The sequence below is a fragment of the Juglans regia genome, chromosome 6, assembly GCF_001411555.2.
Source record: "Juglans regia cultivar Chandler chromosome 6, Walnut 2.0, whole genome shotgun sequence".
NCBI lineage: Eukaryota > Viridiplantae > Streptophyta > Magnoliopsida > Fagales > Juglandaceae > Juglans > Juglans regia.
Window position 1 is genome coordinate 1,164,337 of NC_049906.1, and position 72,089 is coordinate 1,236,425.

The following is a 72,089-nucleotide window of genomic DNA, read 5'->3' on the forward strand; positions in this document are numbered from 1 at the left end:
TAACTAGCACATTAGAATTATCCAGGCAAGGATCATCTCTTAAGAACATCATATTCATGGAGATTTTCTGCCTTATTAGCATTCATATATTAGGTAAATTATAAGACAAAAATTAGGTACTTGTCCTTAGACTTCTTTATAAATCCGTACGTTTAACTAGTAATGATCTTCGTAGTACTAGACCAGCTAGGTTATGAGATCCAACCCATTTTGGTGGGTGTGCTTTGAATAAGAATAGGATCACTTGATGAAATTACCTAAGTACCCATGTAGTTAGATCTCACGCTTCACCACACAATTAATGAAATTGATAAGTCACTTGTTATATGATAATATGATAAATAATCAAATACATAAAGTAATAAAAGTGCTTAAAATCAATTTTGGTTATGAAGAGAAACCCTTTGAAAAACTCTTCAAAGGTAAAACTCTACGGGACAACCAAACTTAAAAAAGTCAATCTTATTATTTGAAAATCAATTACAAGTAAATCACAATTACAAAAGCTTAGTAATTTGACTCTCTTACTTAACCAGACAAACGACTTGTTTGTCTTCTACCGCAGTAGCAGCCAGAACCTCTGGCGATCTTCAAACTATTAACTTTCCTCTTGGAACTCCAATGGTTAAATTTGATCACTTCTACTCTGATACAGAGTAAGTACGCACTCAAAGAGAGAAATGAAAACACTTGAAAATTCTTCACAAGAATTTTCTCACACTCAAGGTCTTGGATCTCACGTTGATCATCAAGCTCTTTGAAAAATTAACTGATCAAAAGATCCAATCCTCAGCCGAAAATCCTCAATTAAATAAGATGCCCAATATTTGATCTGTAGTAGGACTTTACTGATGGAATGAGTTTGGTAGGAATTTGATCTGCAGTAAGACTCTGGCGTTTGTTGACACCTATCGCTAATTCTTCTCAGCAGATATAATTTCCACACAGATCCTTCATAGGATAATTCCAGACTCCTTATTATTTGGATATATACACTCTTGATTTATCTAAAACATTATCTGATGATTTCTAGATGTACGACATATGGTTATAAATAAATCAAGGTGATTTACATTCAGCAAACATCAAATAAACTTTATCCATCTAGTCACCTAGTCTTAGCCAAAATCTTGCATTTACACTTGATAATAAATATTCAAAAAAAAAACAAAAAAAATTTGAGCATTATTCTCCACGTTTCGATAAACAGACAAGAATTGGATTTGTAACTTTCAACATTTTGTGGTATGTACGTACTGGCATTTTATTTTATTGTTGGATTTCTGTGGGCTTTCTTTTATTGTTATTAAATGAAGGCTTTTGATGATGTTTGGACTAGCGAAATAATTGGGCTGAGATGGATTAATGTTTGGATGTGCAGTACATGTATTTAAGTTCATATGTTTGGAGCGATTGATGGTGCAACAGCATTGCAATGTATGCTGGTCATGACGGTTGCAAATAAATTGATGTCCTTGTGCACAAATGTATTTAAGTTTATAAGCTTTGGAGGAATACTGTAATCTTGTAAGATTGTTTTCTTCATGCAACGGTCTTTCTGTAGTACATTTAAGATCAATAACATGTACAGCAGTGTTAGATGTATATACAAAATATATTGCATGCAATACATGTTATTGCACTATATATATGCAAATCTAGCTTGTGCCTATTGGAAGTCTTGTAAATTGGCATATATATATAGCTAGTTTTATCCTAGAAAATTAGTACTAGTCATGCAATTAGCTAGGGCTTAATGGCAAGATCAATATATAATTAGCATTCGTATGTAAGAAAATTACAAACAATTTATTTTATATGAAAAACCAGTTGCAGAAAATACTTTGCAAATAGTTTAGTAATTTTTTTGCAATTAATCATATTGTCTTGAGACAATTTATTTCCAATGAGTTTTCTATTTCGTTGGAAATGAACGACACATGACATGCAACGTACGTGTTTATATTTCCATTGCAATTAATAATATTTGCAATGAAATTATTATGATCAATATTTCATAAATTTATTTGCAACGATTTTTCAATTTGTTGCAAAAAGAAATTTGCAACAATTTTCCAATTCTTTGCGAAAAGATATTTGCAACAATATTTTCAATTCGTTGCATGAAAATATTTACAGCAATTTTTTCGATTTGTTTCGTGAAAATATTTACAATAGTTGAAAATATATTTGCAAATTCGTTGGAAATAAAAAGTACTTGCAATGAGAATAGGCTTTGTTGGTAAAAGGCCAACCATTTGCAACAATGCCAACTGCATAAATTGTCATTTGCAAAGAATGGTTGGTTGGAAATAAAAGGTAATTGCTACAAGAACTGATCTCGTTGGTAAATGATCAAGTATTTGCAACGAAAAAGGACTTGACCTATGTGTACGTACAATATTGATGATAATATATGTATTTGCAACGATGATATTTCGTGGCTAAAAATGTTTATTTGCAACGAAAAAAGCCATTGTCGAGAAATACTTTTTCTTTAACTGCATTTGCAACAGCAGGGCAACGAAAAGTGATCGTTGCAATTACTTTTTTGCATCGAGAAATGGATCTTTATTTTTGCAAAAAGTGATTTTTGTTGGGGTGATGCATTAATTATGTAAGAAGATCTTTATTTTTGGTGATATTTTTTAAGAGAAAAATAATATTTATAATTTTAGGACGTATCTGGATATGCAAGTCATGTAAACTACTCTTTTTGAAAAAGATGGTTAAATCTAAAATTTATATAAAAAAAAATATTTTTTTAATATTGGATCTCACTTTTCTTTTTAAAGGGATTACGCAGTCTGAAGTTTGTATCTTTCTTTTATTAATGAATATATATATATATATATTCGTATCTCTCCAAAAATAAATTTTAATGAGAAGTGAAATTAACCATGGTTTAAGTTGCTTGGTTTGGTGAAGGATGACCTAAATAGAAGTCAAATAAATTATGATGCAGAGCCTTTTTGCCTCTAACTAAGGTGCAGTACATATCATCATGTACTTGTACTTCTGTTTTAGATGCGCGTAGTACTGCAAAAATCAAATATGCTATATAAGAAACCATGCATGAATGCGACCTTGATCATGTTCTACCCTCAATTTCTTCATTCCTTTCTCTTAATTAGCAGCTCTCCATCTTCAACTGCATGCTAATTTTGAATTCCAAAATAATCTCTCAGCTTTTAGTTCGATCGGTGCCCTAACGTCTGGTGTCTTCCTAAATTTTTATAAAATGCCAATCATCAGAAAAGAAGCAAGTGCATGAGATCGATGAGTAATATTCTTGGGGTCATATATCTGGATTAAGCGTTTATCTCTCTGCAAGCGGCCCGATGGCTGAAGACTGCCGGCAATTAAACTGATCATTTAACGTAACGTCAAATTTGGGGTGATTACACAGTTATGTTACTCGATTCTGTTCTTCTAAATTTCTAATTACGATTAAAAGATTCAACTTTCAAGACTCTGATCTCTCTCTCTCTCTGTGCTACTTCTAGCTACTTGGTCGCTGTGGAAATGCCCATGATGCAAGGTGTTCCGAAAGATCAGGTACTGGGCATGCTAGCTGGTGTTTTGACATTAGAGACAGCTGGGTCGTAATTAAGTTCCTTATCCTCTTCGATCCGGTCCACACATGCATTTTCTTTAATCAATCAGCAGATTTTGTCAAGCTGCGAGGCAATTAATCATGTGCAAGTTCTTTGATTTTATCTGAGCTATCTGCCAGTCTGCGAGATCCACGATCGATGCTTGTTATTTTATTCCAGGGAATTCCATCAAAGTTTGGACATGATGCTTATTATTTGGATCTATATCTTGATCTGCACCCACCATGTGGCTTTTATTAAAATTTTCTTTTGCAAGAACGTGTTCAGCTAGGCTTATCATTTAACTAATCAATTAAATATTTTGTTTTTCGTTTTCAAGAAGAGGACCATTAACTAATTAGTTGGCCGAAGCAATAATCAATGGGAAAAAAGAATGAAAAAGATTCCATCTCTTTCATGGAACACAACAGCTAGCCACAGCGACGAATGAGTTCTTATATATAAAATATTCCGAACAAGCTTCCAAAATTGTGATAAAATAATTGCATTAATTTAATTACTTGGGCGCTAGACAATTCGCCACGTGTAATATTAAATCATTATACTTTAGAACTAGTATATGGCTGGACGTATATATAACATAATTCGAACCACGTCGTCGATTACGATAATTAAGATCAAATAATCATGGACACATGATATATATCAAATAATGCCATATTAAAAAATTAAACTTGAGAACTACTATAAGATAATTTGAATCATGCATACATGACATCATCGATTATATTATATCAGATCGAAAGAATCATGCAGGGCACATAAAACAACTAACATATGTTTATTATATTCCATCGAACAGTATATCAAGTAACATGCATACATGGACACATTATAAATACATTAGATAAATGGATTTTGAAGTTAAAGTAGTTAACCGAGATCTAGATGACAATCTTTCATATGATCGAATATTATTGGGTTCTAAAACCAATCTTTTGGGTCATTTTGTTATAACTTTGGAGATTTGGTCAAAGTATTGCGCCCATATACTGATCTAAACAATGGGTAATCATGTGAAACAACAAATGATCTTAATTAAAGAACAAATTATCTTGCGAAAGGCATCGTGCGTAATTAATTTGATTTTAATGTGCAAGTGATTATTAAAAATTTTACATGCTATAAGGCTAAACATAACTAATTGGATTGCTTACTTTGATATTTTATGAGAAACTGTTGGTCCCAAAATCTTAAGGTGAATGTATAGTTGTATTAATTACGTACTTTGCAACTTGCAAGTAATGAAAACTTGCTGATGCTATTGGCCGGCCATGATCACGAACACGCGCGCCCTAGATTTATTAATATATATAATAGTTTATGAGATATTATTGATCCCATATTTTAAGGTGGATAATGGATATATGATTTTTTATTTAACTCTAGGTAGGGTGAGTTGCAGATATGGGATACGATCGAGCTTGGGATATGCGCGTCTCTGAAAAGTTCATCCTATAAATAATGCTAAATGCCAGCTGAAAGTCGCAGAACAAAGTCTGGTGAGGGGAATTGCAGATATGGAACTAAGCAAGATAGGCTTGTGCCTGGGTTTCCTATTCTTCGTGTTCTTGCATGGAGTTCTGGCAGATTGTAGTACTGCTACTCGAAAAGTCCACCGCTACAACTTTAGTGTAAGTAGTGTCCAATATGATGTTATGTTTTTACGAATGGAGGAGCATGGCACGGTTTTACCTGAAACTACCATATATATGTATGCGCAGTTTTATGAGAAACAATTAATTAGTTATTTTCTATTATACAATATTTGTAGTAGATTCAGTACCTCCCGATCATGGAGTCATGTTCTAATTATGGGCGTGGATAGAGGGTGCGCTTGTTTGTTTGTTTGTTAATTATATCATGTATTGTGCTCGATCTGGTTGCAGCTGAGGGAGACGAGTTTTACAAGGCTATGTACCACAAAGAGAATGTTGACTGTAAATGGCCAATGGCCTGGCCCGAAAATCCAAGTTTGCAAAGGGGATACTGCATTTGTCCATGTCCACAATGCCGGCAAATATGGTGTCACTATTCACTGGTAATGACGTGACTCGCTCTGTCTCTCTCTTCCCTGGATATTTCTTTTATCTCAAAAGGCTTTTTCAGTTAGGAAAAGAAATGTCTCGCTTTTACAGTGAAGGAAGCTTCGGTTTGCATTACGACCCTGAAGGCCGAATGCATTCATGATTCATGTCCAAATTAACTAAAGTTTCAGGAAAGCTAAGATAAAACTTGTGTATTAATGTAGGCACGGAGTGAAGCAGCCAAGAAATCCATGGTCGGATGGTCCTGAGAACGTCACACAGTGCCCTATTCAACCAGGAAAAAGCTTCACTTACGAGGTTACATTTTCAGATGAAGAAGGAACAGTTTGGTGGCACGCCCACAGTGACTGGTCCCGGGCCACAGTCCACGGTGCCATTGTCGTCTTACCTTCAAATGGAACCACTTACCCTTTCCGCAAACCCGATGCCGAAAAAGTGCTTGTACTCGGTATAAAAATGAATATTGAAGAGATATTAGTAGTGACCTGCATATATATCATATTTACACAAAAGAGATCTAACCCCATATAATAATTTGCATCAGATCAAAACTGTTAATGAGAGTCTATTTATCTAATTCTTCCTCTTTTTATATTGTACTGCAGGGGAATGGTACAATGGAGATCTCAAGGAAATAATTTATAACGCAACTGAAACCGGTGCTGCTCCAGTTGAATCCAATGCCTATACCATCAATGGCCAACCAGGATTCCCAAATAAGTGCTCCAAGGGTATACCAAAATATATAGCACTTGGGCTAGAATTTATTTCATTATGAAATGAAAATTTATACTGATAAATTAAAACAGGTTTAATTATTTATATTATATTCTTAATATAATCATGAATCTTCTCGATGCAGAAACAACATATCGTCTGCTCGTTCAACACGGCAAGACATATCTTATCCGTCTGATAAATGCCGTGATGAATGAAGAAATGTTCTTTGGAATCGCAAATCACACACTCAGAGTTGTAGCCCAAGATGGTGCATACATAAAACCCATAACCACAAATTACATAATGACAAGTCCAGGACAAACAATGGACATCCTGATCACTGCAAACCAGCCTCCAAGTTATTATTACATAGCTGCGAGTCCCTTCTTCGATGCCGGTTCTATTGCTACATACGACAGTTCAAACACTTCTGCAATTCTCGAGTATACCGGCATTTTTGCTCCTCCAGCCTCTCCTCCATATCCTTCCCTTCCTAATATACGAGACAGGGCTGCTGCAGATAAGTTCACAAATCGTATAAGGGCATTGGCAAGTCGTGCACACCCTATTAATGTCCCCAAAAAAATCGACAAAAAATTATTCATGACAGTTAGTCTAAACCAGATACTTTGCCCTGGTGCAACTTGTGGGGGTCCAGATGGTAATAGGCTGTCATCAAGCCTAAACAACATTAGTTTTGCGACCTCAACCATTGATATACTGCAAGCATATTACAGGTACATACGTACATACATCGCTAATTTTCCACTTTTGTTTAATCCAATTAAAGAACTACTACAGACATAAAAAAATTATACAAAAATAAATTGACAAACTGACGTGATCGGCTTCCCATAATGCATTAGATCTACTTTATATTAAAAATAACTTTACATTCTGATCTACTGCGTAAATCCATGTCAATTTATAAATTTACTTCTATATAATTCATTTGTGACTAAAGTATTTTTCTTCTTGAAATTACTTTTTGTTTTTTATAATAAGTTAACTTCTTATCACATTCATGAGGCGGCGGCTTTCACACTGACTTGTAAATATAATATTTCTTTTGGAACTAATTTAGTTTTATAACCTTTACACAGGAGCTTGCCGGGTGTGTTCACCAAAGATTTTCCGGATAGGCCACCATATGTTTTTAACTACACGGGAGATGTAGGTAATAACACATTGTATACGTACCAAGGGACAAATGTAACGATGATAAATTACGGGGCAGCAGTGGAAATAGTGTTCCAAGGGACTAATGTTGAGTCTGGAGAGTTTCATCCAATGCATCTCCATGGTTATAGCTTCTATTCGGTTGGGACAGGTTATGGCAATTACGATGAGACCACTTCGCCAAAAACATACAATTTGAAGGACCCACCGGAAGTTAACACCGTTGGTCTTCCTAGGAATGGATGGGTTGCAATTCGATTCATAGCCAATAATCCTGGTACGCATTCATATCTCTCTAGGACAAGGATCCCGATCTTCCTTTCACTGGACTTAACGGATCAATAACACTATTTAGTTTAAAATTATTTATTGGACGTTGGTAATAATTAATTTCTACAAGAAAATTACTTATTTGTGACTAGTTATTTTTAACGTAAATGATTATTTCTTGTTAAAATAAATATATTTTTGTCGCAAATAGTCGTTATCGTCGCATATAATCCATAACAAATGTTTATTTTTTAAGATACAATGACTGAAATACTCCGTATATATTTTATACTAAATATATACTATCCATTTCAAGAAAAATGAAGATAAAAACTCTTTCTTAGTCTTTTATTTTTACTTTTGTTTAGATGAGTTTCGCTGATGATCTCTCACAAGTGTATATATATATTGGTGATGTTTTTCAGGAGTTTGGTTTTTGCATTGTCATTTGGAAAGGCATGCGTCTTGGGGTATGGGCACCGTTCTGATTGTGAAGAATGGACCGACCAAGGAAACAAGTATTCGACCACCCCCACCAAATATGCCACGTTGTTCTAATTAATTAGATTTTTGAAATTCAATATCTCACCGGGAATATCAATGCATATATAAAACGTAATGAGATAATTTGATATTTGAATAAGATGAGAATCAAGCTGGCGAAAGTCCCTGTCGTTTCAACCATTATTAATAATATGTAAGGTAATGGTCCATGCAGGCAGTCGGTCATGATCGATTCTCTCGGTTGTATCATCTTTTCTGATAGATCTATTAATTTAGGGCCATGATCTGAGCATTTTTTTTTTCCTCCGTGTTCTGATCATTTTCATGGCTAGCTAGCTACATAATATCTTCACCCATCCAAATCACTAGCTGTGGTCATGATGAGAACCAGCCACAACTTGATTTCACGTACGTTATAAATGATTTGTTATACGATCATCAGTCAATTATATATTAATTAATTATACCTTATTAATTAGCTCACACATGCATATAGGTTAATTTGTCGGACGAATATTATATATTTTGCTGCGAAAATATCCAGAATACAAATCACACTTGATCATAGATATCGAGTTATAAAAGGTAGAAATTAATTCATATTTAATCATCTGATCTGATCATGTGCAATAGTACTTTATTGTACGTACTTGATCATAGATATCGAGTTATAAAAGGTAGAAATTAATTCATATTTAATCATCTGATCTGATCATGTGCAATAGTACTTTATTGTACGTGTTAATAACGATAGTACACTTATACCATATTTACTACTGTTTTATTATCTAGTTTTTTTCAGTTTGCTATTTGAATCGGGATAACAAAAAAAATTCTAGAACATAACCTTATTCCATAATATAGAAAAAAAAAATTCAATCAACAACGTAATCAAAAGGGCCATACTCTGAGATTTTTAATCTAAATTCAAAGAGCAAAAAGGAAAAAAAATAGTAACAAAACAGTAATAAAAGAGGTATAAGTGTGGTCCCCTGTTTAATTAGTATTATGGACCTGATAATTAATTTAAAATTTTCAAATATATTTATTAGACAAGTTGGGCTTATTTTGGACCCAAGACCAGGCCCATTAGAATTTACTAAATACTTGGTCTATGAAAATTAGCACAAGTCCGAGAGATTATTTAGTGGCATGATAATTTATATTCTGCTTAGCTATCTGCAAAATGCACAATCTTATCACGGGTGTAAACATGGTTGTTGTTTTGAGTGCACTCACTTTAGTGACAAAATAGTAATTTATGTTTTACTTTGATAACGGCAGATATGTCATGGGAGGAAACATGGCCTTTGTTTATGATGTTGTTTCAATTATACTTATGCCTGAGGTCTTTTGTCTATAGTATTATTGTAAATAATTGTTTATGAAAATATAACTGCTATTTTTTAGAGGTGCTTGTTTCTGCATTTTGTTGCTGACTCTTGTTTACACAATGGTATTGGCTTGCTACTTATTGAGTCAATGGACTCCTCCCTTTATTTATACCATTTTGTTCAAATACTTAATGGTTGTGGCAATTGGAATAGATTTCACGTGACATGATTAAAAGATACAGGTAAGATAAATATCAGATCATGACATAAGTGAATTAATATTCTCAGTTGAGAGAGATTTTGTTAATGTCTAGTTTATTCTATTGAGAAATTTTTTTATAGATATTTAGTTCTGGAGGATTTTTATATTTAGATTTTTATTATTTTAAATTTCATGTGAAAGGGTTTACGGGCGTGACAATATATATATCTGACAACTTTGCGTGAAGGAGGGATGGTGTCCACGATGTATTTAAGTAGATGGGCAAAATACATATCCCTTGCCTGCCATAATTAATGATACATTTTAAAAGTCTGTTTCCCTTTTCGAATCCGCAACCGTGATTTTCTTTCCAGCACCAGATCAGATCGATGGACCAGCTAGCATTATTACGTCGGACGAGCGACGTTATAACAAACGTGCATGGTTTTTTATATTATCATTTATACATATACCAAATCATAATACATGTTCATTTAAATATATCTTGCAAGCAAATCCATTGATCGATCTTGACGATGACTTAGTTATTCTTGTTAAGAACTGTATAATCTGGAAATGAAAGTATAGAAAGGAATTGTATTGAATGAATTGAGTAGTCTGATCATTGTATTTACATCTATTTATACAGAAAAAGAAGGTAACAGAAAATAACTAACTAATGTGTATTGTCTATTTTAGCCTTGATCTTTTCTTCTTTGGACTTTAATTCCATATTCTCTATATGCGATGCTATACTCCAACACCCCCCCTCGAGATGAACATGAATATTGAGAATGTTCATCTTGCGGAGAGTATGATGAAAAGGCAGTGAACCCAGTGGCTTGGTGAGTATATCTGCCAATTGTAATCGAGAGGGAATGTAAAATAGCTTGATAAGCTTTTCTTGCAATTTCTCTCGAACCAAGTGACAGTCAATTTGAATATGCTTAGTTCTTTCATGTTGAACTGGGTTGGTTGCAATAGACATTGCTGATTTGCTGTCTGTGTATAAAGCTGTGGGCTGTTGATGATCAATCTGCAAGTCCTGCAATGCATAGACTAACCATTGCACCTCACATGTTGTAGCTGCAAGAGCTCGATACTCTGCTTCAGCAGAGGATCGACTAATTGTAGCTTGTATTTTAGACTTCCACGAGATTAGGGAGTTACCCAAAAATATTGCAAAACCTGTTATGCTTCTCCTGGTATCGATGCAGCCTGCCCAATCACCATCTGAGAAAGCTTTCAGTTGAAGTTCTGCTGATGATGAGAAAAACAAACCCTGCCCTGGTGTAGCTTTCAGATACCTTAGTACCCTCATTGCTGCTTGGTGATGGCTGACAGCAGGTTTTGCTAGAAATTGGCTTAACACTTGGACTGAATAGGCAAGATCTGGTCTGGTAATTGTCAAGTACAACAATCTACCAACCAGTCTCCTATACTCCGATGGATCTTCATAAAGCTCTGGATCATTAGCAGTTAGCTTTAGATTTGATTCCATTGGAAACGCAGCAGGTTTTGATCCAATGTTACCCGTGTCTTGTAATATGTCCAAGATATATTTTCGTTGGCAGAGTGAAATTCCAGCTTTAGACCTTGCTATTTCTAGACCAAGAAAGTATTTCAATGGTCCCAAATCTTTAATTGTAAACTGATCATGTAAGAATTTCTTTAACAGCTGAATCTGTTCCAAATCATCACTTGCTAGCAACACATCATCAACATAAACAAGTATTGCCATAAAAGATGTTGCTGACTTTTTGATAAACAATGAGCAATCAGATTTCCCTTGAGTGAAACCATAAGTGATGAGAGATTTAGACAATTTTTCAAACCATTGTCTAGAAGCCTGTTTAAGGCCATAAAGACTTTTTAAAGTCTACAAACTTGATTGTTTTGATTAGGCAATCCAGGAGGTATGTCCATGTAAACCTCTTCATGTAATTCACCATGCAAAAATGCATTATTCACATCTAGTTGGTGAATGTGCCAATTTTTAATTGCAACAACAGCAAGTAGGAGTCAAATGGAAGTGATCTTTGCAACAGGTGAGAAAGTGTCAAAAAAGTCTAACCCTTCTTGTTGAGTGTAGCATTTTGCCACTAGTCTTGCTTTATGTCTTTCTATGGTTCCATCAGATTTGTATTTGATTCTGAATACCCACTTACAACCAATAGTGTAACACCCCGTATTTTAGTGTATTTTTAATGAAGGGATTAATTTTATTTACGTAAAAATTATTTCTCGTGCCTCATAATTATTAATTTTTAATCGGGTTATTTTTATGATTTTAGTTTGCGAAAATTTATTTGTTTGCGCGCTTTATTAAATTAATTATTATTGTGTGTTAAAATTCTTCTCGAATTAAATTTAATTATTATCGGGTTTGAATAATTATTTTAATTATAATCATTGTGTTTAAAATATTCTACTTCACTAGCTGTTTTAAAATGGTGTCCGTTGGATCATTTTGGTGACCCAAGATTTGAGGATTGGATCTCATTTCTTTCCCTGTATTTTTCCTTTTCTTTTTCTTTTTTTCTTTTTCCTTTTTTCTCTTTCCTTCTTTTTCTTTTCTTTTCTTTTCTTTTTTTTTTTTCTTTTCTTCTTCCTTCCTTCTCTCCCGCGCACGGACTCTCTCTCTCCTCTCCTCCACCCGATTCTTCCTCTCCCACCCAGCGCCGCCGTGCGCCGCACGTGACCAGCACCGCCCCTCCCGTTCGCTCCCCCACCGGCCGGCAACCCCTCCCCGTGAATCCCAGCCTCCCTCGCGCCGCCGTTAGCCGCCACGAACCACTACAAGCCGCGGCGCACTTTGAGCTCCAGCGCCGCCGTCGCGCCGCCGTCGCTCCACCACCGGCCACCATCTTCCTACCACTTCATTCCCGACCTCTTGGCAACCCATTTGACCCAACCCCAGCTCCGATCCGTCACCGGTGAAGCCCCACCAAGTCCATCTCCGATTTCGACTATTTGGCCTTAAAACCGCCCCTTGCGCCGCCACCCACGGCAAACCACCACCACCACTAGCTTCACCGACCTCCATAGGCCCTACCCTATCAATCTCGGGTCTTCGTTTGCACCCGTTGAAAAGTGGGTATCTGTGACCCACGGCCACAGTGTATTTTACACTGTCCGACGGCTATTTTTCCACTTCGAGCGCACCCGTGATCCTCGGAAATTTATTTTATAGCACTGTAAGTATTTTCCAAATTTTTCTCGTGAATTTTATGTATTTTTGCACTAACACCTTTCACTGCATTTAATCTGTTGATTGGTTTTGCCGGACTGAGTCCGAGGAGTTTCGGGGGTCGGATGGATTGTGTTAGGAGTTGTTGGTTGGTTTGATTGATTGAGATGTTGGTTGTTGATGGGTTTTGGTTGGTCTTGTTGTGACTGTTTATTGGAGGATGTTAGATCAGCATTAGCGCATGTTCATGTCATTATTTCATGCATAACCATGTTTGTAAAGAAAACTGCGTGTAATACATTCATGCTCATGTGTGATTTGAAAGAGTCATGATTTTATGCGAGATTATTTTTGGGTGTGTGCGTATCACGAACCCCAAGCCGGGATGGGGTATTATCTCGGTGGAGCTCCTCTGGTCACTCGGGAGCGCAATATACTGAGTGACGTCCCCTGGGTTGTCGCTGGGCGACAATGGGATCGGACGAGAGGGTCTCGTGCCGACTCCGTGGTCCTTCTGCTGGTGAGGACTAGAGGATGCTTGGCCACGTACGCGCTGGGCGCGGAATTGGGCATCGCTCGTTGTGTAGTGGATGTACCCACGAACGTGTTGGGCGCGTAAGTGGGCATCGCTACGAAGCCAGAGTGTGCGGATGACCCATAGGGGAGATCATGGTGCATACACTAAAAATGGACTATTTTCTGGGAAAATAGCATGTATTGGAATTTTTGTGTAATTCATTTTCTGGGAAAATGTTTTATGGATATCTGGGCCAATGGGATTTTGGCGTGTGTTGCAATAATTATTTTCGGGGAAAATAATGTTTTGAGAGTGTTGCATATTTTATCATATGCATGCATGTTGGATGTCTTAAATGCATCTTATTCTTGAGGACTATTTGGTTTGTACTTACCTGCGGTACTATGTTTGGTAACACAGATTTTGATGCAAAGGAAGATGAGGGCGAGCCTGAGGAGACGGCTCCGCTCGAGGAGTGATATGATATCACTGGCTTATTTATTTTATTTTGCTTATTGTATTTTCGGGACATGTGTTAAATTTTATTTTGGGATGACTATATAACTATTTTAAACCTCTACTGATATTTAAATTATATTCTAAATTCTGGTACTTAGTTGACTATCCGCTGCGATATTTTTATTTGTACACTGTTGCATGTACACACACTGGCACTTCGTTGGGATGTGTGACCATTTGTCGCCATCCGGGCGTCTCGATCCCCGTGTTTTTATTTAAAGGGGGTCGGGGGCGCCACAAATAGTCTGTTTATTTTTAGGTAAAGTGACAAGCTCCCATGTTTGATTTAACTCTAAAGCATCTATTTCATTTTTCATAGCTCTTTGCCATTCTGGAAATTGGACAGCTTGTTTATATGTTTTGGGTTCAGATGAGGCTGTTATTGAAGTAAGGAAAGCTTTATGAGAAGATGATAATCTGCTGGTAGAAAGGAAAGATGAAATAGGATAGAGATTACCTTTAACAGAACCATCATTAGAAGAATTTGAAGGGGCTGCATTTGAGATAACATGATTGCAATAGTAATCCTGCAGAAAAATAGGTGATTTTCTAATTCGAGTTGATTTTCTGGTTTGTGGTTGGTCATTGGAAATAGAATTTTTCTGAGATATAAACACATATTGGTCAGTGTTTGGGAGATTATCATCATGAGAAGTTGATGACATAGACTGATTAGGAACAGCAGTAGAAGTGGTAGGAATGGATTGATTATGAAAGTAATAGCTGTTTTCTGATGGTGAGAATAAAATTGTATGACTTTGTGGATTAGAAGGTATATCTGTGAAAGGAAGAATATCTTCATAGAATATGACATTTCTAGAAATGAACACTTTATTAGTGTTGAGATCCATTACTTTGTAACCCTTTACATCAGAGGGATACCCGAGGAATATACATTTGACAGCTCTAGGATCAAATTTTTGTCTGTGATTTTGAAGTGTAGAAGCAAAGCAAAGACAACCAAACACCTTTAAATGAGATAGTTTTGGTGTTTTATTGAAAAACATTTCATAAGGGGTTTTATTATCAAGAAGAGGGGTAGGTATTATATTTATAATATGAGCTGCTGTGAGAACACAGTCACTCCAAAAAGATAATGGTATGTTTGATTGGAACATTAGTGCTCGAGCAGTACTAAGTAAATGTTGATGCTTTCTTTCAACTGTTCCATTCTGCTGTGGGGTTTCTACACAGCTCTTTTGATGTAAGATTCCATTTTCACTACAAAATTCTGTGAGAGAAAATTTAGGTCCATTATTTGACCTTATGGTTTTGATAACAATATTAAATTGAGTTTTTATCATTATACAAAATGATTTGAGTAAAAATGGAACTTCAGATTTAACTTTAAGCATGTAAACCCAAGTGCAACGTGTGAAGTCATCAACAATTGTTAAGAAATATCTGTAACCCGAATAAGAAATAGTAGCAAATGGCCCCCATATGTCACAATGAACCAAATCAAAAATTTTATTAGATTTTGTATGTGATACAGGGAAAGGTAGTCTTCTTTGCTTTGCCAAATGACATATATCACATATATTTTGACAATACATAGAGATAGAAGGATCTAGGTGTTTGAGAGAAGAAAGTCTAGAAGAAGATACATGGCCCAATCTGTAATGCCATAGATCTAAGGATTTTTGAGAAGTAGCAGAAAAATGAACTGAATTAGACTTAGAAGTTATGCAAGAAGATTCAAAATGATATAACCCTTGTTTCTCAGATGCAATCCCAATCATCCTCCTCTTTGATTGCTCCTGTTTAAGACAATGAGTTCCAAAGAAAGACAAAGAAAGGTTAGATTGTTGGGTTAGTTGAGAAACATATAAAAGATTAAAAGAAAATGAGGGTACACACAACACATTTTGCAAGAAAAGATTATTGGAGATGCAAATTGTGCCAATGTGTGTAGTTGGTATAATCTGTCCATTGGGTAAATTTATAGATGTAGTGATTGGTTTAGGAGGAAAACAATAGAAATGTGGTGAACAGATCATGTGATCTGTTGCACCTGTGTCTAGTATCCAAGAATGATTTGGTATAGTAGAAACAGAATTGCAAAAGGAATTACCAGCAAACTGGGCATAAGTAACAAGGTTACAAGCTAAAGTATTCTGAGTACTTGAGAAGGATTGAGAAGATTGTGAAGGATTGGCAAGAGCTAAGAGTTTATTAAATTCTTCAGAGGTTAAAAAAATCATGTGAGACTCGTCCTTATTTTGATCACAGACTTCATTGGTTGAAATGGCAGCATGAGCAGCAGAATAGTTTCTCTTTCCTTTTGGTCCAGTCCAGCCAGGAGGATATCCATGGAGTTGGAAGCACTTGTCAATAGTATGTCCATTATACCCACAATGTATACAATGGAGTGAAGACTTCTTAGATTTTTCTTTTGAAAACTTGTATTGGTTTGCTGCTGGATTAGTGAACTGTTTTGCCATCAATGCATGAGTTTCATTTGAAACTGAGTTGGTCAATTGCCTTTGGCTCTCTTCTTGAAGTAGTAAAGAAAAAACCTTTGCCATAGTTGATAATGGTATTGAAAGAAGTAGTTGACTTCTGATAGATGAATATGATTCATTTAATCCAACAAGAAACTTCAAAACATAATCTGACTGCTGCTTTTTTAATAGAAAAGTGAAGAGATCACATGTGCAACTTGACATTTTTCCACAAGTGCAAGTTGGGAAAGGGCGAAAACTTACATATTCATCCCATAATGCTTTGAAAGCACTGAAATATTCAGTAATGGAAGAAGAGCCCTGATTGATACAACTCAAAGATTTCTCAAGATGGAAAACCCTTGGTCCATCACTTCTTAAGTATCGTGTCTTCAATTCATTCCAAAGATCAAGAGCTGAATTAACATATAATAAACTGTTTCGAATATCTTTGGAAATTGAGTTTATCAACCAAGAAAGTACCAAGTTGTTAGCCCTCATCCATGTCGTGTAAAGTATAGATTCAGAGAGGTTTTGAGGTCGAATTAAACCATCAACGAATGCCACTTTATTCTTGACTGATAAAGCAATGATGATCGAGCGGCTCCAAGCAACATAATTATCGCCAGTGAAAATTTCAGAGACAAGAAGAGCACCAGGGTTATCACTTGGATGCAAATAATATGGACTTGATGAATTTTCTGATGGATTTCTTGGGATAGATTCGGTAGAATTGACAGATTCAGTAGAAGACATTTCAAGAAAACAAGAATCACAGAGGTTTGGAAGAACTTGATAAACTGAGCAGAGAAATCACTACAAAATCAGTGTAGTGCAGAAAAAGAAAGTTAAGAAACTTGAAGAAAGATCGAAAAACTAATTTCCAGAAAGGGAAATCAGTGTGCGGAATGTATTAATCTGATACCATGTTAATAACTTTATAATCTGGAAATGAAAATATAGAAAGGAATTGTATTGAATGAATTGAGTAGTCTGATCATTGTATTTACATCTATTTATACAGAAAAAGAAGGTAACAGAAAATAACCAACAATTCATTCTGATCGTTTTATAATTTTTATTAATTTTTATAATCTAATCATAAGCTGTTTACTAACGATGGGCTGAAGATTATACAAGCTAGCATTGTACGACAACCAGCAATTAAAACAATTAATACTTGAGCTAGCTAGGCCGTAAACGAACTCATTTCATTACCCAATTGCATGTAAGCATAATCAACAAAACCAGTTTATAATAGTTAACAAAACAAAGGCAACCGACACTTCTACAGTTACACTAGTACTAGGTACGTAGAAATTAACTGCACCTCCGAAGACAATATATGCAGAGCTGTTGCACAAAAACTTTGGTCTAGTACATAAGATAATGACTAAATTAAGTATGTACTATATTTCATGTGTTGCAGATGAGAAAAGTAGTCATGTCACGACAGCCTTTGTTTTCTTCCCTAGATGTCTAGTACCCTTGGTCAAAGGAACATTATCATGATCATGACAACAATGTGACAAATTAATGGGCGTCTCAATTAGCATCAATATCAAACCTTTCATGTCCAGTACCTAATTGATCATCCGGGTGCAGTTGGTAAGAATCCTATTAATGTTAATAATATATATCAGGTTCATTCCCTTTCTTCAAAAAGTAAGTACTGCATATGTATTATCACCTAACTGATCAGATCTGGTCGATCCCGCGCCCCCACCCCCCAACAAAAAATAAATAAGTAAACAAATAATGGATATACTAGTACTCGATCTTGAGAAAAAAATGTGTAAAGGTGAAACGACAATCCATCGCTACAAGAAAATTTATTATAATTAATTATAATTATTTTCTATCAAATTTATTATCGTAAAAAATAGTCATTTTTCTTGTACTCCATATGTAAATACGACAAATCTCATATAGCTAGAACAGGTTGTCAAAAGTTGGCAGTAGTAGTACTATCTCTTCTTTGGCTAGCTGGTCTTCACTCTCGCCTCTAGCTTGTCATTATTGAAGTGTGGCGAGATATCATTTTCACAATAGAAAAATTGGAAGGGAGAGACATTATAGCTTGCTAGCAAACGAAAACTACCATATATGTATGATGAGAAATGCTTTGGGATATATTGTACTGATGATCCCGAATTCGGGACTCGTAGCAGTACTCATATATGATATATTGTACTGATGATCGATGACATTATTGCAGTACTTTTGGACATGACCATTAATTACGGTACTAGCGCATAGTCCACTATCTAATCATGCGCAATGCTATATAATCTTCTAATCTCTATATATTATATTTTTTAAAATTTTTAATATTTTTTTAAAATTTTGTTTTTAAGTTTGTTTTTTTTAAACTAATTTAATTCTTCTATTTAATATTCATATATTAAATTTTTTATAAAAGAAAAAAAATTAAAAAAAATATGATATGTGAAAATTATGTGAATAATTGAAAGTTGTGTAGATTTTCTCCTATCTAATATTGCACTCACACTTTCATTAGAATTTTTTGGAACTCAATTCATGACCAAGTGCTGATGCATCCCTTTCTATTAAAGGGGAATTTTACTCGTCAGACAGAAATATTAAGTATATATATAATATTATGTGCGTGGGTGTCTGTAGTGTACTGTGTGTATATATATATATATATATATATATATATATTTATACACATATATATATTGTTATAGAGTGAGGGCTTGTTTGGGGTTGCGCTAAGTGTCGTAAGAAGTGTTTAAATTTCCTCAAAAACTAATTTAATGATAAAATTAGGGTGTTTGATTGTTACATATTAAAATAATGTTTAATCTAAAGAACTTAAACTAAAATGTACGTTTCAGAAAAACATCAAATTAATTATGTTTTTCTTCAAACATGATTTTTCGGATAATGTGAAACATATTTTGAATTTTAAATAAGATTGTTAATAGGCAAAAATACTCATACAATTTTCAAATAATCACAACTTTATCCTATGAATATTGAATATAATTGTATTGCTATTTCACTTATACATCGTTGAAGGGATTTTTTTCATTATACTTATTAAAAATCTTATTAGACTATTTTCATTTTATTTGATCATAAGAAGTGATTTCTATCAAGGATATATATTGTCTAGATCTTTAAAAATTAATTGACCTTTTTATGTTATTCTACTTCAAAAATCACTTTTTTATATTTTTTTAAATAAATGTAATACGTTTAAAAGTACTTTAGACATATGATTACTATATAGTAAATCACTATTTAATAGTAGAGCTTATTACTTAACCTCTATAACTAAAAGTTCTAAAACTAGAAGCTATTTTACACACTACAATCCCAAACATGCACTCAAAGTTAAAGGAAGACGTTAGCTTAATGTTTTCTTATGAAATACAATCCATTCTCTTTTTTCCAACTCATTATTACTCCAAGATATATAATATCAGATCTTTATTTATATTTTTTACTTTTTGAGAAAAGATCACCAACTTGGTCGATGATCGATCGGTGGCTTGCATTTCTATAGCCATTATAAAACAAGAAGATCAATGTACATACCCTTGAAGTGTTATAACTACTATTCACTTTTGTACCCAATCCAGCTATCTCCCTATTCAATGAGAATAGGGGTGGTAAATCGTGTTTTTGGGTCGTGTTCATGTCATATCAAGGGATGAACATTCGATTATATAAGTCAATCTGAACCCAACCCGTTAAGTTAAATGTGTTAAACTTCCAATCATAACCCAACCCATTTAGATAATAGGTCGTGTCGTGTCACTTATTTTGACCAATTTAATTAGAAATATGTTAACACGACATGACTCATTTAAACCAGTTTGTTTCATGTAAATGTGTTGAACTAAAACACATAACTCATTTGACCTGATTAACATAATTTAACATAAAAGTTAAAATCTATATTTATAATTAATAACCACAATATCTTAAAAAATATATATAAATATTTTTTAAATTTTAACATATAATAAACCAATATTACAAACCATACAATAACAAATATGAGCATATGTTTAAAATTACAATTCTAACAACAATAATAAAAAAAAAATGTGAGCATAGTGAGAAATACTAATATTACAACTTAAAAATAATAAAATTTTAATTTTGAAATAAATTATAAATGGGTCAAAACAGGTTGATTTCGTATTAATTATGTTGACCCTTTTATAAAATGTGTCTTAACGGGTTAACCCGTTTTGACCTAAACCCGTTAACATCAAATCCGAACCCGTTAATTTAGTGTAATATTCGTGTTGAATTCACATGTCGTAATTAATTAATTTAACTCGTAGTATCTATGATGGATATACTTGAGGCAGATAGATAGGTTTCGATATATTATTGGCCTTAGAAATAAAGTTTTAATTAGACTGAAAATCGAGGCTTGTGAATTAATAAATATGCAGTACACGTTCATATCTGTACTTCAAGCTGTACTGCAAAATTTTAGAAACGCTATAAATGATACTCATGGAAGCTCTCCCTGGCCAGTTAACACTAGTCCTCTCGATCTTTATCATGTATTTTTCACTTACCACCTTGAATATTCCTTAATTTCGGTAGTTTTTCCTTATTTTGTTAGGCATTACAGATCATGATGATCCCAAATTCTGTACAGATCTATATGGTTCATGATCATTTACTGATGGGATATTCTATTCTCAAGTCAGTACGTAGAGTACGTGATTTATATCACTTAAACGGTACGTAAGATTTGATTTATAGACTTATCTTTCAAATTATATGCTATAGGAACATTTTTACCATGTGTTATCCGATCCACACTAACTTATAAATTAATAGAATTTTTCTTTATCCATTTTTATCAGGTATTGTATTCGATCGTTCCAAAAGCAGTTTTCTTTTGGGAACTTAAGCCCACAGATTTTACCTCTTCGCCGGCCTCCATGCAGTTTGACATATGTGGCCCTAAAAACTTTTCCACTAGGCACTAACTAGGACCAAGAATCTATTCAACTCTAAGACAATTCTGTAAAACACTTTTAGGTAACACTCCACTAATTGCGAGGGTATTTTCTCAGAGTTTGACTCGTAATTGAGAAGGATATATAATTCAGAACTCCCCACTCTTAATTCTTTCCACAGAAATTAATTTTAAAGCTGTCGTATATATTGTTTTGGTCCAAATAGCTCATTGATGCATGAAAAAACTCATTGTGTGTAGATGCATTGTTTCGGTGATATTAATCCGATCACCTTTCGCGCGCCTGATTAGTAAGAGTTCTCCTTTTGGGACCGCCCTAAATTCCCATTAATTAATGCATTAATCATGATATGATGTCGAAGAAATTTCTCTATCTTTGAATTAAAAGGCCGATGTCGATCGGTAGCCAACATTATTATATATATTATTAACGGTATCTGATATTTTCATTTTCAAGTCTTCATCAGATCATAAGGCTGGCAGATGCTCATGTTTTGGATTGGAAAATAATATTTTAGAACCCAAAAAATATTGGCTACAACAGGAAAATAAATATAATTAATAAGTGAAAAATAGGTTTTCCAGCCTTCAATTAATAGCATTTTACATGCTCTCAAACTACCATGCATGCATGCATATTACTAACGCAACATTAGTAGTTTAAGGTACAATTAAAATATAGATATACCATGAAATACAATCATTAGTTTAGGTTGAAAAATGTACTTCTCCCTAAAAGAGATTCATGCATGCATGCAATATACAATCAATCATTCTCTTTTTTCTTATTGAGAAGCCAAAAAGAATATAGATAGCATCTCTCTCTATATATATACCAGATCGAAGAGAAGATCAGGCAAATGACATATATACCAATTTTAAGAAAATTGTTTTTTTTTTTTTTAGAAAAAAAACAAGTAATTGGTTTTACTTTATAATCAGAGTACTTTGCCCCATAAAATTCTCTTGCTTGTTTTGCTTTCTTTTGCGAGATTCACACTGTACATGTTGAAAATATATGGTATTATTATTTGACCTTTTCTTCATGCCTCAACTTCGATATTCTGCATCAATACCACACGTACGTAGTATTATAATCAAAACTAGGGATCAATCTTCTGGGGAATTAGCAGGCATTTTCTTAATTATATATGTAAAAACAGCAGCCATGCATTCTATATATATATATATATATATAGTCAACATGAGGCGTCTATCATGGCTGTTACATAATCTTCTTGATGTTTCCCAAAGCTGGGCAGGGCCCCCAGTACGTACCATCCGATTCAAGACTTACGATACCCATATATATCTCATGTTTTATTTTTTATCATGATCTTGTCCTTAACGACAATGCTCCAAGCAAAGAAAACTAACTCCATTGACTTCAATTAGGTCCTATTTGTCGACGCGGGATCGTTAGCTAAATGATCAAAATCATTAATTACACTTTACAGTACGACATGCATGCCAGACGAAGCTTCATTTTCTTAAAGTTTGTTGACTAAAAACAAAAAGATGATATATCATAGGCTGCTAATTGTTTCGAGGAAAGTACATGAAAGTAATTGATGATCTTAGAAATTTCTCCATCGGAAGTAGTGCATCGTTGCGTATACGTTTGCCTCTTTTGCGGTCCAATTAGCTAGAAGCTTGAAATATTCATGTCTTTAGTTTGTTATTATTTACGAAATAATTAATTAATAATGTTAGCGGTGCGGCCTCGTCCTGTCTGAATTTTACAATTTTTTTTTTTTTTGTCACCAACGTCCAAAGCTTAAAATAAAAGTAAAAAATCAAAATAATATTTATTATATTGGTTTGAAACTCAGTTAATTTGTAAGATTTCTGTCATATAATTTATACGAATTCTTACTCATTTACAGGAAATAATTAATGGAAGTTGCTACGTACTAGACTGCATATAATTCGAACGTCATCAGCATGCATGATACATTAAAATTATTACCTTACCCACTAAGGAATTACGTACTATTAATCCAATATAATATGGGATCGAGTAGTTAGGCTAGCTAGCTCGGCGAGTCCCATACGCAAGATGTCGCGGTCAATCCATTGGAAAATGACGAGGCGCGCAGGCACACATGCATGATCATGACTATATGGATCATATTGACGTTCTCAGTTCTCACGCGTATTATTTTGAAACATAACAAATATGTTTACATATTTTTTCTTTAAGTACGCATGATTGTGTTTGAAATTCTGGGTGTAATCGAGTGTGTCCTTGCTATAAAACCAACCTTTGTGCACGCAGCATATACTATAAATACTTGTTTAAGCATAGGAACAATATCACACAAGAAATATCATCATTCTACGTTGTCTAGGACATCACTTTGAGCTTGAAAATTGTAAAATGGGCTCGATCTTATGGTTTCTAGGGATTATATTCTTTCTCAACGGCATGCTTCGTTGCATGGCCAACACAAACGTCCACTACTATAACTTCGTCGTAAGTTTCCATTATTCTTATATATTGTGTGTGTGTGTGTGTGTGTGTGTGTGTGTAATTTCTGTTTTATCATGCATGGTCGAACTAGCAAGCATGTTGGATTTTTCCAGGGTTGAGGCTGGTGATCAGGATAGTGAAAAACATTGAGATAATTTCTGTCGAAATTATGTATCAATTCTTGCTGTGCCGCATTTATATACTTTGATATTGTTGCCCGTGTTGGGCGTTTGTGCATGATCATGACAGCTGAAGGAGACAAAGTTCACGCGGCTATGTAGCACGAAGAGCATGTTAACTGTGAACGGCAGTTTTCCTGGGCCAACCATTCGCGTTCACAAAGGGGATACTGTTTATGTTAATGTACAAAATCAAGGGGAATATGGCGTCACCATCCACTGGTAATCTCTCTCTTTCTCTGTCCCATTATCATAAACAATATTATTAACTGTTCGTGTTCTTTGTATTAAAGAGAAAGCTCCACTTAGACTAAAATTTGCAGCAACATGACGATCAATATGGCTGTTTGACAAAGCATATATATCACTTAAAAGAGTCCTGATTCCATATACATCCATACATACATATATATATACATATATATACACATACACACATATGTATTTATATATGTATATTAATGCATAACATAGAATAGAAATAATGTAGAACAAAGAAATCTCATAAACACATATTCAGCATCTCTCAGGTCAAACTAGCGTTATAGAGGAAATGATTAATACTGGATTTGGATACTAAGAATTGTTATTATCGAATGTCGTTATTGAATGACTTGATCTACTATATATATATATATATCCAAAGATCAATTAATTATGTTAAACTAGAAGACAAAGAACAAAGCATTAACAGCGTCGATCTCAAGAAAATTAATGACGTCTCGGGAATCTACAAATTTTCCTTCAGTAATGATGAAAACACAATATGCAACAGAGCTTAATTTCTGGAAGCTTAATTAATAACTAAAGAGGAGTCTGGTGATTACAGGCATGGGGTCAAGCAACCAAGGAATCCATGGTCAGATGGACCTGAGAACATCACGCAATGCCCCATTCCACCTAATACAAGCTTCACTCAACAGATCATATTTTCAGACGAGGAAGGAACTCTTTGGTGGCATGCTCATAGTGATTGGTCACGCGCTACTGTACATGGTGCCATCATTATTTCGCCAGCTCCTAATACCACTTACCCATTTCCAAAGCCTTATGCAGAAGAGACTATTGTTCTTGGTATATATCATGCCCTTTATTTATTTATTCATTTTTTGTTCCTTTATATCAAGTATCATGAGTTCAAGAATAAGAAACTTCCATATTCAAACAGATGCATTTAATCTTTTTCTTTTTCTTTTTTTTTTTAACGAAATCTTATAAATCTTTGTCTTTTACTGTTTTGATAATTAGGGGAATGGTATAAAGGAGATGTGATGGCCATAATTAACGATGCCCTTGCAACTGGTGGCGATCCAAACACTTCAAATGCTTTCACTATTAATGGCCAACCTGGAGATCTGTACGATTGTTCCAAAGGTATAAAAAGTAATTAAGATTGAATAGATATTAAAGTAAAGACTGAATAGGGTTCATATGTAGAGAGGCAAAAAGCGTGTGCTTATAAAAAATGCTTCATTGTGGAGATATGCATCATTTGAAAATTAGAAATATCACACAGTTGGAAAAAAAAAAAATTTTGAATCACGAAACCATTTGGAAAAGAGTAATATTATACACCACATTACAATCTTATTTTCATCTCATTATATAAGATATGTCATATTTATCACTATTAGATGATGAAGAATCATCTAATAAATGATTATTAAATGGTGATAAAGGTGTCACGTACATCATGTATAGTGAGATGAAAATGAGATAACGGTGTGGTGTATAGAATTTTCCTTTAGAAAAAATTGGAAAAGGTGTAATTGATTCCCTCTGACTTGGAAAGTTAAACCCTTTCAGAAAGGAAGTATTTTTTTGGGAGGAAAAATTCCAATATTTGGCAGCATTGATTGATGTCTAATAAATAGGTTAAGAGTCAATTGAAATGAAATAAATAATTAATAAAATATGAAATGTTTTGGTTATTGTATTTTTTAAAATAATTAAATTGACAAGTCATAAAATAAAGATAAGTACTAACAATTTTCTTGGAATGATTTTTGAAATTATTTTTAGAACTGTTTTAGGTAGATTTCTTCAAGGACTTTCATTTTGCATCCACTAAGATAGTAATTTATAGGCCAGAACCCAAGATCAACAGATTTTCACAGTGAAGTCCACTTCATATATTAAAAATCATTTTTTCCTAATATTTTTCAACAATTTTTTTCTCCTCTTCATAAAATCAATTAATCAGCTGGCCAATCATGATCATTGTCATTGCTTTATTATATATGTTGCAGAAAGTACGTACCGTCTACTGGTTAACTACGGAAAGACCTATCTTCTACGCATAATCAACGCCGTGATGAATGAAGAACAGTTCTTCGGAATCGCAAACCACAGCCTCACAGTTGTAGGGACGGATGGTGCATACATCAAACCCATAACAACAAATTACATAATGATAACTCCAGGACAAACCATGGACGTTTTGGTTACAGCCAACCAGGCTCTCAGTCACTATTACATTGTTACGACGCCTTTTGCCGACACCACTGCTCCCTTTGACAACACTACTGCCACGGCAATTCTCCAGTACACAGGCAAGTACATTGCCCCTTCATCTCCTAGCTTCCCAACACTTCCTAGTTACAATGACAAAGCAGCTGTAGAAAACTTTACAAAGCTCTTGAGGAGCTTAGCAAGCAAAGAGCACCCTGTCCAAGTGCCTAAAACAATCACGAAAAGTATCTTTATCACTGTTTCTGTAAATCAGCTGTACTGCCCTGATCAATCGTGTGCTGGACCGAATGGCAATCGGCTATCTGCAAGCTTGAATAATATAAGTTTTCAGACCCCAACAACCGATATCCTCCAAGCATATTACAGGTATCGATCTCCCCAACACTAGCTACTTCATTTTTAGAAGTGGTGATAAAAAGACATGATATCGTAAAACGATAAACGATTTTTACTTGGTGTCCATAACCTTTTACTTGCAGGAACCTGCCCAACGTTTATACCAACAATTTCCCAAAGCAGCCTCCGTATTATTTCAACTTCACGGGAGATGTAGGGAACAATACAATTTTTCCAAGCCTAGGGACGAAGGTCTTGACAATAGATTATAATGATGCTGTTGAGATAGTGTTTCAAGGGACTAATATTGGGGCAGCTGAGAATCATCCAATGCACCTGCATGGTTTTAGCTTCTATGTGGTCGGGATTGGTTCAGGGAATTTCAACAATAAGACATCACCAAAGTCTTATAATTTGGTTGATCCACCAGAAGTTAACACCATTGGAGTTCCTAAGAACGGATGGCTTGCAATCAGATTCATTGCTAATAATCCCGGTATATATATGTTCTCTCTTCAATGATCGGTTGCATATTTTTGCTCCAATATTATATATATATATATATATATATATATATATTATAAGAAAAATTATACTTGCAGTCGTGAATATGTAAGTGCCTTACAATATTCACTTTTAAAAAAATGAATAAATATGAGATCCACGTGAAAAAAAAAATTAATAATAGACCCCACTCTTTTTTAAAGTTATTGCACGGTGCTTACGCAATCCATTACTTTATGTAACATTAGTCACACACACATGTACACACAAACACACATATATATATATATATATATATAAATATATATATATATATATATTGTCCAAACTTGCTTATTTATAATTAGCACATCAATTCAAGTAATCGAGCTCAAGATTATTTCAGATTTATTATGCACAGATTGACAAGAAAGAGAGTAGTGCTGGCCGCTAATCATGTGGATGGTGTTTTTTCAGGAGTGTGGTTTATGCACTGTCATTTGGAAAGGCATGCTAGCTGGGGTATGAATACTGTGCTTATAGTGAAGAATGGGGGCACCAACGCAACAAGCATCCGCCCACCTCCTAAATATATGCCTCCTTGTTCCAAGTCCTAGTTTTGGGAAATTGACATCTTCAATTTCACGTACGTGTCATGTATTGCTATCAAATTAAAATATCAATAATAATACTGGTATTTAATATTTAATATTTCCCTGACGACTTGTCTTTTCATTGTAGATTGATTTGCATTAATGATCCACATATGCACTACAACAAATTTGAGATTTTAGGACGAAATTATTTAGGGACGAAATTTTTTTCGTCCCTAAAAGTCATTTCTTGGGATGAAATTTAAATTTCGTCCCAAAAAATTGATGACTTTAGAAAATCGTTCGAACGTCAAAATAACCGTTCGAACAGTATTTTCTGTGACGAATTAAATCGTCTCAAAAATTTTTTACCGTTCGAACATAAAAAAATACGTTCGAACAGTAAAATTTGGCGGATAATTACTTTATTATGGCGGGAAAAGTTCAAAAACGTTCGAACAATAATTTGTTGTGTTCGAAAGGAAAATATTTGGTGGCAAATCTTGGCGGAAAGTTTTTAAACCGTTCGAACGGAATATATTTAGTTAGAACATATTCAGGCACCACATTTATACATTCGAAAGTATAATATTAATCTCGGTACGAAACTCAAAATATAAAAAATATCTATCATATATACAAATTCATTAATTAATTTTATGTAATTAATTTTAAAATATTTTAATGATTTCTTTTACGTTAAATAAGATTTTTAGTTAAATAAATATTATCAACCACATATATATTAATCAACCAAATAAAGCAAATTATCAAAATTCCATATATATTGTTCATAATTACAACAAAAGAAAATATAAATAAAAGATAAAAACTATTGTGATGCGAGGTCTCTACACATATCCTCGACTGCAGCTAATTGTGTCTCTACCTGTGTCAGTCGAGTACTAACTGTGACCTGAGTTGCATTATTGGCATTAATCGCTGTACGTAACTCATTAACCTCTGTACGTAACCCAGAGACGGTAGCCATAATCTCTGTATGCAACTCAGACATGGCAGTATGCACTGCATCAATCACTGCTGATGTGTGTACGCCGATCTCTGCACGCAATATGTCAGCCATCTCCTCGCGAATATATGTGCGTGATGTCTCAGTCTGTGTAGATGTCTCACCAGCCGATACTCCAGTATCTCCCGGCTGCGCATCTCTCTGAATCTCAGCCCTGTCAGGAACAGCCCCACGAAAACGAAATCTAGAGTGTCCCGTGCTCCGTGATAGGGTGGTGCTGTTGATCGGTGCCATCGGAAATCGGGAACGCTCGGCAGGTTCGGACACAACCCCGGCATGTAGCAAAAATTGAGTGATGAGGATCCCAAATGGCAGTATATCTGTCGTAATGAACCGTGCCTCTGATCGGATCCTCTCAAATATATAACCAACGAGGTCGATCGGGATGCCACGAGCGACCCGTATCATAAATCTCGCTCGATCCATGCCGACCTCGGTCTTGTGCTGCCGTGGGTCAATATTGTTGGCAATGATCAAATTCATAATCTTGAAGAAAGAAGATAAATCTGCCTGCCTAATACTCTTGGAGCCATCGTACACTGGAGCATCTGGACCAACAATCAAATCTCTGACCTCGTGATCAGCAAGTGTATCGATCTCATCTGTGTGATCTGGTCCCTCGTCCTCAGACATAGCTGCATCACCTGAAGGACCAGACTCTCTAGGCGGCAGGTTTGGATAGGCATCAAGAAGCCTAGGAATACCCAGATATGCAGCGAGTCCGTCCGCTGAAAATATAACAGGAGCTCCTCGGACACAGATCCTATATGCCCCTCCATCGTCTGGGCTAGCAGCACCGAGCTCTTTATAGAACTCAGTAACGATCTCAATGAAGGAAACGAGCACCATTCCTTCTTCTCGCTGATCTAAGATTTGTGTCCAACCACGATCATTGAATACTGATGGGAGGGAATGACCCTCCCATATAAGAGCGACAAAATCAGACAATTTTACCTGTCGCTCAAGTAAAACGGTCCTCTCTCAAACTGTTTGGATGGAAGGTTCTCCTGATCTACCACGTTTACGGCCCCGATAAGACATTATTATGATCCTGAAATTTTAAAAATAAAATATACATTCAAGATTAGTGATAAAATCTAATTACGACTAAAAGATTTACAAAATTATATACTAATAGCAATTTAATAAATTAAACGATGAAAACAATTTAATAAGCTAATAAAATGTTAATGGATTGAATTTAATAATTAGCGTTCGAATGTCTAAATATATGGTCGAACGGACAATTACTAACGTTCGAACGTGTCGATCAAGTTCGAACGTACATGTTTACCCGTTCGAACGGAATGGTTAATACCGTTCGAACGGAAAACATATCTAACTCGGCCATGGCTGAGTCAACTCAGCGGCCATGAAAATACTCAAAAATTAATCGATTCCATGGTTTTTTCGACTAAAAACAAAGTACTCTTCATTTCTAAACATCCTACAATAGATTTATTATGTTCTATGGTAATTTTTGATGAAAAAATGTAATTTTTAAAAAAAAAACAAATAAAACCATAAAATTATAAAATAAACGGTAAAATGAGTTTGAAAATACATACTTTTACTTGGGAGGAAAAGTGTTTGACGTATGTACTGATCACGACGGCAGACGGCGGTGAATGTAGTGCGTTCAAACGTTTTCTCGCTTTTTCAAACGGTGGGGACGGCGGCGTGAGAGAAATCGCTGCCCGCGATAACTTATACTTGCATAACCGTTCGAACGTTAATATTTAAAGTTCGAACGTTAATATAAAACCGTTCGACCGTTACTATATTACGTTCGAACGGAAGTTTTGTAAGTTTATTAAAAATTATATTAAATGTATACTATATTTATATTCCTATAAATTATTATAATATATATACTATTATAGTAGATTATATATACTGTAATATATATGTAATATTATAATATATATTATAATATATATTATGATAGTAGAATACTTTAAATGAAAACATAATAACTTATATGTATTTTTTTATAGTATATATAATAGTAATATATTATAATACTTTACAATCAAAGTGTTATATATGAGATTGTAATATATATATATATAGTACCATATGGTAGCATATAGTACTATATGGTATGAGTTTATACTTAACTAATATATGTCATATTATATATTCCATTATAATTTACCTACTAAAGTTATATATGATATTATACAACATATATATATATATAGAGTATAGCTTACTAATATACTATTATCTTATAAATTTCTCTATACTTTATTATGTGACCTTAGTATATTTGAGGCTATATATATGTGAGTATATATTACTAATACATATGATCTTAATAATACATATGATAGTATAGGTCACTATATATATGATAATATATATTACTATATATACTATATATTTAGTATAGATTACTATACATATGATAGTATATATAACTAATACATATGATCTTATAGTACTTTTCATTTAATGATGAAAAAAATTATATTTAAACATAAAGGATATGTGTTCGAACGGTACTCGTAAACCGTTCGAACACATATGTTTCGTTTGAACGTATAAAAAAACATTCGAACGGATTATTGCAATGGCGGGAAAACATCCCGCCAATTAAAGACAGCTGGATTACCGTTCGAACGTAATTTGTTATAGTTCGAACGGATTATTGCAGTGGTGGGAAAATATCCCGCCAATTAAACTATAGTATCATCTAATATGTCTATATATATTAATGTTGTTCTTTTATTCAAAGGTATAATGAAAAAAAAATACAAATAAACATTTACAACACCGTTTGAACAGTTAAAAATAAAAGTTCGAACGGTTAATTTTCGAGCAAGAATAAATCAATAACGTTCGAACATACTATTTTTACGTTCGAACGTGAAAATTAGGAGGGAATTTTCTCCCGCTTAATATTTTCACGTTCGAACGGTTAGTAAATAACCGTTCGAACATGAAATGTTCTGCAAAAACACGACAGAACCTCACAATATTGTTTCTCTCCTCCCGCTCGCCTCAATCACCCGAAGTTTACCCCCTTCGCGAAACCAAGAGGTATTCTTTCTCAAACTAGCCTCTAAGCTCAAAAACATTTTCATCTCACTTAATTATTCTCGAATTACTACTTGTAGGAGAGTTTTTTTGCACGGCATATCACTATTTCCTTCCATTTTCATCTTCAAAAATTCAGATATTCCGTTTAAAATAGAAATGTATGGTTTGAACTTAATATTTTGCAATGTTAGAAAGTTATATGCTTTGAGATTGTTGTTTGTGTTTGTTAGAGTTTGTAATTAATGGAGTTTTCGGCGTTGTTGAAGACGACTGGAATCTGGAATGAATACGTTCGAACGGGTTAGGATTATCGTTCGAACGGATTCATTTTGTTCGAACATAGGTTCTCATCGTTCGAACGGGTAATGACATGACATCAATAACGTATACAGAATATAAATAGTTTGGGATTATTATAAAATTTAAATACTTAATTATAAATTAATAAAATTAATATTCAAATTAAAATACTACTAAATTTTTAAATTAAAAAATAAATAGTTAAGATTTAATAATATTTAAATACTTAATTATAAATTAATAAAATTTATATTCAAATTAAAATACTACTAAATCTTTAAATTAAAATATAAATAGTTAAGATTTAATAATACTTAAATACTTAATTATAAATTAATAAAATTTATATTCAAATTAAAATACTACTAAATCTTTAAATTAAAATATAAATAGTTAAGATTTAATAATACTTAAATTCTTAAAGATAAATTAATAAAATTAATATTCAAATTAAAATACTACTAAATCTTTAAATTAAAATAGAAATAGTTAAGATTTAATAATACTTAAATACTTAAAGATAAATTAATAAAATTAATATTCAAATTAAAATACTACTAAATCTTTAAATTAAAATACTTAATTATAAACATGTAAAACTAATATTTAAATTAAAATCTGGAATAAATATTGTTTGTTCATCAAAATAAATCTTAGACCCGTTCGAGAGTTATCAATCCGGATGAATGCTTGATTGATAACTCTTGAATTGTCCAGAGTGGACAGTTTGGGATTGTAAGATCATTCTTGCAAAGTATAGAACTATATCTGTTGTCGTCCAACATTATGATTTTGGTAGATTCATCCATTGTTCTCTGGATATGCAGTTTCGGTGATGGTGCAACGACGTGTTAATCGTCAGTGCACACAACGAAACGAGCATATTTGGAGAACTATGGGGAGATGCTGCCGAAATTTTGTTAGACGTGACAGATAATAGATCATAGGTTGGCGACTATGATCTTACAATCCCGAACGGGATAGGACCAACTACCCGGTGAAAGGTGGCATACTCATTAATTGGTACATGATACATGGTTGTTTGCTGATGCATTACAATATTGTTTGTAATGAATATAGTCGGCATGGATAAGAGTTGGATGAGAGTTACCGATCGATTGGGTCAGAATTACAATGTATATGCTGAAAGTGTTAAGAAATTCTTGGAGTTTGCATTGGGTACATGTGATAGTGATAGGCGTATCAGATGCCCATGCAGAGAATGCAGGAATTTGCATTCTCATAAGATAGACTTGATGAGAGAGCATCTGTTTGTCAAAGGTATTGATAAGGATTATATTGATTGTGTCTTACACGGCGAACCATATCCAACTTCATTTGAGGCTCCACATGAAGAAGAAGAGATCAATGAAGATGTACAATCAGAGATTGTTGGAGATGATTACGATGAGGATATGGAGGAAATGTTAGGTGACATCGGTGCGGGAATATTTATGGATGAAGGTGACACGGACACATTAAGCTCAAATGATGGGGGCCATAACACTTTTGCACGCTTGTGGAAGGATTCACAGCGTGAGCTATATTCAGGATGCAGAAGACATAGTAAGTTGTCGTTTACCGTAAGATTGCTTCACATAAAATCAATGTGTCGATTATCTATTAAGGCAGTCAATATGTTACTTGAGCTGTTCAAAGAGGCACTGCCGACAGACAATACTTTACCTCGTAACTTCTATGAAGTAAAAAAGTTGAAACGAGAACTCGGATTTTATTATAACGTAATACATGCATGTAAGAATGACTGCATATTATTTTGGCAAGAGAATGAGCAGTTGAACGAGTGTCCTATATGCCACGAGTCAAGATGGACATCGGACAAGGCAAATGTTCCGCAAAAGGTTGTCCGCCACTTTCCATTGATACCTAGATTACAACGATTATTTATGTCACGTGCAACGGCTGTAGATATGACATGGCACTCATCAGATAGAGTAAGGAACGAGAATATTTTGTCACATCCTGCTGACTCCCAGGTGTGGAAGGAATTTGATCAGGAACAACCATGGTTTGCTGAAGAACCGCGTAACGTAAGACTTGGGTTGGCAACAGATGGATTTAATCCTTTTGGGAACATGAGTACTAGTCATAGTACTTGGCCAGTTGTACTTATGCCGTATAATTTACCACATTGGAAGTGTATGAAAGATCCATATTTCATGATGAGTTTGCTCATCCAAGGTCCGAGGTCACCGGGAAATGATATAGACATACACTTACAGCCATTGATTGCAGAATTGAAAGATTTGTGGGAGAATGTGGTTGTCACATTTGATTCGTCAACAGGCAAGTCGTTCAAGATGCATGCTGCGGTGTTGTGGACAATAAATGATTTTCCAGCTTATGGGAATTTGTCAGATTGGAGTACTAAGGGGAAAATGGCATGTCCAACTTGTAACAAATATACCAAATCTGAATGGCTTACGTACGGGAGGAAATTATGTTTCATGGGTCATCATCGATTTTTACCTGGTGACCATAGATGGCGTGGAAATTCTAGAATGTTTGATGGAACTGTTGAATGGGGCCAACCTCTACCATATTTGTCTGGCAAAGATGTACTTGCATAATTTATAGATGTTGGTTGTAATGAATTTGCTAAAAAACAACGAAAGAGAAAACGAGCTACGAATGAGTTGAATTAGACAAAGAATAGTATATTTTTCGAACTCCCGTACTGGTCGAAGTTAAAATTGTGACATAGCCTTGATGTTATGCATATTGAAAAAAATATTTGCGAATCCGTATTGAGAACATTGATGTCAATTGAAGGAAAAACAAAGGATACAATAAACTCAATGAAGGATTTGAAGCGGTTGGGAATAAGACGGGAAATGCAGTTGCAAGAAAATGGTTCGTCTGTCTACATGCCGATTGGGTGGTATACATTGTCAATGAATGAAAGGGTTACATTTTGTAAGTGGCTAATGAAGATCAAATTACCGGACGGTTATGCCTCGAATCTAACAAGGTGTGTGAGAATAAATGATTGGAAAATAACTGGATTAAAAAGTCATGATTGTCATGTTTTCTTACAGCGTATCTTGCATATTGGTATCCGTGGGTACTTAACAGAGATGTGCGCGTGGCTTTGACTGAGTTTGGTGCAGTTTTTAAAGACTTATGTGCTAGGACGTTGAATGTAGAAGCTTTGGATCGAATGGAACGAGAAATTGTCATAATCTTGTGTAAGCTAGAAAGTATTTATCCACCGTCATTCTTCGATGTCATGGTTCACCTAGCCGTTCATTTACCACGTGAGGCTCAACTTGCAGGACCAGTTCAATATAGATGGATGTATCCCATTGAACGATTTCTTGGAAAGTTGAAACGTACAGTAGGTAACAAGGCCCGTCCAGAAGGATCAATTGCAGAAGCATATATTGACGATGAGTGGCATACCTTCTGTTCCAAATATTTCCACGGAGTTGACACTCGGTTTGATCGGCCAGAAAGAAACTTTGACGTTGACCGAGCAAGACAACGGAATATATATTCTGTGTTTTCCCAACAAGTTCGTCCAATTGGTGCAGTGCGTGGTTATGACTTGTGTGGAAGAGAGTTCGAGAAAGCTCAGTGGTACATGCTGAACAATTGCCCTGAGATAGAGAACTACTTGAAGTAAGTTATAACTTTTTCTTAATTTAAATTGCCTCATTACTTTTAAAAAAATACAAAATATAAAATATTTGTGGTAATCATCAATTTCAGCGATCATATTAACGTGCTCAAGGAACTAGGAGTAAATGATATAAACCAGAAACATGAAGAGGAGTTCCCGAGATGGTTTGAAGAACGGGGTAATGAAATTACATATGCGTTACTCAATAACAAATGAAAAAATATTAATTTCAACTTTGATATAGTATATGCTTTACTCAATATGTAGGTTGTACAATTGCATACGAATAATCCAAATGATATATCTGATGAACTGTATGCATTGGCGCGTGGCCCATCGAGACGCGCTGCTCGATATTCTGCATGTATTTCTCGGAGAAGTAGGTATCACACACTGGATCGAGATTGTTATAGGAAAACCCAAAATAGTGGTGTCCTAGTCGAAGGAAGTCATGATGGAGAAAATATTGATTTCTATGGGGTTATTGTCGATATAATTGGAATGAAATATTTGGGAGAGCTTGCGGTGTATCTGTTTAAGTGTGATTGGTGGGATTTAAGCAATCCTCGTACTGGAGTCCGTGATGATGAATATTTTTTAGTGTTAATACATCAAAAAAATGGTATGAAGATGATCCTTTTATTTTGGCTTCTCAAGCATCTCAAGCATTCTACTTAGATGACCCGAAGTTAGGAAATCAATGGCGAGTAGTTCAAAAATATTCTCCAAGAAATATATATGATGTTATCCCTCAGGCGGAAGGACAAGATGAAGAAGAAGATGACTCTTCTACTCAAGAATCATACCAAGAGAGTCAACCAGCCTTAAATTTGTTTGTGGATTTGAGCCAGTATGAGATGATTCCATTAAATAGAGAAGATATTGAGGCTGAAATTGTTGATGTGACAGTTGAGGAAAATGTTGAATCATCTGAAGTATCTACAGATGATGAGAGCGAATTGTCAAATGAAACTGATACAGATTCTGATTGACCAATTAAGTGTTAACATTACACTTGATGACAAATATTTTACTTATTGAATGTATCAGTAGTTTGAAATTATGCCGCCAAAAAGGAAGGAAGTTCGCAACCCATCTCCACCTGTTCCTAACTCTCCTTCAGACTCACCATTAGAGATTGATTCTACAGAATAAGGTAAAAATCTAATACTCATAAAAGTTATTAATTAAGGTCCTGTAATAGAAATATAAATGTTATTGATTACAATGTTATATTTTATAGAATTTACAGTACAATCTCGTCAAGGTCGAGGCACCACTAGAGGGGTGACGTTGGAAAAATATCGGAAGGTGGGTAAGATCAAGGTTAACATTCCTGACGAACATACTGGGGGCGAAGGACAACCAGCAGCTTGGCTTGCATCACATGTGGGTGCTCTTACACGAACTTACGCACCTTTGGCAACGACTTCATAGAAGAAAGTCCCCCAAGATGTTAAAGAGCTTATCAAGAAGCGTTGTTTGGTAATATTTAAAATATTGATTTAGTAGAATAAATTTCTATACTTTACTTAAATTTAGAATATTATAAATGATAATGTGTTTGTGACTATTTTTTTAAGGATGATTTCGAATTAAATTTTGGCCGGAGAGAGGAGCGTAAGACTGTGGAAGAGCTTATGGGTAATGCATTCCGCAAATATAAGGCGAGGTGTCATGAGCATTATAATAAGTTTGAGAAGAAGGAAGATGCACGCCAACATCCTTTCCAGGATGTCCGACCTTCTGAGTGGGAAAAATTTTGTGACATGTTTGAGGATCCATCATATCAGGTATAATGAAATTTAATTATTTTACTTGTCATATCTGTCATTTCGCTTCATAATATTTTCAATTTCTTTGCAGGAGCGAAATTCTATAAACAAAACAAATAGATCAAAATTGAAGATTAATCATCATGCAGGCTCAAGATCTTTCCATCGTCATTCTTAGAAATTGGTATTACTATTTTTTTTATTAGATATAGTTAATTATTTGGACTCATCATAATGACTTTATATCTTTAACACATTTATTGTAGCAAGATTCAGATACTAATTATGATCTGACAAAATTATATGCTGCATCGCACACTGATCGTAATGGAGAGTGGACTCATCCTGATGCCCGTGAAAATTATGTAAATTTTATAACCTATTTTAATTAAATATATTAGAATATTTATGACGATATTAATTCTTTATCTTATATATGGCTAGGATAAAATGGTTGCCCTACGTGCTGAATCTGCGTCAGATCAAAATTCCTCAACAAGTGATATTGAGATTTTTACACAAGTCCTGGGTCAACGTTCAGGATATTTGAGGGGTTTGGGTCATTGTGTAAAGCCTGGTCCCTCTTCCTCTTCTTCTGGGAATGCATCTATGATTTCTATAGCGTTAGAGAATGCGAATTCTAGAATCGAAGAATTGACTGCAAGACAGCATGAGTTAGAGGCTCAATTGGCAAAACAAGCAGATATGGAGATGCGCCTCAAACAACATGAAGAACAACAACAAGAGTTCAGAAGACAGATGCAACTCCAAATGCAGCAGCTTATGCAACAGTACAGGCCTCCAAGCAACTGATGGATTTTGGGATTATCTATTTATGTACGAACAATACCTGTCTCGATTGTTATTTATTTAGTTTGCGCTTATTTTAACACTTTTGTGAGTGTTAAACAGTTTCTAATGTATTGTGGCAAATAGTATGAATGTCTATTTGGTTTTCTATTATTGATTTAAATTAAAGAGATATCGTTCGAACGAACGTAAAACGTTCAAACTCTATGTAACGACAACAGCGTTCGAACGTAGACGTAATGTTCGAACGAAATTTATGTTCGTAGTGTTCGAACGATCACACAACGTTCGAACGTAAATAATTTCAGTCGTGTTCGAACATATCCTATACCGTTCGAACCCATATAGCGTTCGACCTGACCATTTAACGTTCGAACACAAAGACAATTCATAACGTTCGAACGAATTCATGTGTGTTCGAACATATTTCGAAATCGTTCAAATACGTTACTACTGTTCGAACTTAAAATTTTTTCCGTTCGAACTATTTTCTGGGACGAATTTAAACCGTGACGAAAAAATTTTTTCATTCGAACATGTTCGAACGGTTTCCTTCAATTTCGTCCCAAAAGAAATTTTTTGGGACGAAATGGTGATTTTCGTCCCAAAATATCTTTTGGCACAGTGATATTGGAACGACTTTGGGATGAATTTTTTTCGTCTCAAAAATTTTTACGGGACGAAATTGGGGTCTTTTGGGACGAAAATTTTCGTCCCAAAAGACCCTTTCTGTTGTAGTGGCGAAAGCTTAAGCCATATATGTGTTTATATTTAAATCAGGATTTTTTTTTTGACCGTAAAAACAGCACCAAACAATTACTAGCAACTCGGAGCTTGTTTAAAAACAATAAACTCTAGCAGATCAAATGAAGCATCAATGGATATTCCAAGTCATGAATAATCAACTTTGCCAAATAAATAAACCAGCAATATATCAAAGCAAGAAAATTAAAAAAAAAATCAATCGATCAAGCAACATGATCGCATGACGTACAATAAAATGAACCAAACCAGGCTACCGCTCATGGAGTCCCAATAATATTCTTTCCGCCAACCACATTTTAAAATTATGAGCTAGAGAATCGATGCAAAGCATAAATTCTTTCATGCACTTGTATAGATCAAGATAATGTCAAGGTAGCTAGCTAGATGTGTACAAGCTTATGTGATTGAGCATTATGGCATCGAGCATCTCTCTCACTCCAAACGCGGAAAATGGTAGCTCTAGAAATATATTGGGTACAAAGGGGTGCTATCGCAGAGGTGGAGGTGGAACTTCCAGCTTGCTCTTATTTTTCCTGTTGATCACTGCCGCTTTTTGAGTCAGTTTTGTGGCCAGAAGGGTTTGTTCCATCAAACCTATCGAGTTTGACAAATTCTTGATTCATTATCTTGAAAGTCATCATATCAAATTCTGATCTCATTGCGATTATTACCTTAAAATTTTTGAAGAAAATTGTGCAGATACAGTAATATGAAAAAATAAATGCGACTTTGAGGCGTGTAGAACACTATCTTTAAGGTGATAATTGCCCCCACTCGAAAGAATTTTCTACGGGTTACAAGCAATTTACCTCCAAGATACAACAAAGTCACCAACTGCAGATAGAAAATCTGAAGTTTTTCCTTTAGAGTTTTTCTACAAAATTGTATAAGTAACTCAAAAAATGGAAGAATAGAATGAATAAATTCATGGATCTCATCCTCTATTTACAGGTAATGAAGTGAAACTATGTGAAAAATCAAAACTCTTAACTTGTGACTTTTCAAGTGGTAGTTATAGTTTAAAGGTCATGTTGTTTCATTTATTTTGAAGCAAAATTTCCTGGTTAAGTGGTTGAACACATCCTTTCCTCAAATGAGGACATTGGTTCGAAACACTCCTATTCAACATTTTAGTTGAATTTATTTTGAAGCATTGCAACCATTCAAGTGGGACTTCACACAGACCAATTCAGCCCATGCGTGGTGCGACCTTTTCGGTCCAAGCCAAACATTGTGTCTATTCAGCCCATGCATGCTATCTCTTCAGGCTTGGCCCACATGCGCTCCCGTTGGGCTACTCCATAGCCTTGTTAAAATTAGAGCATCAAAATGTAGCCATGGTAGTTTGAACTCATTACCAATGAACCAATGCATCTGACATCTCTTTGAAATAGTAGTTCACGAAAATAAATAATAACTCACATTAAATAATTTGACATATTTAATATCACAACATATAATAAATTTAACATGTACAATATTACAAAATCTAGCAAAGACTAGTTGTTGGCCGCGATGAGTTGTATTGATTGTCGTCGATCGTTTCTTGCTTTGTATTCATTTCGATGCAGGATGGTCGGTCTCTGTACATACTGGGGTATCCTCACGTGAAGCTGTATTTTTGGGTTTTGTTTTATTTTATGTTATTTTATCTGATGCGATGTATCAAAAGAGAGAAGAAAACAAAAGGTCCCGCGTTTGTAAAAAAAATAAACGTTGTTTAGCGCGCGACGTCGACAGTCTGCGACTACACAACAACCATACATGAGTACCGTCTTCCAGATCTTATCTTTTGAGAGATTTTGATTCGTTCAGCAGTATTCAAAATGAAATGAGACTGAAGAAGACATCAATGCGTGATTCAAAATGCCCTAATTTGGACATTTTCGCCTGTGGTCATAATTAATTAACCACAACTACTTACGTACGCTGCAGGCCAGGATATTATTCATGCACATATTTAGATAAGATTTACATGAAAACGCTGCAGGCCACGTTGAAAACGCATTTAATTAATTCTTTAGATATGGGATCGTCATATCATAATTATATATAGATGATCTTAGCCAACGTCTCCTCATGATGATGAGAACTCATGATCATCAGGGAAAAAAGTGATCTAGCTAAATGCATGCATGGCATTGGTGATTGAATTTCAAATAATTAATATAAATGCGGATTTGATATCTTTGGAAGAAATGGTAGAGATTTGGTTCCATAATTACTTAAAAACTCCAGATAGTCTCATCATCCACACAAGTGTCAGTATAATCTGTTGCAACGTTTCTCAGCATCTACAGACAAAGAAAAGAATAATTTAATACAATGGGAAAACGTATAGAAATGGAAACACGTGTATATTTGATCGTTTAGAGTACCCTACCATTTCAATAATTTTAGCCGAATAATGGACCTTGTCGATCTCAATTATTGCTGCTCAAGCCCACATGCTGCATGCAGCAGCTGGGAAGCTAATTGGAAATAAGCAGTGATAGTACGTGGCAGCGGTGTAACCAGAAATTTTTTTAAAGAGATATTAACTTTTATATAAATATATATATATATATATATATTTATATTTTGAAAGTTTTATATTGTGTGCATGATACGTTTACGGAAAATAAAAAGAGATAAATTTTAATCTTTATTTTATGAAAAATCATAAAAATATAATTATATATATATAAAATTAGATCTCGATAATTTGATACATATACATAGAAATAAAATTTTAAAAGTACAATTTAATATTTGTTTCCAATTTCTGACAACACTATTTCGTAGAATAATATTCATCCATTATTATTTTTAAAATAAATATTTAGAATTTGTTTTCTTTATAAAAACTATAAGTGAACTTTTAGAATACAAGTTTTCATTCTAGTATATATGTAAGCTAGCTAGTTTATCAAGTTTTTATGTAAAATTTAGATATTTTCCATGTCATATTAAGCATATAAAGCTACAATATTTGAGACCATAAATAAATTTTTTTCTTGCTCAATGAAGTCTAGAGAATAAGAACTCTCAGCTATTTTTCATATAAATTATCAATCTTAAATTATTTTTCTTATATTTTCACTTTAGATTCCATATTAATAATCCTAATACTCTATAACAAAAAAAAATGGCATCTATATTAATAAGTTTATTATTTCTTTTAAACTTAGTTTTAATTTAATTTTGGTGGGGTCACGTCCTTAAAAATAGATAATATATAGAAATTATACCAAATTTTGGACTGAGGGTGATTTTATGAAAAATATGCATGTTTTGTTATAAAAAGAAAAACTTAAAACAACCTCAATCATTTTATCTGCATTGCATAAAATTTCGTTTAAGAAGAGAAAATATTTTCTGTCATGATTGGTATAGACATGAACTAATTTTGGCATTCTGTTTCTGAACTACATAAAAATGAGCGAATATGAAAATTTGTGCATAACTATATGACTATGATCTTATTCTGTTGTGTTCTGAATATATTATGTATTCCGATATGATATGATGTGACTTCTGAAAACTTCTAGCATGACATTCTGTTTTTGTTTATGTTTCATTCTGACCTTACCACGGGTGTTAAACTATGACCTCTGTTCGGATTGGTACTAACTTTTCAGTTTTCGGTGCACCCACTTTGGAAGCAAAATGATTTTTTGTGTAGTCTTTCTTGTGTGCACACTCAGAGCTCAGAGAATAATGAGGGGAGAATTCACATTCTGTTTCTACTCGTTGGTCGTGAGACTTTGCACAACCCTACCATGGGGGTTAAACATGGAATTCTATTTCTGATGTAATGTTTTAGTTATGTATGCCAAAAGTCTTTTGAATAATAATATTTATGAACTGTCGCTCTGATATTTTTTATAACATGTTTTGATTTTGTATTTTGAAACTAAAAATATTTTGTTCTATATTTTGAGCTCTATAAATGCTCATATTTACATGCTAGTATATGTTTTCTACTTACTGAACTATTGATAACTCACCTTTTATCTCTACAATATTTTTCGGATAAATTTGATGGTTCAACTGGAAATTAGGAGTATGAGTATTAGCAAGATTTGATGATCGTAGAGGAATAAGTGTCAAAACTTATAATTAATTATTAGAGAGCCTTATTTAGTGGATTTATTATTTTATGTTATTTCGGATATTTTGAATCATGGACATTTATGAGTTTTTATGGAGATTTTAATGTATTATATTGAGGTATTTTTTTGGTGTTCCTGTGGAAGAACATTTATATTTGTATTGAACAAATAAATTAATATTTTATAGAATCTTTTGATTATATATAATTGTGCGATGGAAGATAATTTTAAGTAACAAGAACTAACTCCTTGGAACTACAAGATCGAGATATTACAATTTTGGAGAGCATGATATGGGGATTATAAATTATTATTTTTTAGGGAAATTTGCAATTGAAGAAAAAGAAAGAAGAAAGATTACTTTATTAATGGAAATTCACAGGCACACCTGCTGTATCATATATATATATATATATATAAAATAGTATATGGTATATTCATCATTATTAGATAATAAAGAAGTATGCAATAAATGATCATTTAATGGTGATAAATACGTCACATACTATTTAAGTGGAATGAAAGTGAGATAATAGGATGATGTATAAAATTTTATATATATATATATTATAAAATGACTATTTATGTATAGAATTTTCTATATATATAGTTATCACATTATCTATTGCATAATTTTTTATCATCGAATATTGATAAATATATCACATATTATATAGTATAATCAAAATAAGATGAGAGTAAAGGATCTAACATTACTTTTATATATATATATATATATATATAATATATATATAACTCTTCACGTGTTTACAAATAAGAAGAATCTTACCGACCCATCGTGTTTACATAAGACAGCAAATTTGCATGCAATTCTAAATACTTTGAATGAAATTGATCATAACTAGCTGACAACGTTACTTTATCTCTCGGGAACTGGTATTGTTTCGATCAGACTTAGGGTGAGTTTGGTTAAACTCATCTCAACTCATCTTAATTCATCTCAACTCATCATTATAATTTTTTTAAATTCTAATACAAAATATAATAAACAATTTAACTTTTTCAAATCTTAAAATAATAATAATATTAAAAAATAATATTCTAATAATATTTTATTATCTCAACTCAACTCACTTCAACATCTAAACACAACCTTAATTAGACCCTACTTGCTGCCTCATATTTTGGACTTTCTCGATCTTGCTGCTGCATGTTTGAAATCGATTTTTGCTTGGGAGCCGAAGCAGCGTTATCATGCAGGCTGGAAATGAATTAATAATTAATATTCTGTTACAATATAATAATAATAAAAAACCAATTTTGCAAAACCGAAACGATTGGCTGACATGATATTAAGCAGCATGATCAAATGATAATGATGATCAGCCATGCCTGGAACCACTGAACGATTGTCTGTGAAAGAAAAAAACTGTTTGTGAAATGCATGCGTGGTTTCGCATTTCTTTATTTTTTGAATGGAGCATACTCATCTCATTAAGAAATCGAAGTTACAAGTGTGACTTATCGATAAAAGAAATTCTAATACACAGAAAATCCAGTAATAAGCCAACTAACTCAACAGATCTGTAGCTTCCTCACACACAAATACATTTACGGTAGACATTGTCTTAACTTCTAACCAAACTTTCTCGAACCCGAGAAAGCGCTCTGTAAAAACAGAACTTAAAGGTCCTCTCTATCCTCCCAGGGGAGAAGAGTACGGGACACTACTATGGACATCAAATCCAAAGCCTATTCCTATTTTATTATAACTAAAACTAACAAACTACTGTAAAAAAACTACAATAACAACTACAAGACCACAAGCTTTGATGAGACCTTAGACGACACGCCCACCGCAAGCATCGTCATTTCGAGCTTTGGTGGAGCGAGCACCCAGCGTACATACAGATCACAACAGCCCGGCCGTATAACCACCGGCCGTAGCATCGCCCCACACTCTCGAAAGCCTTGCCCCGGATTACGTCCGATCTAAGGGTCCAAACCTCACTCGGGTCAACAAAAGCAACACCAACATAAGAAAACAAGACAAGCTACAAAAAACTGAAACGGACAACAACATAGAAACGAAGCAAAAGATAGTACAAAAAAACAAAACGGATGAACAGTACACATGTGGTTTCGTCTTTCTAGCTTCACGGCCGGGGCTGGATTCCGTGTACCATTCCATTCCTTTAGGGATACGATATTTAGGCAGCGCAGCTCTACGTCTATGGGGTACTTAGCTAGCCAGGTGAGGATTTAATTATTAAGAGAGATCTTAATTTTAAAATAATAAAATATATTTGATACGAAAGGGAAATTTTATTATTAATTTTGAAAAATATCTAATCTATTTTTTATATTAATTTATTTTTTCTAAGTTTCTTATATATATATATAATACAATATATATATAATTTATATGTATAAAGTGAGTAAAAATATAAGAAAGAAAAAATAAATTTTGAAATCTCATTCTTCTAATAATTTCAACAATTTTACGTGTAGGCTTGCCATATGTTGCAATTAAAAGAAATAGGCCGGTTCGTCCAGATAATTTTAAATTTAGAATAGAAATAATATAATATCAATTTAACATTTTCCTTAAATTAAATACAATAGGAAAAAACCTATTAATGAAGACCAAAAACTAATCTAATGACAGAAAGGGCCACTTAAAAAATCAGGGACAATACACATGACTCCTTATAAATTTTTTATAAGAAACTGGCCGGCCATCTTATAAACTTATACGAGCAAAGTTCTCAAAACTTAGAAAGAAAGATTTGCAGCTAAAGCATCCATTGAAATTTTTTGTTGGATTTGTAGAGCCTAGTTTATTCTTGTGGCTTGAGAAATGCTAAATAGAAAGTCTACTCGACATTTGCATGATAGGTCGCTCAAGCGAAATTCTGTCACAGAGTTCGCTCGACATGTTGCTCGAGTAAACATCAGACAAAGAGTTCACTTAACACCTCACTCGAGCGAATAACGTCATAATTGAATAATTAGGACTCTCGTCATCTAACCCTAGCTATATATATGATTATTATGATCAATACTAGTATGGCCGTTCTAAGCATTATAATTTCGCTCCAAAGTGTATTGTGACATTCCTCAAGATAATAAAATTCTCTGCAGCTCCATGAATGCAGCCATGTTGTTGAACCACGTTAATTCTTGTGTCGTGTGATTGATTTCTTGTTTTGTTTTACTTTTTACCATCCTTTTTCACAACAAGTTTTTCTTCAAGCCTTGTGGAAATTGATATCAGCTTCCAAATTTAGCAATAAGTAACAAAATAATGCTGCAAGTTTATATATTTTAATATATCAATATATATATATATATATGGAATCGTACAAGGCTGAGGGCAATTTTGTTAGCTAGCCTGTATATATATACCGGAGCGTTGCATGCTGATAATTGTCATGTGCATGGTTTCCCGTCGACGTTGTCATTTTCTTGCTGCATAATATATAGCTAGGGGACCCCCTAGACGTTGTTGTCAAATATATATAAATATATATTGCATGGTTCTAGTGAATTCTTATATGTGTAAAAGGAAATGCATGGTTTTTCACTTTATCTGAATTGAGTAATTCTTTTGACGTTAGTAATTTAAATTTGATCGAATATATTTTAATAAGCTAAAATCTAGTGGATCATAAATTAAGGACCACGTGGGGAGCAACTCGATCGATCGAGCAGAAGGAATTCTATAAATAGCGACTTTACTAGCAAGCTTGAGATAACAAGCTAGGCAGAGAATTTAGGTGGCGGCCGGGGGAGAGCTGAAGAACACAGAAGAAAGGCAGCAGGAGTACTAGTGCTGTGTCTTTCTTTAAGATCAAGAGTTGGAAAAATGGGAATATTGAATATTAGGATGAATCTCATCCTGGGGTTCCTAGGACTTTCACTTCTGAATGGGCTTCTCCTTTGCAAAGGCGACGTCCATTACTACGATTTTGTTGTAAGCACTCACTTAATTAGATCATCTTCTTTTGGTGATCAAATATGTATCATTATTTGGTTTGTAAATATATATTTCATTCTTATGATCAGCATGCAATAATATTAATGTCATGAACTAATATCTGCAACCTGGAATATATATATATATTTATATATATGGATCACCATTATTCTGATCTTTTGGCTTGGATTCATGTCGTTGATATTGCAGCTGAAAGAAACAAATTATACAAGGCTGTGTAGCACAAAGAGCATCCTGGTTGTAAATGGTAGCTTCCCAGGTCCCACAATTACCATTCGCAAGGGGGATACTGTGTTTGTTAATGTCCACAACCAAGGATTATATGGGGTCACCATCCACTGGTATTATTAATTTTCTCTGTTTCTGTCTCTCTCGTGATTGACAATTAATACATACACCATTAATTTGGACGCTTTCGAAAATGAGATTCTATTGACATTAGTTTAAATTTCGTAAGAATAATAAAAAGCTAGCTATTGCTCATCATGATGAGGTAGGCTGGTAACATATTGAGAAGTTTATGATTGAGAAATGTTTTCACCGCAAAAAATCTCACAAAAGTAAACACACAAGCTAATGTAGCTTGATATGGTATGTTATATTGTAAAGTTAATTTATTGTAAATTAAATCTAACGTATTATAAAGTCACGCCAGTTTGTAAGTTTACTTTTATGAAATATTTTTGTGACTGTAGTAATTTTCTAACTGATTTGGAAGTAAGCATTCAAAATTATCACAGCATGCGGGTGAAAGGGTTACACTTTTCTATAGCTTAAAATAATACATTAGATCAAATTTCACGACTCAGTAGTCAATACTATTTTGAGAAGCAGAATTTCTTACTTATGAATCTAGAAGCATCAATGCATTGCATTTTCTTTTTGTATGCAGGCATGGAGTGAAACAGCCAAGGAATCCATGGTATGACGGCCCAGAAAATGTTACCCAATGCCCAATCCCAGCTGGAACAAACTTCACTTACGAGGTTATCTTTTCTGATGAAGAAGGAACTCTTTGGTGGCATGCTCATAGTGACTGGTCTCGTGCTACAGTTCATGGTGCTATTATCATTCTACCAGCTGTGGGCACAAAGTATCCATATCCACATCCTGATGCACAGCAAACAATTATACTCGGTATGATAATTCTCTTACCTCAATCATGGGTTCCTATTTTGGACAAGGATATAATATAGATATCATTTGGAAGTCCTACAACATTTATGTACGTACAGCTAGCTTGCATTAATTACATGCGGATTCTTTTTTTTTTTTATAAAGGGGTGAGAGTTTTGAACCCAAGTTTTCCATTTGGAGAACCGAGTCATATGCCATCAAGCCATCAGTCTCTTCACAATTACTCTTATGCATTCAATGTTATAAAATTCGATAAAAATTAGCAAGCTTAATTGTGTTGGTTTTAATCATTTGTTCCAAACTAACAGTTCCTAGATTTCAAATTGTACCATTTACAAAACAAAGTACCACATGGCCAATTATATGAATAAAACAGCTAGTGTAATAAAAATAAAAAGCAAAAGAAAAAAGTACCACGTTGATAGTTCTTACGAAGTTTAAAATGTTCTGTAGGATCATGGTTTAAGGGGGATCTGAAGGCCATACCGGAAGAGGCCCTCGTAACGGGTGGTGATCCAGAATTGTCAGATGCCTATACCATCAACGGACAACCGGGAGACTTGTACGAATGTTCGAAAGGTACTTAAACAGTTAGGCATATGGATGGATTAATGAACATATAGTAGGAATTACATATATATATATATATATAGTACTTGATGTTATGTAATGACATTCTCAAATAGAAATACTTGGCTACAAAAGTAATTTCACAAACTGATATAGTTTGATATAGTTTATTAGATTTTTAAGTTACTTTTATTCTAAAGTAGATCTAACGGATCACATGAAAGTCGCCTCAATTTATGAGTTTATTTTTGTGAAATTTCTTTATGGCTGCTCTCCTCAAAAGATCACAATTTATCTCTTCATTAGTACCTAGTACTCTCGATCGTTCTCTATGGTTCTTTTGTCCTTCTCAACAGAAAAGGATCAAGCCATTTGGATATAATTATTTTGTGCTGAATCAACAAAATTAATTAATTTCTTTCTATGTTGCAGAGACAACATATCGTCTACTGGTGGACTATGGAAAGACCTATCTTCTACGCATAGTAAACGGCGTGATGAATCAAGAACACTTCTTTGGAATCGCCGGCCACAATCTGACGGTTGTAGGGACAGATGCTGCATACATCAAGCCCATTGTAACAGATTACATAATGATAACCCCAGGGCAAACCATGGATGTTTTGGTAACAATGAACCAAAATCGCAGTTACTATTACATTGCTTCGACTCCTTTTGCTGATACCAATGCTCCATTTGACAACACCACAACAACAGCAATTATCCAATACAACGGGAAATATGCAGCACCCTCATCCATTCCCATGCCAAAACTTCCTAGTTATAATGATAAAGATGCAGCTGAAAGCTTCATCAATAGCTTGAGGTCCTTGGCAAGTAAAGAACACCCTATCAATGTCCCTATGGACATCACTCGACGGATTTATATGACTATTTCAATTAACCAGATTGCTTGCCCTAATTCTTCGTGTTCTGGGCCTAATGGCAATCGGTTTTCTTCTAGCTTAAACAACATAACCTTTTCGACCCCCTCTATCTCTGTCCTGCAAGCATATTACAAGTAATACTGCCTCTCTCTCTCTCTCTCTCTCTCTCTCTCTCTCTAGAATAAAGGTTATCATGCATGGAACTTAGAAATGCTAGTTATACTTGCGTGCGTATTATGATCATTAATTATTAGAATTGTTACCATATGTATTGGAAGTTGAAGCTGTGCAAGGAGATTCACTTATCTCAAAGCTGCAAAATGGGAGGAATAATGCCAAGCTTCCGATTAAAAAAATATAAAGAGATATTGCATGTCTGTGATGTTTGCAGGAGGTTGAGTGGAGTCTACACTACAGATTTTCCAGAAGAGCCGCCATATTTTTTCAACTTCACAGGAGATGTGGGAGACAACACACTGTACCCAACTCAAGGGACAAAAGTGATAATGTTGAAGTATGGTGAAGCGGTTGAATTGGTGTTTCAAGGGACTAATGTTGCAGACGCCCCAGAGAACCATCCAATGCATCTGCATGGATTTAGCTTCTATATGACGGGGATAGGTTCAGGGAATTTCAACAATGAAACTGACCCAAAGAATTTTAATTTAGTTGATCCACCAGAGGTTAACAGCATTGGGGTTCCAAAGAATGGATGGGCTGCCGTCAGATTTGTTGCCAATAATCCGGGTACGTTCTCTACCTACCTAGCTATCTAGTTATTAATTGATGGGAATCATGTGACATATTTATATATATATATATATATTAGCTAATTAACATAAATCTGTAATTTTCAGGGGTATGGTTTATGCACTGCCATTTGGAAATTCATGCAACATGGGGCATGGGCATGGTGTTCATAGTGACAAATGGTCCCACTAGGGATACAAGCATGCGCGTACCACCAGCTTATATGCCTCCTTGTTCCAAGACCTAGTTTAAGCTTCTTATAATTCTTGATCTATATGCTTGCTTCAATCATAATATTAATGCCTCGATGTAATAATGTTGCGAGTTACTTATATTTCTTGAAGAAATAAAGGAGTTGAAATGATATACATTCAACTTAATTCCATTAATGGTTCTAATTAGAACTCTTTGGAAAATAATTAGTCGTCAGTTTTTGACAAGGAAGAGTACTAGTACGGACTTCGTTTTGATTTTATCAATTTCTTAATGATCTTGGTATACCTCGCATAAATTTATTACGCTAGATACAGTTTTACACACTTCTTTTGAAAAAATGTGGTCTACCTTTAAAAATGGGTCGGCCTAATTAATTTCTCAAATTTTTTTTTTTTAAAAAAACGAGTGTGCTGAGCCTTATACGTCCTAGCATTGCAAATATCATTTCTCCCCACTATATACCATTAATATTGCGTTTGGATATTTAATGGATTAATTTACGGAAGAAGGCTTGGATTTGGGTTTTTAAAAATCCAAATTTTTTATTTGGATCGTATTAATTATGAGAAAATGTACGTTGATGAGTAACTGTTTTCCTATGTATGTTGTAAACTAAAGGAGCTCTGTTACATTTACTTCAAAGATAAGAAAATATTTAATAGACCAGGCCCTCTTGCCTCAGGTTGAGGTTGGAAAATAGGTGTGAAACATTAATGTTTACGGGCGGTCTGTCAATTGGCAATTCGATGAAGATTAAGGTGTATGTACTATATACAGTAGATGAATTGGGCTTAATTTCATGAAGGCTGGGCTTACAATGAAATGAATTTTGGGAGCTTAAAGCCCAATGGGCCTAGAAAAACCCATATTAAGCCCAGAAAGCCCACAGTCAATATAAAACTTGATGTCCTGGGACAAGATATATAGCCCGACAAGCTCTTCAGGTAGCCTGAAAAACTGTCAAGGTCGGAGAGAGAGAGAGAGATCCGAAGGCTTGGAAGGTGTACGCGTCACCTGTAATTCATATACTTCTTTGTTGCTAACTTGCTACAAAAGAAAGACACGAAAGTCAACTTTAAAATCTCGACTCAGTTGTCTATATTTTAACCATGGGTGGTGCTACGTCCACTGCATTCATTTTTTTTTTTTTGTTATTTTTTTCTATATATTTTTAAATATTTTTAAATATTTTTTAAAAAATAAAAAAATCATAATATTATTAAAAAATACTTCTTTAATTATTAAATAAAATAAAATAAAAAAATCACAACAGTAGAATAAAACTGTAGAATGGAACAGTAAAAATAACATTTTCCTTTTAACTACTATATATATATATATATAGTCGAATGGGTCATACTAGCGCTGCCCAAGATTTACTGTTGGCCATACCACACTACACAAAAATAAGTATTTACGACGGTAACGATTATTTATGATAAAAATAAATTTATTTTGATAAAAAATAATTATTTTTATAAGAAATAACAAATAAGTAGTTTTTTTATAGTGTCGCTAGTTATAAATTTTTTATTTTTTTATTTTGATTTTATTTTAAGTATTTTTTTAATATTGTTAATCATTAAGAAAAAAATAAAAAATAATACACAATTTCACTTATAATCATTTTTTTAACCATTAAGCAAAAATTAAAAATTAAAATACGTAAACGATTGAGCTATAAGTTTAAATTAGGAATTCACTACATTTTTCATAGTCGAATATTGTTGAAGTGCACCAAAATTTATCAGTCAAACAAAGAAGACAGAAAAACGATTTCGTTATGGAGAAATACTACTTTGCCGTCCGAATTCTACAGCTCAAGTGTACTGCTTGTCATTTTAATTCTTTTTATTTAATGTTTAAGAAAATGAATTTAAATATATTGATGTCTTTTTTTATTTTTTAAATATATTAAAAAAATTAATAAAAATAAATTAAAAATAAATTAACCATATAATTGAGATGTGCTACTCAGCGGCAGTGTAACACCGCTCTTTCGTTATATTCTATGTGACTATTGGATATATTCATGATCATCATGTCTAACCGGCACTTCCCACGAGTCTTGCTGCTCATTGCTTTTGTAACTGTAATCATCCAGACAGAGACCACTTTAGACAAGTACATCAAACATCTCAAACTATTTCACCTTTTCAATATTGTCACCTAACTTTTTAAGTAATTATTGCTGTCGTTTTTTCTTCTTTTTGGGTACATATATAATTAATATATATATTTAAAAAAATTTATACATAAATTTTATATTCATACACATCATTTAAAAATATATAAATTTATTATTTTATTTTTATATTTTATGAAATATAAAATATAAAATATTATGATAAAATAATAAAATTATATTTTTCAAGTGATATATAGAACGTGAAACTCAACTGATATATTTACATCAGCACCTAATTTTCATCGTAACGATAAGTCCACCTAAATATCAAAGCATTCTTCTAACTTTCCCTTGCATGCCTTCATGTTAAGCATAAATCGAAACTCGAAAGTCCCATCATCGCCATATCCGAGGAGGTCAAGGTTATAAAAGAAAGCACATCCATTCTGTGTCAAGACAGATATAGAACGAAGGGAAATCGATCATAGAGTTGTTCTTCAAGATGTACTCATTCTCAGAGCTTTTGGGGCTTCTGGTTCTTAGTGAAATATTGCTCATTTGCATGGCTCAGAACAACGTGCATTACTACGACTTTGTTGTAAGTGCAAACTATTCTCTTCAAAATCTCGTTTAATTCATTGTTTTTATTTGTTTCTAAAATTAGAAGAAGCTGATGATCATTGTATATTACTGGGTTTTTGTGCTTGCAGCTCAAGGACACGAATTTTACAAAGCTATGCGCTACAAAGAGCATTTTCGCCGTAAATGAGAGTTTTCCCGGACCGGTAATTCGCGTCCACAAAGGGGACACTGTTTACGTGAATGTTTACAATCAAGGAACATATGGGGTGACAATTCATTGGTAAATTCTTCACTCTCCCTGTCTCTGTTTCTGTCTCTCAAACTCATGATCACCAGCTTGAGTCAGACAGTACTTTTTTTAAATAAATGACTTTCTTCGTTGTTTTTATTTACAGGCATGGAATAAAGCAACCAAGAAATCCATGGTTTGATGGACCTGAATACATAACTCAGTGTCCCATCCCAGCCGGAACAAACTTCACTTACCAAGTCTTACTTTCTTCAGAAGAAGGAACCTTATTCTGGCATGCCCATAGCGATTGGACAAGAGCTACGGTACATGGTGCCTTCGTCATCTTGCCGGCAGAGGGAACAACTTATCCATTTCCCAAGCCCGATGAAGAACAAGTTTTAGTATTTGGTATGCACAATATCCTTTTCTTTTAGCATTGAATGTTTGGTATTCTTCAAAAGTGTATAAATTATTTCCCAGTGCTATTATTAATCATCAATCCTGCCTTATAATTGGAAGCAACTATCACGTGATCTGTTGATCAACATCTGGTACTGTGTTCTACTGTTTCTCTGCGTGACACGCATCCGAATTTCAAAATTCCAATATTTCATCTTTGACTTACAGTTATATATCTTCGGCCCCTGGCTCTTGAATTTCCAAATTAAGGTCATATCCAGCCATGCATGGGATTTTAATGGACTTGCGGAAATGTAGTTGTACCTTAATGTGCTGAATATGACTAGCTAGCTAGCTAATCAATATTGTACGTCCTGAAACATGATTCTCTTACTTTGACTAGCTAGCTACTGTGTTGAATAGGACTAGCCAGCTAATGTGTTGACTATGGCTAATCAACGTACGTATTTCTATATATATGAATCTAAAAAATATCTCCTTAATTGACTCCATTATTTCTAACCCACGCAGATGATATTTATAACCCCATTCTTTTACGTACTGATTGTGTATTTGAGTTTTAACTACGTACTTCTATATAATATGTATATGGTATCCATTGTTAGGAATTAAGTTACATGCACTGTCTGTAATTCAAACATAATATGACACACACAGATCAATAATCTTAAACATTGCAAACAAGCATTATATTGATGTTTTTGAGAAATTCTCCTATAATTCGGAATTTAACTATTGTTGCAAAATCATACATTAATTCTATTATTCTTTTGTTGCAGCTTCGTGGTACAAAGAAGATGTGATGACTTTACTGGATGAGGCCCTACGTTATGGTGGATTAACGACATTATCGGATTCATATGCCATCAATGGAGAACCAGGGGATTTTTATCCGTGCTCCAGAGGTACAAGACAGAACTATATATGATCATTTAATCATGTTTCAAGTATTTTTTTTTAATTATTTTTTTATTATTATTTTATTTTCCGGAAGAAGCTTTAATTTATTTTGATGATCATATATGTATGATGCAGCAACACATTTTTTTACTTATTATAATTATGCGTTGGGGTGGTGTTGAATTACAGATACAACATATCGTATGTCGGTTGATTATGGCAAGACCTATCTACTTCGGATAGTGAATACTGTACAGAACACAGAGATGTTCTTCGCCATTGCAGACCACAATCTCACAGTGGTTGGATGGGATGGATCTTACGTCAAACCCTTAGTTTGCAGTTACATAATGATAACCCCAGGACAGACAATGGATGTTTTGGTGACAGCAAACCAATCTCTTGGCCACTATTACATGCTTGCCAGCCCTTATTTTGATGGGCAGGCAGATGACTTCGACAAAAGCATCACAAGTGCAATATTCCAGTACAATGGTAACTACACTCCTCCATCGTCGCCTGTCTATCCGACTAACATCCCTGGTTTTTATGACATTGGCGCTGCAACTTTCTACACATCAAGTCTGAGGAGTTTGGCAACCCCAGAGCATCCTGTGGACGTCCCTCAAAATGTCTCCACCAGAATGTACATAGCAGTATCTATAAACATGATGAAATGTCCCAATGCCTCGTGTGCAGGGCCTGATGGGAACAGGCTTTCTTCCGGCCTAAACAACATCAGTTTTGCTAACCCTTCCATGGATATATTGCAAGCTTATTACAGGTACCTTTACTCTCTTCAGAATTTTAAGCATGATTTCATGCAAATTTAATTAAATATAAATTACCGTTAAGGACATAATTAGTTCGATCGAGGATAACTCCAAATGAATAGTCTTTTATAGCATGAACATTCTTATATAATATCTTTATTATAACTAAAAGAATGCATATGACCGATTATTAATTAATGGTATTGATCTAATGAAATAACATCCGGTCTCTCATAATTAACATTTTTGTTTTCCAGGAACATAAGTGGATATTACGACACAAATTTCCCAAACAGACCACCACATGTGTTTAACTTCACCTCAGAGGATTTGTTGACAGACAATGTGACCATCTCGGACCAGGGTACGAGGGTGAAAGTGCTAGATTATAACGCAACCGTCGAAATAACGTTTCAGGGGACTAACATCATGAATTCAGGAGAAAATCATCCAATGCATCTTCATGGGTTTAGATTTTATGTGGTCGGAACGGGAACTGGAAACTTCGACAAGGAAACCGATCCACTAACTTATAATTTGGTTGATCCGCCTGAAGCTAACACTGTTCCAGTTCCTAAGGATGGATGGGCTACCATCAGATTCATAGCTAGTAATCCAGGTAAAATTCAATAAGTTTGACTCACGTACTTGCATATTTGACATGACTGTTCTTGATTTTTTTCTTTTTTGGGATGAATAAAGGGTATTAATAGATTGAAAAATGGATGACTTCTCTGCAGGGGTTTGGTACATGCATTGCCATTTTGATCGGCACATGAGTTGGGGTATGGACACAGCTTTTATAGTAAAGAACGGTGGCACCGAAGATTCGACTCTCCTCCCTCCTCCGGCCTACATGCCACCTTGTGAATCTGATTCTTTGTATGGCGTCCGACCATCAATTTTCCAGAAAAAAGAGTAAAAAAAAAAAAGAAGTTATTTCTGATAGTATTAGCTAGCTTTCAAATTATCATGTTTTGGACTAGGTTTGAGTTTTTGACGAGGTAAAGGCTAGCAGTTACTCATAATTCTTGGTAAACGACGAAAGCTGGTAAAATGTTATGTATTCTCTCCTTTTTCAGAAATTAACATCAATAATATTCATATGAGCTAGAAAGATGAAAGAAGGAGTGTCTATTCAGGGATAAGTCAAAAGATGCAGGGTGTTACGTAAATAAATTGACCAAATCTATATTCAATGTATCTTCGTTTGAAAAGGTTTTTCTTTTGAGAAATAATAATCAAAATACTTCGTACTATTTATTATTTTATTATTACTTTTTATTTATTTTTTACTACTATTCAATATTCTATACACTACTATTCACATAATACTTGAGAACATCTCGCTACTCAAATGCAACCTTAATCTTTAGGTACGGTGGACTAGTGTTATCAAGAGAAAATATATATTTGCGTTTTTACTTTTTGTTATAATAAATCGACTCACACATGTAGATCAGTGATCATATATATATATATATATATATATATATATATGTATGTATGTTGCACATATCAAGCTTGAAATTATGTAGCAAAATTCTATCACCAAACCTCAATACTATCATGTATTTACTTCTTTATCCGTGTATGTGATGCACTTGAAAAATATTCAAAAAAACTTCAATCTCCTCAAACAAAGAGGCCAAAACAAATAAAATACTTTGTGCCGAAGTTTAAATTGATCAAGTACTTTTGTTCAGTAGTATTGATACAACTTAGAGCCAACATTCCACTAGTACAACAAGTCAAACAAAAGTCAAGAACAATCCAACAACAACAAAACATCAAGATAAAGGCAAAGAGCAATCCGTACTCGATAAACAACAGAGTCCAAGTCCCAGATAAACTTCCTCAAGCTAATGAATGAGTACGTAGATGTTGAGTCAAACAGTATAGGACTTCCTGTATTCAGGAAATATTCTAATCAGAGTCGATATGTAAAACTCAGCAATTGCATTGCACTCAAATTGTTTGATAATTTGCTTCTTATTAATACAGAATGCGGCAAACTACAAAGCGTGGAAAATCGTGGGTGACGAATACGAACTTTGAATAACCTGTATGACACCCAAATATAGGAGTTCATGCATGATCTTCTCGATTTCATTCTTATAGTAGTAGGGATACCAGTAAGGTCTCATGGATATTAGTTTGGTGTCAGGGGTTAGGTTAATGGCATGGTCATGGTTTCTTAGTAGTGGCAGCCCTTTTGGTTATAAAAACAACATCACTAAATTGGTATAATAATATGGGTTGTATGGTTAAGGGTACTTCATTTCTAGCCTTGGGCACATAGCCTAGTTCCTTCTTTAGCATTTGTAAAATGATTCCTTTTTTTTTCCATACCATGAAACTTGTTTATTGAACTTTTCTTCAATCAACTGAGTTGCAACCAGGCCTTTTATTTCCATTGCCTTACCCCTATAATTAAATTTCATTGAGAGTTCTTCAAAATTCCACAAGATGAACCCCAAGTATCGAAGCCATTGTATTCCTAGCACTATATCGAATCTAGCTAAGACTAGGATCCTCACATCCACAATAAATATTGTTTCTTGAATTTTCAGCTTAACACCAATGCACCTTGCCTCACTAGTGATCATCTCACCATTGGCCACCCTCACCCTAACTCGGTCAATTTGATCAAGGGGTAACTGAGCCTTCTTACTTACTTCTGGGTCCAAGAAGTTGTGGGTCGAACCTGTGTCTATCAAAATGGTCACCCAATGTGTACCAAGTTTCCCTTTGAATCACATTTCTTTTGAGTTAAGAGATCCAGTTAAAGCATGCAATGAGATTTCAGGATTTTGTTGGTTGATTTCCATTTTAGTAATTACTGTTTATTCTTCCTTTTTTCTCGACTCTTCCCCTTGTGTCTCCCTCCTACCATTCTCTAACAGCACCCCTTCCAGAAGGTAAAATTTTGAGCTTGGTATTTATGCTCGTGAGTGTATTTATGACCACAATAAAAATTGAGACTCTTGTCCCTTCTCTCCTTCACTTCGACTTGGTTAATCTTTTGTATGGGCAGTGGGGGTTTTAGGGTAATTTTGATTTTTCAAACAGGTTGGTGTCTGGGTTTTTGAGTATTCCTGGGTTTGGAGAATAGGATAAATTATTTCTATTTCTTTTCTTAGATATATTAAAATTCTCTTCTTGTACTTTTACTAAACTAGAGGCAAACGTGAGGGTGTTTGGATTAAACATTATAATCGGCAACTAGATTCATCCCTTAGCCCACTTAACTTAGTTTGTAATTACCCGACAATCCTCTTAGCCTATTAGACAAGGTTTCAAACCATGCTACATATTTTTCCAAAGTACTAACTTGCCTTAACCTAGTATGAGAGCCTCCATGGGGTCTTCATACGCATTGGGACCAAACCTAACCAACAAGGTTTTAATAAAAGAGTCTCAATCAAGGATCTGTCCACTCTTCTCTAGATCATGGAACCAAATTAGGGCTTTACCCTCCATGTGGAAAGATGCTAGCCTCAATCGGTGTTGTAATAGAGTATTATGAAAACTGAAAAGCTGATAGACTTTGTAAATCCAACCTGCAGGGTCTTCACCATGAAAAATCAGGAACTCCAACCTTACAATCTTGGCGCGCACTTCACCCATAAACAACAACATCTCTATTTTGCACATCAGTCGAGGACTCTCAATTGTTGCCATTTTGATTCTTTATTTGTAGCTCCACTGTTAAAGCTGCAAGTTGCAAGACTATTGACCCATCTTGTGACACCCCGACTCCCATGTACGGAAATGAGGAAATCATGACATCAGGATGATGACAACACTGGTCATGCACCCTAACGATAAGTGCTTAAGTGTGTGCAACATGCAAAAAGTGCACAACAAAAGTCGTAGTGGTTAATTAAAAGTTAGCCAACTAAGTACCTGAAATTTAAATACAGATTTCCAAAATAAAATGCCTTTAAAAAATTATACAGTTATCCAATATAAATATAATACAAATCAAATGCATAGCGAGTGGGAAACAAATCCCATAATTGCTAGTTAGAAAGTGGGACTTGGAGGCTATGTGTAGACTATAGAGGGTTGAATAATGTGAGAATTAAGACCAAAATTCTTATACTTGTGGAAGAGTTGCATGGTGAGCCTCGCCAGACACAAAGAAAAATTTGTTTTGCCACCTTTTAGTGTTGGTGGCAAGCTGAAACTTGGGGCAGGAATGAAAACTGTAGATATTCCCCTCTCGAGTAGTCAGGTCCGAGTATTCTTCTTCGGCAGATTCCAAGACTATGCGCCACACCATCCAGCACGAAGTCTGGATTCTTCAAGCATTACGGTGCACCTGAGTCGGGGCCATGCCCAAGAAGCCCAAGGCCACATTCTCGACGTTGCCCTCAAGGTCAGAGTCCCTGCTGCCTGGTGTTGCGACCTCCAAGGGCACCGATTCTAGAATTTCATACATACTATGCAGTGCATGAGAGAATGAGAGTATGATGGCCAAAGAAGCAAGAGTTGGGAGAATAGTAGAGGCTGATTCAGGGATAGGAAGGTGGAGTAAATAGGGGAAAAAAATGATTCAAAGCCCTAATGTAAAGAGTGGTGGGACGTGAGAATGCAACGGTTATGCCAGTTCTCGAGGCGTGGGGACTTGTAGTCGTACAATGAATTCAACAGTGGCAGACGGAGCGTGCTTGAGAATTAAATTTCCGCCATTCCCAAGTGATGAAAATTTGTGAGGTAACTTGAAAGGAAAATTTGTACTCAACAGGGCTGGGCTCAGGTTTCCCATGCCAAGGCTAAGGATCCATAGCAGGAAAGACCAGGAAATGGCAAGGGGAAAGGCCCATGTGGAACCAAGAAGGGGAAAGTAGTTGACGGTTCTTCTAGTCACAACACATTAATGAGGAACAGATAGATCAGGATCCTATCCCTGGCAAGATCAGCTGCATTGAATACAATTTGGAGTGCCTAACCCCAAGGTCGAGCCCCTGTAACTGATAAGAGCAGCCGCATTAAATGAAACGCCATGCCGCCCAATACGAATACGATCATTGCAGTGACAGAAGGATCCTACGAGGGACTATAAATGGGAAAATGCTAACAATGAGAAGTGGTTTTACACACATTTAGTATTTCTCTCTAGCTCTCCATAGCTTCTTGCTTCCTTTGCTCCCCTTGGAGTATTCTGACCTTGACATTAAAAGTGACATGACCACCACCCTACCGCCCGTTCTTCTACCTTGTAGGTACATGAGCACTTTCATAGTGGGTGGCTACAAAACACACTTCAATATGCCTACTACAGATAATTGGTAGTGAGCTAGCTCACATTGCAAGTTGTCACAACCTTTTTTCCAATTAATTATGACTCATGCAGCACGTGGACCAGTACGCATGCATGCATGTGTTGGATTCGATCGATGGCTAATTCTCACAATCAATAATGAATAATTTGATCTTTTGATGTTGCGTACGTGATCGAGTGGTACTACTACTGCTAGCTTATTAAGAAGTCGACGACAATTATCATTTTCATGTGATTCAGACGTTTTAGGTTTATATATATTAATAGGCTTTGTTTATGTAATTAATTGAGCTCCTAAAAAAATAAATTTGGGTTCTATCATTTTTTAATCCTCTCATCGACCTCAGAATATATATAATTATTGTGAGCTAGGGGTCTTGTGTACGTAAAACTTGTTTTATATAGGCCCAGAGATCCATGCCTTTTCATTTTTCTTTAGTAATTAATTGTGAAGCCCAAGCTTACTCATGTGTGTGTATTTTTCTTTGGCGAAGTTGGAGCCCAAATTGTGATAAGTGGGTTAATTGTGTGAAGTGGGTTCTTTTATTTTGTGTGAGTTGAGATAATTATATTGTGTTATGGGTGCAAATTTGGGCCCAACCCGTGTGCTTTTAGCCCATAAATTGGAGTCTGAAAATCCAGCCCCTTACTCCACCAAAACTATGCCGTTTTGGTCATAGGAAGAAAACCTTAGGTTCTCTTCTTTTCCTCCCAGTGAGCACGCCCCCTGGTTCTTTCCATTTTGCTTCTTTATTTTTCTTCTTCCTCCTCCCTCCTGCATCCTGTGAGCCATTGCCACCCATGCTGCCTCTACGCCTTAGCCACTCATCGTTCAGGCTCTTGCCACAGGCCTCGTCTGCCACCACCTCCCCTTCCACCAATTTGCATCTCCAACTCTGCCAACCCGTGCGCCTATAAGCATTGTCCCCTACTCGCTGCCGCTACATGCCACACGTGCAACGTTTGGCTTCCTCCCACCTTCCTACACCTGCAATCGCAGCCACTATTGTGTTCCCCAAGCCCCACTCCACGACCTATAAATAGGCAAGGCCCTTTCCTCTTCGAAGCACACAGCCCCTCCTCCTCCTATCAATCTCGTCCCCTACTCGTCAGATCTCTCAAATCCTCCATCTATAGTTCTCTTTTCCTTCGATTAGAAAATTTTCCTCCAAGCTCCACCGCGAACCACCACTCTCGGCCGTGTTCCCATGGTTGTTCGAGCACTCCTGGCCTTCTCTTTCCCATTCCCGAGCTCCTCCTCCCTTGACTTCATCCAGCCTGTGAGCTAAGGCTCACTTTAGACAATGCTCTACCGTGCTCCACCACCATCAGCCGTGAGTTTCCCTTCTTCCACCATACATTTATGTTGGATTTGCCACCCTCTAATTTTTCTTAGTCATAGATCTCTCTGTCGTGTCTGGATCTATCATTGTCTTCGCCATGTCTCCACTACCACTGTCGTGCTCCGCCCCTCCAGATGCCACCAAAGTAAGCCGCATGCCACTCACCTTGTATATTAATCTTCAGGTAGCGTCAGATTTGAATAACATCTATGCAGCCAGACGCGCACACACACACTCGCAGGATACTTTTAATTCATCGCGCTTGATCATCCAGAAATTACCCTTCCATGTGGTGAGTAAAACCTTAGGTTGACCCTTGAAATACTAACGTGGAATAAATTGTTAAACTGTGTTTGTTGCAGTCTTGTTGTGATTGGTTAAGTGGTCGAGGGCCCTGTGGAGTGTTGGGATATAATATTGTTGTTTGTGTTGGAATTGTTGGCCGAGGCTGGGTGAAGTGTTGAGAATCGAGTGTAGTTGTGATTTGTGAAACTATGTGTTCTTCTGTCATTGTTTGTCATCCAATAACTATCTGTTATGCATCTGCATTTTAATTGTTTTTACTTGTCATGATTTTATTAATTGTGCTCTGTTATATGATTGTGTTGTGAAATCGAAAAAAGTGTGGGTGTCAAAAGATTAAAAGCATATTTTGTGGGTGTGTGCGTATCACGACCCCAAGACGAGATGAGACATTATCTCGGTGAAGCTTCTCTGATCACTCAGGAGCGTATAAAACTGAGGGAAGTCTATTGGATTGTTGCCAGCCAACAACGGATCTGACTAGAAGCTAATGCTCTCGTGCCCACTCCTTGGCTTCTCTGTTGGCGGAGGCTAGAGGATGCCTGATCACCTACGCGTTGGGCATGGAGCTGGGAATCATTTGTTATGAAGTCACATGCACGGTCGTTACCCGTGGTGTCACGAAGTGAGGCAAGGTGTGCAGATGGTTCATAGGGGAGACCATGGTCCATACAATGACTCAATGGATGGAAATGCATTTTTATGGCTTGCGTTTCATTTTCTGTAAATTGTTGAGAATGATATTGGCTTTGTGCAATTTTAGTAAATCTCTTGTTTTTCCAAATGATGTGATATGTCCAGTTTTTCCATGTTTGTATTTTTTGTTGTCATTTTATTGGTTTTACTTGCTAAGATTGTGAAATCTTACCATGGCGTCCCCACATGCGGTTTCGTTGTGCAGAACTGTAGATTTTGGTTCAGAGGATGGTCATGAGCTTGGAGGACCGGCCCAACCTAAGGAGTGAAGACCTTAGGACTTTTCCCTTATGTAGCTTGTTTTAGCATTTACTTCTTATCTAGTTAGATGACTGTATTAATTCATGGATTATTTTGCTAGAGTTTATAATTTGAATTTCTAGTACTATTAGTAGTTCAGAATGCCAATTTTTATTTCTCCGCTGCATTTATAATTGTACACTTTTAAGTTACATGTTTATACACACTTAATTTCACATTTCGTTTGGATATGTGATCCATACAATCAGCACCTCGGCGTCGTGACCCCCTCCAAATGATACTTGGGGTGGAGGGCTTCACATTAATTTAGTCCTCCCTCAATAGTGGAGTGGGTCGGCTACATGTGTACTTCTCTCAATTAATTAGGACTTAATTAGATCGATGATCTATAGTATATATATGAGGTCCAACATATACCAATAATTTTGTGCAAATACAAAAACTTACCTTCTTCAAAAAATAATTGAAAAAGAAATAAATTTTATACCAAAATTAGTTAAAGCGGCCATTCAACCTTCAGATACTAGTGGTAACCTGACCAAAATTTGTTGTACTGAACTCCAGATTTTTGCATGTGAATTTACCCCACTTAATATATTATTAGACCAACTCGTATCTCACAACAAACCTTCGAAGGAAAACAAAGCAATATATAAATAATATCTCCCATGAGTGGCTTCATTTTGGCCAAAGAATAAAAGGTGTGCATGTGTATATAGTTTGGTTTATAGACAGGCCAGCCGTTGTCTTGAATGACTAGCCAACTGACATTAATTCTGCAGGGAGAGTACGAGGAAACCAAGGAAATACGGTTTGTCAAGATCGGTACGTGGAAAGGATTGACAGTTGGGACCCAACCCCTTCGGCAGGCTGCGAGTTGAGAACTTTAGTTTTTTTTTTTTTACAATAAAGAGAACTTTAGTTTGAAACCATAAAAAATTAGTAAATTAATTAAAAATGGCAGTACTTTCTGCTATATATTCATGTGAATGGCCCGGGAACCGATCGATATTTAAGAATAATACCAGAGCCACATCTGGTAGCTTCCATTAGCTCAAATATGTATTTTTTTTATGTGTTTTTTTGGTTATTTTTTTATATAGATTTTTTTAATAATTTTTAATATTTGAAAAAATAAAAAATAATAATAACTTTTTATTTTACTTTGTAATTAAGGAAGTATTTTTAATGATTTTTTTTTTTACTTTATGATTAAGGAAGTGTTTTTTTAATAATATTCTAAATTTATTTTATTTTTAAAAAATATTTAAAATATTAAAATTTTTTTTATAAAAAACAACTGAAAAAAAACACATGCTAGAACCAACGGTAGCTCCCAGCGAGAGCCACCAGCGGTGGCTTTAGCAGTACTCATTTAAGAATTCTGCAAGATCGACAACATCATGTGTTGCATGTGGATCGATTTTCGAGCGTACGTAGCTCAAAATATCATAGAGATTTAGGGCAGGTATAGGGTGAAATGAGAATTTTGTATTATATTTCAAAGTTTAAAATATTATGTTTTAATATTATTATTCTTTTAGAATTTAAAAAAGTTGAATTGAAATTTGAAAAATGTGTAATGATGAGATGAGATGATATAAGAATTTTATATCTCATCCCACTCTCCAAACCTGCCATATTTGAAGATGAGTTAAGATGATTTTAAATAAGTTAAATAAAATATTGCTAGAATATAATTTTTAATATTATTATTATTTTGAGATTTGAAAAAGTTAAATTATTTATTATATTTTGTGTGAAATTTTAAAAAAATTGTAACGATGAGATGAATTGATGTGAGATTCGAATTGAAACGAAATCTTAATTCTTTAATTGGATGCAGGTATCACATCATTGTCAAAGTATTCAATTAATAGTCCCAATTAAAAACTTGGGTTAAATTCTATATGACGCAGTTTAATTTGGTGTTTAGTGTATGGAATTATAATTACCTGACCCAAAACTCCAATGTTGCACGGTTAATATCTTTAACATTCTCACAAACGTACTCAAACAATGGTGATTACTTCAAGATTGCCTAGCTAGCACATAGGTACATGCATGCATGCGTGCGCAGCAGACCAGTTTTAACCCCATGTCTTTAGAAAAGGCGCGCTTCTAGAAACTTCTACATTTTGAAGAATGTACCTAACAGTACATTTTGAGTGACTGATATGATCACCGGTCATGTGTGATCAGTACATGTTGAGTGACTGATATGGTACTAGGTTTTAACACATCATAGCTACAAAGATGTGAAGGTGGCAGCTTTTATGGGGAAAGTGACTCGTGCGCCCTTGCCTTGACCTTGATTGAACTTTTATGCTTGTTTTTATTTAAGAATGGTTGGTGGAACCTTAATTTTACAGTTGGTTGATAGAAGACTATCTAGGTTTTGTAGCTTTGATCAGATGCAAGCTGCTTTCATCTCGAAGATGGATCTCGTGATGCTCGTTCTATAGAAGACAAAGAGCAAGCTGATTAAGGTCATACATATATAGTTAAAACAAAAAGGGGTGAAAATACGATGGTGAAAATGCTTTTGAAGTATACCATGTTAGAGATTCTGGGCATTACACTTCTTGCTGGACAGTTTTTCTGCATGGTTCAAGGCGATTCGCATTACTACGACTTCGTTGTAAGCACTTCCCACTGTAATATCCATGGCCACTAATTGCATGTCGCTTTACCTATATGTCTGATGCATAGTGCGTGGGCCTCCCCCGCGCCCTCTTGAAAGCTCCATTAATCGTTGCTATTTGAAACAGAAGTTTAATTGTTAGCAGAATCTGAGAACACTAGCTTAATATGTTCAAATCACTATCATATGAATCATATGCTCTTTTTTCTTCTTTTTGTAGCTTAGGGAGAAGAACTTCACGAGGCTGTGTAGCACAAAGAGCATGCTGGTTGTAAATGACAGTTTTCCAGGGCCGGTAATCCGTGTTCATAAAGGGGATACTGCCTTTGTTAATGTCCACAACCAAGGATATTATGGCGTCACTATTCACTGGTAATGATCACTCTCTCTCTCTCTCGCTCTCTCTCTGCCTCAAAGTCACCCCCGGCGCAGGGGATGGTAACACACAGTACACTAAGTACTGCAGCCCAAAGCAGCTGAAATTAGGGAAAAAAACAGAGAGATAAAGGAAACTAATATATAGAAAAAATAAACAAGATATAAGTACTAGTTCGGGAAGTATTCAAAGCCCACCACTTGTTATTCATCTGCCGAACAGCTACCTCAGTCTATGATTGGACATTTAATTACATTCCATACAAGCTGTAGGTTAACTAAAATCAAGGAGACTATCATGCGATATTTGCAATCTCCGTTACATGTTTAAAGGCAGATATATATTTTTGCTTGTTTTTGCGCTTTGTTATATGCTTTACACCTCGGATCAATAACATAAAAGTAATTGTTGATTATGATTATTGCAGGCATGGTGTGAAGCAGCCAAGAAATCCATGGTCAGATGGTCCTGAATATATTACACAGTGTCCAATTCAACCCGGAACAAACTTTACATATGAGGTTATATTTTCCGATGAGGAAGGAACCCTTTGGTGGCATGCGCATAGTGATTGGACACGAGCAACCGTTCATGGCGCGATAGTTGTCCTGCCGGCCATTGGTTCCACCTACCCATTTCCCGAGCCAGACGGAGATGAGGTCGTCGTGCTCGGTATGCTTTCACTGTTTTACATTATATATATATATATATATATATATATATATATATATCATATAAACGACAACAACTTTTTTACATTATTTTTTTACACGCTTACCTGACAAGTGTGGTATTGACGGGATCACAGCTACAACAAAATCAGCAAACACCGTGATTTTAGGAAATTATATAGCAATTCTAGATTGTTTCCATATTTTATTTGTAGCCATAGCAAGCATAGCCTCATGTATCTATAAATTTACCAATTCTTTCATTGTAAAAATAAGTTCTAGAAATAAAAAGTTCATGTTTTAGAATGTTTAACAGGTAGTAGAGTCCACTATTATTCATTATTTTTCACTTATTTTTTACTTTTTTTTATTACTATTCAATATTTTATCATTATTTTTCACTAATTTTTCACACCCAAACGCAACCTTAATATACCAATATTAAACTGAATGCATCTCAAAATAATGAAAAGGTTTTATTTAATTGGTCAGCATTTTTTACTTTTTTGCGGAACATGCAGCGGCCTGGTACAAAGGAAATATGAAGGAGTTGGTAGATGAGGCCATGTTTGCCGGTAGTGACTTGCCACATTCTGATGCTTATACCATAAACGGCGAACCAGGAGACTTTTGTGATTGCTCGAATGGTATATATGTATATGTCATTCGCTTCTGAGTAGCAGTTCTATTATCTTTCAATTAATCACCTATGTATATATATAGTACTAGACTCAGTTTTAACCAAGATCTTAATATTGTTGCAGGAACGGCAAACCGTTGGATAGTTGATTATGGCAAAACCTATCTTTTTCGAATTGTTAATGGTGTCATGAATGCAGAAGTCTTCTTTGCAGTTGCTCAACACAATTTCACAGTTGTTGGGATGGATGGTCATTACATCAAACCCATTGCCACGGATTATATCATGATAAGCCCGGGACAAACAATGGATATCTTACTCACAGCAAACCAATCTCTTGGCTCCTATTACATGGCTGCAAGACAATTCTCGAGCGAGGACGTCAGCGTTACTGGATTTGATCACGCCAATGTAACCGCAATTCTTGAATACAGAGGAAATCCTACTTCCCCATCGCCTCCTTCCTTTCCGAGTACACTTCCTATGTACTTGGACTTCTACGCAGCCTTGAAATTCACCAAAAGTATAAGGAGCTTGGCAAGCCAAGACTATCCGGTAAATGTCCCCCTGAACATAACAACAAGAATGGTCGTAACAGCTTCCATGAATACGATGATTTGCACATCATGCTCAGAAGGGGTTGATAATGATATCTTAGCTTCAAGCTTAAATAACATAAGTTGGGTCAACCCACATACAGATGTACTGCAAGCCTACTACAGGTCCCGCTTTCTTTCTGATCTTTCTCTATTTACGTTTGTTTTATTCTTCGAATGAACATAATATGCATGTTAAAGGTGTATAAAAGATTTCCTTCTGATCTTTCGCCTCACGTTTTTTTTTTCTTGCAATCTGTTTAGTTCATATATATTAGATCCAAAACGGTGGAGTACTTATAAAAGATTACACACCTTCATTAATGTTCCAAATACTAATTTTATATCAAATTTTGTCAAAAGTATCGGAATCATGTTTTCTCCTCTTAAAATATTGGAATCAAGGAAAAATGCCAGGAAATTGAGACTGATATGTATTGAACTACTATATTACTGTAAAGAGATCTAGATCTCTTTTCCGGTATTTACGGCATATATATATATATATATATATATATATTGCACATATGATTAAGTTCATTTCATACACAGGAATATTAGTGGGGTGTACACCACAGACTTCCCGGACTTTCCGCCTTCATTCTTCAACTTTACAGCCGATGAATTTCCGGATAACATCGACCTAACAGTCCAAGGGACCAAGTTGAAGGTGCTGAATTATAACGAATCAGTAGAGATAGTTTTTCAAGGGACTAACCTGTTGAAAGGCTCAGTGAATCATCCTATGCATTTGCACGGATATAGCTTCTATGTGGTTGGAACAGGTTTTGGTATTTTCAACAATAAAACCGACCCAGAAGAGTTTAACTTGGTCGATCCTCCCGAGGTTACTACCTTTGGAGTCCCTAAGATTGGATGGGTTGCCATCAGATTCGTGGCAAAAAATCCAGGTACGATATTCTTCTCATCATCACCCACCAGCAGCTTGTAATGGCTTTTATAATTTAACAAAAATACAGTATATAGCTTACGATAAAATTAGATGCATGCTGACATGAGACGATTTTTTGGCAGGTGTGTGGTTTTGGCATTGTCACTTGGATCGACATTTGAGTTGGGGTATGAACACAGTATTTATAGTGAAAAATGGGGGCACTGTTGAGACAAGCATCCGCCAACCCCCTGCCTACATGCCATCTTGCAAAGTTCCATTAAAATCTTGGCTAAAGAATGAGGATGTGTTGGACGAGAGAGCTAGTAAATGAGTCATTGTAGCTCGATAATCTGATTTGATTTGGAACTTGATTATCTAGCTACAGGTTTCTTCATTGTCATCGTCATCGTTACTAATTAGCTGCATGCAGTACGTACGCCAGCTGGCTCGATCTTGATCGATCGGCAATAAATTAAATCTGATTTATTAGAGTAATTCATGTCACAAACATGAAGAACAAAATTTGCATCGATCTCCTCCGCTTTTTCTGCTAATTGGGTTTAAAACCACCGCTTCTAGCTTAGTTTTTATTTTTATTTATTTATTTATTTATTTATTTATTTTAATAGATAAAAGGCTATCTACTTTCTTTATTTCGTGCAAAACAAATCAATTTCTTTTAGTTCATTCTTCTACGATTCTAGCGTTGTTTTCGTCAGTACGAAACGGGTTCGTCCAAGGTATAAATCCAATTGAATAATCACTTGTGAATCTATGATATTTGGGCTCGGCTTATACACTTTGTGGAGCACAAGGGCATGGCAACACAAGTGGGTCGTCGTCTTTAGTTTCTTTCTTGCTCTCTCCCCCAGGGTGAAAAGAAAGAAAAATCAGTCCAAGATATGCAACTGGCTTGAATCATTTTTACGTATTCTAGTTCGATATATATATGGGACCAAGAACTAATTGCTTGTCTTATTTTTTGGGGTTCTAATGACTTCTCTCGATCTCATAATACAAAGGATCAATAGAACTTTTTTTCTTCATTTTTCCAAAGTGAAGATCCTCACTTTTAACAGAAGAATATCTTTCATAATACAGAGTTCAGAGGGTACAAAAATTCGCACCCAATCTTCAAAGCTTTAAGCTATCACGATGAACACTTCCAGGGATGCTATATTGGTAAAAAAATACCATTTTTCCACCACACCAAAAGCATCTCGCACACATCCCATTTCCTATTTCAAACAACCGTTGCTCCCTTTTTTCAACACCTAAATCAAGAAAAATATCAACCAGAGAGACAAAGGGAGGGAGAGGTGGAGACGAAGGGAGGGGGAGAGATTTTTGGAGATTTTTTATGTCGTGGGTGCTAGTCTTTGAAGGAAGGGAGCAGTGGAGACGAAGGGGTTCTGGTCTGGGGAGGGAGACGAAGGGGGTATTGGTCTTGATACAAAACGATGGGATCTTGGAAGATTAAAGGAGGAGGGCTTCGTGGTGAGGCAGAGCAGCAAACGGAGAGGCAGTGCAGCTTCGTGGGAGGAAAGATCTTGGAAGACGAAGGAGGGAGGGCTTTGAGAAATTGAAGGAAGGGGGAGAGTTGTTTGCTGTGGAGACGAAGGGAGGTGTTCATGGGAGAACTCGAAGGGAGGGAAAGGTGGAGACGGTGGACGTATTGGTCTTAATGCAAAGAGCACGCAGAAGACACCAAATGATGCACTTTCATTTTCCACATCAGCTGCGGCTCGCCCGCGTCTATGCAGCCCGACTGCGTATATCATTTTTCTAGAACAATTGATCTTCTGCTATTGATTGAGTTAATGAGCTGAAACCAGCGTGATCGGCTAATTATTATAGTCTACTGTTCGTTAATAAGTTCCACAATATATATATATATATAATTACTATAAAAGAAAATCCTTCTTTCTACATGATATATATATATATATATGTAACAAGCAAGTGAAGTACTGCTTCACCCACTCTTCAAAGTTCTTTCTTTATTTAATTTAGTTTTAACACATGATAAAATGATTGGAAGCTGCTATAGCTAGTTGGCTAAGATCTGGAATTAAACTAATTAAGCTGTGATCAATCACGTGCATGCCTTGCCGACTTGACCTTCAACGGCTAATTCATATTTGCTTCTTTTATTTAAGAAAGGTTGGTGGGTTACTATTACAGTTAGTTGATAGCTAGAGCTAGAAGACTATACTAGGTTTATAGCTTTGGTAGAATGCGCGTGCGTCGACGTTCATCTTCAGGATGGATCTCATGCTTGTTCTATATTATATATAT

General features: G+C 35.0%; 5 protein-coding genes across 5 annotated transcripts; all 5 read left to right on the forward strand.

Annotated features, from left to right (window-relative positions):
- The first annotated feature begins 5,099 nt into the window (after positions 1-5,099).
- On the forward strand, positions 5,100-8,640 carry LOC108983274 (laccase-14-like). The gene is made up of 7 exons (XM_018954858.2): positions 5,100-5,251; positions 5,507-5,658; positions 5,869-6,113; positions 6,271-6,396; positions 6,528-7,122; positions 7,489-7,841; positions 8,260-8,640. The coding sequence occupies exons 1-7, from the start codon at positions 5,138-5,140 to the stop codon at positions 8,394-8,396; spliced, it is 1,722 nt and encodes a 573-aa protein (XP_018810403.1). The 5' UTR covers positions 5,100-5,137; the 3' UTR covers positions 8,397-8,640.
- A 15,114-nt stretch (positions 8,641-23,754) lies between these two features.
- On the forward strand, positions 23,755-28,205 carry LOC108985628 (laccase-14-like). Its single transcript, XM_018957991.2, has 7 exons — positions 23,755-23,998; positions 24,245-24,396; positions 25,004-25,248; positions 25,423-25,548; positions 26,424-27,012; positions 27,126-27,478; positions 27,943-28,205. Exons 1-7 carry the CDS (start codon positions 23,903-23,905, stop codon positions 28,080-28,082), a joined length of 1,701 nt encoding a protein of 566 aa, XP_018813536.1. The 5' UTR covers positions 23,755-23,902; the 3' UTR covers positions 28,083-28,205.
- A 19,025-nt stretch (positions 28,206-47,230) lies between these two features.
- Positions 47,231-51,223, forward strand: LOC108985630 (laccase-14-like). Its single transcript, XM_035691062.1, has 7 exons — positions 47,231-47,457; positions 47,671-47,822; positions 48,374-48,618; positions 49,072-49,197; positions 49,621-50,209; positions 50,467-50,822; positions 50,933-51,223. Exons 1-7 carry the CDS (start codon positions 47,350-47,352, stop codon positions 51,070-51,072), a joined length of 1,716 nt encoding a protein of 571 aa, XP_035546955.1. The 5' UTR covers positions 47,231-47,349; the 3' UTR covers positions 51,073-51,223.
- Positions 51,224-53,451: 2,228 nt separating this feature from the next.
- On the forward strand, positions 53,452-57,008 carry LOC109013368 (laccase-14-like). The gene is made up of 7 exons (XM_018995430.2): positions 53,452-53,767; positions 53,880-54,031; positions 54,147-54,391; positions 55,183-55,308; positions 55,493-56,087; positions 56,334-56,695; positions 56,817-57,008. Exons 1-7 carry the CDS (start codon positions 53,672-53,674, stop codon positions 56,996-56,998), a joined length of 1,758 nt encoding a protein of 585 aa, XP_018850975.1. The 5' UTR covers positions 53,452-53,671; the 3' UTR covers positions 56,999-57,008.
- Positions 57,009-66,364: 9,356 nt separating this feature from the next.
- Positions 66,365-70,311, forward strand: LOC109013370 (laccase-15-like). The gene is made up of 7 exons (XM_018995432.2): positions 66,365-66,610; positions 66,834-66,985; positions 67,417-67,661; positions 68,182-68,307; positions 68,425-69,022; positions 69,449-69,807; positions 69,932-70,311. Exons 1-7 carry the CDS (start codon positions 66,500-66,502, stop codon positions 70,120-70,122), a joined length of 1,782 nt encoding a protein of 593 aa, XP_018850977.2. The 5' UTR covers positions 66,365-66,499; the 3' UTR covers positions 70,123-70,311.
- The last annotated feature ends 1,778 nt before the right edge of the window (positions 70,312-72,089 follow it).

Excerpts from the sequence above, each read along its gene's own strand:
- LOC108983274 (XM_018954858.2), top strand. The coding sequence starts at position 5,138 with ATGGAACTAAGCAAGATAGGCTTGTGCCTGGGTTTCCTATTCTTCGTG. Across the intron at positions 6,114-6,270 it reads CGAAAAAGTGCTTGTACTCG|GGGAATGGTACAATGGAGAT; the intron begins GTATAAAAATGA and ends ATTGTACTGCAG. Across the intron at positions 6,397-6,527 it reads CCCAAATAAGTGCTCCAAGG|AAACAACATATCGTCTGCTC; the intron begins GTATACCAAAAT and ends TTCTCGATGCAG.
- LOC108985628 (XM_018957991.2), top strand. The coding sequence starts at position 23,903 with ATGGGCTCGATCTTATGGTTTCTAGGGATTATATTCTTTCTCAACGGC. Across the intron at positions 25,249-25,422 it reads AGAAGAGACTATTGTTCTTG|GGGAATGGTATAAAGGAGAT; the intron begins GTATATATCATG and ends TTTGATAATTAG. Across the intron at positions 27,479-27,942 it reads ATTCATTGCTAATAATCCCG|GAGTGTGGTTTATGCACTGT; the intron begins GTATATATATGT and ends GTGTTTTTTCAG.
- LOC108985630 (XM_035691062.1), top strand. The coding sequence starts at position 47,350 with ATGGGAATATTGAATATTAGGATGAATCTCATCCTGGGGTTCCTAGGA. Across the intron at positions 48,619-49,071 it reads ACAGCAAACAATTATACTCG|GATCATGGTTTAAGGGGGAT; the intron begins GTATGATAATTC and ends AATGTTCTGTAG. Across the intron at positions 50,823-50,932 it reads ATTTGTTGCCAATAATCCGG|GGGTATGGTTTATGCACTGC; the intron begins GTACGTTCTCTA and ends TGTAATTTTCAG.
- LOC109013368 (XM_018995430.2), top strand. The coding sequence starts at position 53,672 with ATGTACTCATTCTCAGAGCTTTTGGGGCTTCTGGTTCTTAGTGAAATA. Across the intron at positions 54,392-55,182 it reads AGAACAAGTTTTAGTATTTG|CTTCGTGGTACAAAGAAGAT; the intron begins GTATGCACAATA and ends CTTTTGTTGCAG. Across the intron at positions 56,696-56,816 it reads ATTCATAGCTAGTAATCCAG|GGGTTTGGTACATGCATTGC; the intron begins GTAAAATTCAAT and ends ACTTCTCTGCAG.
- LOC109013370 (XM_018995432.2), top strand. The coding sequence starts at position 66,500 with ATGGTGAAAATGCTTTTGAAGTATACCATGTTAGAGATTCTGGGCATT. Across the intron at positions 66,986-67,416 it reads TATGGCGTCACTATTCACTG|GCATGGTGTGAAGCAGCCAA; the intron begins GTAATGATCACT and ends TGATTATTGCAG. Across the intron at positions 69,023-69,448 it reads GTACTGCAAGCCTACTACAG|GAATATTAGTGGGGTGTACA; the intron begins GTCCCGCTTTCT and ends TTTCATACACAG.